The 72,089-nt window shown below is 39.5% G+C and overlaps 1 protein-coding gene and 1 long non-coding RNA gene across 2 annotated transcripts; one reads left to right on the top strand and one right to left on the bottom strand.

Moving 5' to 3' along the window:
- Positions 1–20,824: 20,824 nt before the first annotated feature.
- LOC128517101 (uncharacterized) lies at positions 20,825–22,591 on the top strand. Its single transcript, XR_008356790.1, has 3 exons — positions 20,825–21,492; positions 21,871–21,963; positions 22,083–22,591. It is a non-coding gene; the product is annotated as an uncharacterized LOC128517101 (long non-coding RNA).
- Positions 22,592–45,586: 22,995 nt separating this feature from the next.
- On the bottom strand, positions 45,587–46,836 carry gsx1 (GS homeobox 1). Its single transcript, XM_053490890.1, has 2 exons — positions 46,370–46,836; positions 45,587–45,947 (listed from the first exon to the last, which is right to left on the bottom strand). Exons 1-2 carry the CDS (start codon positions 46,800–46,802, stop codon positions 45,607–45,609), a joined length of 774 nt encoding a protein of 257 aa, XP_053346865.1. The 5' UTR covers positions 46,803–46,836; the 3' UTR covers positions 45,587–45,606.
- Between the last annotated feature and the right edge of the window lie 25,253 nt (positions 46,837–72,089).

The following is a 72,089-nucleotide window of genomic DNA, read 5'->3' as shown; positions in this document are numbered from 1 at the left end:
ACCTAAAACCTAAAGTTAAAGGTCAGAGGTCAAATACATTTAAAGTTAATGTTAAGACTTAAAACATTATATTTAAAGCTAATAGGGTTCTAAGAGTTTAGGGTTAAAACTAACGGTTATGCTAAGAGTTAAGGTTTAGGCCTAGGGTTCGAAACTGACGGTTATATTTAGGGTTAGAGGTTTAGGCTTAGAGTTCTTAATATGCAGCTGAAGACACTGACGGTTATGTTTAGGTTCAGGGAGAGGAAACGCATTAAATCCTACTTAAGGTTAAGGGTATGAGCTAAGATTAAAGTTCCCTTTAACCCAACGATATCCTAAATTGTGAGACACGTCATCAGTAGTAAACCATAGAGTCACAGGGTGTTTCGGCCTTTCATTACTATACACCCTCATCCATGGCGGCCAGCCGTAGGTGGATCAGTCCTCGGCTCGTGTCCCATAGCCAATTGAAAAAATGATTCATGTTAATTTATTTATTGATTTAAAATTTTAATTTTAATAAATAAACCTTTTTAAAGTCCTATTTAAAATACTGGTATAATTAAAGACTATAGAACTAAGGTTTAAATATATTGAAATTATGCTAATACAACCTGAACCATCATACAATCACTTTAAAATATTTTTTATTTATTTGAAAATGATTTAAAGAAATGAACTTTAATAAAGTCCTATTTATAATACCAATGTAATTAAAGATTATGGAGCTAAGGTTTAAATTCACTGCAATGATCCTAATACAGCCTAAACCATCATACAGTAACACTCCTAAATATACCAAATACAGTGAAGACTGGTAGAAGACCATGACTCACCTCTCTGCCAAAGGCCCTTTTGTTAACACCGCAAGGTTTCCGGAACCATTTGGGCAGAGTGCTGCACCGGGAAGCGAGTGGAGACCGTCTCATCCCAGCGGATGACCCCGAAAATCAGATCAACAACCTTCTACTGGAATGGCCTCCTGAGGAAAATTCTATCAGGATGACAGGAAAATCCCCAGCCAAGTAAAGCCTTAATGGAAGGCCAATCCAGGTTCTTAATCGGCATATTTTTCACACTGATGGTAGATTAAATATTTTTGTGGTATTATTCAGTTATTTATTGTTTCCATTCAGTGTGTCACAAAGATCACGTTGCCAAAAACGGCACGATTCTATCTTTTGTGGTTTAGGAGTTATTTGTTAAAATATACTCCAGATTTAGGTGGCCCATGATGCTTAGGGGCACAGTCGGTTACGGAACGCCAATAGGGTAAAAAATCTTATAGTTTAAAATATCTAATAAATATCTTTAATTTAATGTTTAGGCCACAGTTGCAGCCTAAATATTTTATATCAGAGTGGATCACAGTTGCAATCACCCTCATTTATGTAATTAGCAAGTTTATACCTATTTAAAAATAATAGAATATGATTTTGTAATTATTTCAATCTAAAGTCTAATAACCTATGATACATTTCCCATTTAAAAATCAATATTTCAGATCGCTGCTAAAGTAAGAATTATATATTTTTATATTTTTAAATTAAAATATCTACTAAACGTCTCTAATTTGTGATTCAGGCCACAGTTGCAGCCCAAATATTTTATATCAGAGTGAATACAGTTGCAATCACCTCTGTTTCCCTACTCAGCGATGTTTTAGCCTATTTAATAAATAAATAACATCAAGTATTAAGATTATACAAAGGCCTAATAACCTACGACGCATGTTAAATCACTCATGCCTGAGCTTTAACGCTCTGAGTGGGACAGATTGGACCTGCAGGCGCCTATTTAGGGGTCCCAGAAGGCCGACGGGGATCAATTAAGGATGCCCCAGGACAGCATTGGGCGACAGGCTGAGGCACGCAACCAGAGCCTAAGCTAAGAGATTGCCTATCGGCTCGGGGTGGACTGGACCTCCGAGGATGGCACGAGATCGCGGGTCGTGATCGGCCTACCCGTTCCTTCCGAGGGTGGCACGGACCCCTACACTAGATTCGGGCTAATCCCAAATCATGCTCCGGAGCACGCCTGCTGAACCTTGACGCCGTATGCGCTTACGCCCGAGGTCTAACGTCCCGTCCTATCTCCCCTGCCGACGCATTCGAGCCCGTTTGTTCGGCCGCCCTAAACAACGGATCACCCGTGTCTCTCAGTCCAATCATCACAGCATGTGCTCGTGAATAAGCAGCAAAACTGTTGTCCCCAGCTAATAGGGTGCCTAGGTGGGTATCTATATTAAAATGGTTTTATCTTTTACATAGTGAGGTTAACAATTAAGATAATGTTTTAACCTCTACCCACTAGGACATGGAGATAGCTTCCAACAAGGTGACCGAGGGCGGCACTGGCTGGGTTAGGTTAGGGTAAAATAATCCGCTGCCCCGGGAAGAACCCGGAACCAGCGTTGTGCACGGGCCAGCCACTCAGGCCTCATTTTCAGCCTCCTCCACTATGACGGTCGACCGGTGTCGCCTGTTTAAATTTTAAGAGCTAAAGACTTTGCTTTTAGCTAAATTGTTGTAAAGACCCTCCATGAGCCGAGATACCCGCTTAAGGGTTAAAATTTAAATCAGGGCCTGGGGGTTGAGATTCGGGGTCATTTCTAGTTAAAGTTAGGCCATTGTACGACGAGGCTAACGACCGTGTAATAACCTATGTTAGTGTAAATGCCTGTGACTTTAAGGTCAAACATGGGCACCGAGTAAGGTAAGGGTTATGGAAAATAGGTAGGGTAAAAGACAATAAGGGTAACGGTCCCGGGACAGGGTCCAAGGCAAGGAACTTTGGGGTTAGGATAGGTTTGGGGAGAGGTTGGGAAGACTCGGTTCCCTGCAGACCTAAAACCTAAAGTTAAAGGTCAGAGGTCAAATACATTTAAAGTTAATGTTAAGACTTAAAACATTATATTTAAAGCTAATAGGGTTCTAAGAGTTTAGGGTTAAAACTAACGGTTATGCTAAGAGTTAAGGTTTAGGCCTAGGGTTCGAAACTGACGGTTATATTTAGGGTTAGAGGTTTAGGCTTAGAGTTCTTAATATGCAGCTGAAGACACTGACGGTTATGTTTAGGTTCAGGGAGAGGAAACGCATTAAATCCTACTTAAGGTTAAGGGTATGAGCTAAGATTAAAGTTCCCTTTAACCCAACGATATCCTAAATTGTGAGACACGTCATCAGTAGTAAACCATAGAGTCACAGGGTGTTTCGGCCTTTCATTACTATACACCCTCATCCATGGCGGCCAGCCGTAGGTGGATCAGTCCTCGGCTCGTGTCCCATAGCCAATTGAAAAAATGATTCATGTTAATTTATTTATTGATTTAAAATTTTAATTTTAATAAATAAACCTTTTTAAAGTCCTATTTAAAATACTGGTATAATTAAAGACTATAGAACTAAGGTTTAAATATATTGAAATTATGCTAATACAACCTGAACCATCATACAATCACTTTAAAATATTTTTTATTTATTTGAAAATGATTTAAAGAAATGAACTTTAATAAAGTCCTATTTATAATACCAATGTAATTAAAGATTATGGAGCTAAGGTTTAAATTCACTGCAATGATCCTAATACAGCCTAAACCATCATACAGTAACACTCCTAAATATACCAAATACAGTGAAGACTGGTAGAAGACCATGACTCACCTCTCTGCCAAAGGCCCTTTTGTTAACACCGCAAGGTTTCCGGAACCATTTGGGCAGAGTGCTGCACCGGGAAGCGAGTGGAGACCGTCTCATCCCAGCGGATGACCCCGAAAATCAGATCAACAACCTTCTACTGGAATGGCCTCCTGAGGAAAATTCTATCAGGATGACAGGAAAATCCCCAGCCAAGTAAAGCCTTAATGGAAGGCCAATCCAGGTTCTTAATCGGCATATTTTTCACACTGATGGTAGATTAAATATTTTTGTGGTATTATTCAGTTATTTATTGTTTCCATTCAGTGTGTCACAAAGATCACGTTGCCAAAAACGGCACGATTCTATCTTTTGTGGTTTAGGAGTTATTTGTTAAAATATACTCCAGATTTAGGTGGCCCATGATGCTTAGGGGCACAGTCGGTTACGGAACGCCAATAGGGTAAAAAATCTTATAGTTTAAAATATCTAATAAATATCTTTAATTTAATGTTTAGGCCACAGTTGCAGCCTAAATATTTTATATCAGAGTGGATCACAGTTGCAATCACCCTCATTTATGTAATTAGCAAGTTTATACCTATTTAAAAATAATAGAATATGATTTTGTAATTATTTCAATCTAAAGTCTAATAACCTATGATACATTTCCCATTTAAAAATCAATATTTCAGATCGCTGCTAAAGTAAGAATTATATATTTTTATATTTTTAAATTAAAATATCTACTAAACGTCTCTAATTTGTGATTCAGGCCACAGTTGCAGCCCAAATATTTTATATCAGAGTGAATACAGTTGCAATCACCTCTGTTTCCCTACTCAGCGATGTTTTAGCCTATTTAATAAATAAATAACATCAAGTATTAAGATTATACAAAGGCCTAATAACCTACGACGCATGTTAAATCACTCATGCCTGAGCTTTAACGCTCTGAGTGGGACAGATTGGACCTGCAGGCGCCTATTTAGGGGTCCCAGAAGGCCGACGGGGATCAATTAAGGATGCCCCAGGACAGCATTGGGCGACAGGCTGAGGCACGCAACCAGAGCCTAAGCTAAGAGATTGCCTATCGGCTCGGGGTGGACTGGACCTCCGAGGATGGCACGAGATCGCGGGTCGTGATCGGCCTACCCGTTCCTTCCGAGGGTGGCACGGACCCCTACACTAGATTCGGGCTAATCCCAAATCATGCTCCGGAGCACGCCTGCTGAACCTTGACGCCGTATGCGCTTACGCCCGAGGTCTAACGTCCCGTCCTATCTCCCCTGCCGACGCATTCGAGCCCGTTTGTTCGGCCGCCCTAAACAACGGATCACCCGTGTCTCTCAGTCCAATCATCACAGCATGTGCTCGTGAATAAGCAGCAAAACTGTTGTCCCCAGCTAATAGGGTGCCTAGGTGGGTATCTATATTAAAATGGTTTTATCTTTTACATAGTGAGGTTAACAATTAAGATAATGTTTTAACCTCTACCCACTAGGACATGGAGATAGCTTCCAACAAGGTGACCGAGGGCGGCACTGGCTGGGTTAGGTTAGGGTAAAATAATCCGCTGCCCCGGGAAGAACCCGGAACCAGCGTTGTGCACGGGCCAGCCACTCAGGCCTCATTTTCAGCCTCCTCCACTATGACGGTCGACCGGTGTCGCCTGTTTAAATTTTAAGAGCTAAAGACTTTGCTTTTAGCTAAATTGTTGTAAAGACCCTCCATGAGCCGAGATACCCGCTTAAGGGTTAAAATTTAAATCAGGGCCTGGGGGTTGAGATTCGGGGTCATTTCTAGTTAAAGTTAGGCCATTGTACGACGAGGCTAACGACCGTGTAATAACCTATGTTAGTGTAAATGCCTGTGACTTTAAGGTCAAACATGGGCACCGAGTAAGGTAAGGGTTATGGAAAATAGGTAGGGTAAAAGACAATAAGGGTAACGGTCCCGGGACAGGGTCCAAGGCAAGGAACTTTGGGGTTAGGATAGGTTTGGGGAGAGGTTGGGAAGACTCGGTTCCCTGCAGACCTAAAACCTAAAGTTAAAGGTCAGAGGTCAAATACATTTAAAGTTAATGTTAAGACTTAAAACATTATATTTAAAGCTAATAGGGTTCTAAGAGTTTAGGGTTAAAACTAACGGTTATGCTAAGAGTTAAGGTTTAGGCCTAGGGTTCGAAACTGACGGTTATATTTAGGGTTAGAGGTTTAGGCTTAGAGTTCTTAATATGCAGCTGAAGACACTGACGGTTATGTTTAGGTTCAGGGAGAGGAAACGCATTAAATCCTACTTAAGGTTAAGGGTATGAGCTAAGATTAAAGTTCCCTTTAACCCAACGATATCCTAAATTGTGAGACACGTCATCAGTAGTAAACCATAGAGTCACAGGGTGTTTCGGCCTTTCATTACTATACACCCTCATCCATGGCGGCCAGCCGTAGGTGGATCAGTCCTCGGCTCGTGTCCCATAGCCAATTGAAAAAATGATTCATGTTAATTTATTTATTGATTTAAAATTTTAATTTTAATAAATAAACCTTTTTAAAGTCCTATTTAAAATACTGGTATAATTAAAGACTATAGAACTAAGGTTTAAATATATTGAAATTATGCTAATACAACCTGAACCATCATACAATCACTTTAAAATATTTTTTATTTATTTGAAAATGATTTAAAGAAATGAACTTTAATAAAGTCCTATTTATAATACCAATGTAATTAAAGATTATGGAGCTAAGGTTTAAATTCACTGCAATGATCCTAATACAGCCTAAACCATCATACAGTAACACTCCTAAATATACCAAATACAGTGAAGACTGGTAGAAGACCATGACTCACCTCTCTGCCAAAGGCCCTTTTGTTAACACCGCAAGGTTTCCGGAACCATTTGGGCAGAGTGCTGCACCGGGAAGCGAGTGGAGACCGTCTCATCCCAGCGGATGACCCCGAAAATCAGATCAACAACCTTCTACTGGAATGGCCTCCTGAGGAAAATTCTATCAGGATGACAGGAAAATCCCCAGCCAAGTAAAGCCTTAATGGAAGGCCAATCCAGGTTCTTAATCGGCATATTTTTCACACTGATGGTAGATTAAATATTTTTGTGGTATTATTCAGTTATTTATTGTTTCCATTCAGTGTGTCACAAAGATCACGTTGCCAAAAACGGCACGATTCTATCTTTTGTGGTTTAGGAGTTATTTGTTAAAATATACTCCAGATTTAGGTGGCCCATGATGCTTAGGGGCACAGTCGGTTACGGAACGCCAATAGGGTAAAAAATCTTATAGTTTAAAATATCTAATAAATATCTTTAATTTAATGTTTAGGCCACAGTTGCAGCCTAAATATTTTATATCAGAGTGGATCACAGTTGCAATCACCCTCATTTATGTAATTAGCAAGTTTATACCTATTTAAAAATAATAGAATATGATTTTGTAATTATTTCAATCTAAAGTCTAATAACCTATGATACATTTCCCATTTAAAAATCAATATTTCAGATCGCTGCTAAAGTAAGAATTATATATTTTTATATTTTTAAATTAAAATATCTACTAAACGTCTCTAATTTGTGATTCAGGCCACAGTTGCAGCCCAAATATTTTATATCAGAGTGAATACAGTTGCAATCACCTCTGTTTCCCTACTCAGCGATGTTTTAGCCTATTTAATAAATAAATAACATCAAGTATTAAGATTATACAAAGGCCTAATAACCTACGACGCATGTTAAATCACTCATGCCTGAGCTTTAACGCTCTGAGTGGGACAGATTGGACCTGCAGGCGCCTATTTAGGGGTCCCAGAAGGCCGACGGGGATCAATTAAGGATGCCCCAGGACAGCATTGGGCGACAGGCTGAGGCACGCAACCAGAGCCTAAGCTAAGAGATTGCCTATCGGCTCGGGGTGGACTGGACCTCCGAGGATGGCACGAGATCGCGGGTCGTGATCGGCCTACCCGTTCCTTCCGAGGGTGGCACGGACCCCTACACTAGATTCGGGCTAATCCCAAATCATGCTCCGGAGCACGCCTGCTGAACCTTGACGCCGTATGCGCTTACGCCCGAGGTCTAACGTCCCGTCCTATCTCCCCTGCCGACGCATTCGAGCCCGTTTGTTCGGCCGCCCTAAACAACGGATCACCCGTGTCTCTCAGTCCAATCATCACAGCATGTGCTCGTGAATAAGCAGCAAAACTGTTGTCCCCAGCTAATAGGGTGCCTAGGTGGGTATCTATATTAAAATGGTTTTATCTTTTACATAGTGAGGTTAACAATTAAGATAATGTTTTAACCTCTACCCACTAGGACATGGAGATAGCTTCCAACAAGGTGACCGAGGGCGGCACTGGCTGGGTTAGGTTAGGGTAAAATAATCCGCTGCCCCGGGAAGAACCCGGAACCAGCGTTGTGCACGGGCCAGCCACTCAGGCCTCATTTTCAGCCTCCTCCACTATGACGGTCGACCGGTGTCGCCTGTTTAAATTTTAAGAGCTAAAGACTTAGGGTTAGGGTTAGGGTTAGGGTTAGTATAGTATTACTTACATACAAGGGCTTAAATGGTTTAGCTCCCCCATACCTAACCAGTCTTCTGATACGCTATAATCCACCACGTTCCTTAAGATCACAAAACTCTGGACTTCTTGTAATTCCCAGAATTTCAAAATCTACAAAAGGGGGTAGGGCTTTTTCATATTTAGCTCCAAAGCTTTGGAATAGCCTTCAGACAGTGTTTGGGGCTCAGACACAGTTTCCCGGTTTAAAAGTAGACTCAAGACGCATCTCTTTAATCTGGCATACGCGTAACTTATCCCATAACTTCATACTTCAGTACACCTAAGCTGAATGGCAACTATGCTAATTTTCTCCATCTGTACTTTTCTACCCATCCCGAGGCATCTTGAGATTGTACCAGCTTCTAGACAAAGGCCAACCCTGTGAGGATCCTAAGGCATCCAGAGAAGGACCAGCTCCAGCTGGATTCGGCCTTATTATGGTTGGAACTACACATCCTGCTCCTGTGCTCCCAGTGATCCAGACCCCATCTGCCCTCTGCACCCACTGACTTATCCCTATGCTGAACTGGACTTCATGTTAATTTAAAGAATTTCTGTTATATTGTACTTTCAGCTGCATAACACATGATGTTATATCATCTCTCTGTTATAACCCAAATGAGGATGTGTTCCCTGTTGAGTCTGGTTCCTCTCAAGGTTTCTTCCTATTGCCATCTCAGGGAGTTTTTCCTTGCCACTGTCGCCGTCACCCTTGGCTTGCTCATCAGAGACATTTCATTCATTCATCTCATTATTATCTAGACACATTTTTCTCACACATACACAATTATATATATATATTCTTTTTTTTTAATGAATTTCTTTTCCTTTATGTGAAGCTGCTTTGAGACAATGACCATTGTTAATTCAATTCAATTCAATTTTATTTGTATAGCGCTTTTAGCAATTTTCATTGCCGCAAAGCAGCTTTACACAGTCAAAAGAATTATTTAAGTTTGTATGAAATGTGAATTTGTATGAATCAAAATGGTCAGTTTGTCCCTGGAGAGCAAGCCGAGGGCGACAGTGGCAAGGAAAAACTCCCTGAGATGGTAATAGGAAGAAACCTTGAGAGGAACCAGACTCAACAGGGAACCCATCCTCATTTGGGTGAAACAGAAAGCAGTAAATGATCTGCATTTATACAGTGTGTAGGGTGGGAGGCAGTTCAGCTATAATAGCTGATGTTAATTGATGTTAATATGGAGTCCAGGTAGTTATTGAAGACCCAGGTAGACTTGTAAGAAGTTCCAGTCATGAACTATCGAACTGTCAAGTCCCCAGAGAAACAGTTGCCAACACCAGTCAAGGCCAGAACCATTTTCTAGGTAGAGAGAATCATTCCCAGACACCAGACGCATCCCAGAGAGACACACGGGGCATCCATGTGACGAGATCTTCAGCCAGAAGCGGGGCAACAGGATGGGTCAGACAGGTCCGGAGGGCAGAGGGAGTCTGGATCACTGGCAGCTCAGGAACGACATGTGTAGCTCGACAGAGAGAGAGAGAAAGAGTGAAAGGGGGAGACAGGAGGAGAGAGGAAAAAGAAAGGGGGGGGAAAGAGAAGAAAAGGAGAGATGGCAGTTAGGTATGGTCACAGTCACACAGTGTATAATGTGAATGTATATTAACTGTAGAGTGCAAGCAGAGACTCCGGCAGGACTAACTATGACAGCATAACTAAAAGGGAGAGCCAGAAGGAAACACAAACATGAGGGCTTCCTGACATGTAAAGCAAACAATCACCTCACTGTCAGCAAACCTGAGTGATCAATGAGAGTGAGGAAGACAGCATCCAAACATACCAGTTCACCATAATACTCTACGTCCATGAGTCCCCCAGATCTGCTCCTTTACCTATGGCAAATCTATTTATAAAAATGCTTGGCTAAATAAATAGGTTTTTAGCCTGGACTTAAACACTGAGACTGTGTCTGAGTCCCGAACACTATTTGGAAGACTATTCCATAACTTTGGGGCTTTGTAAGAAAAAGCTCTGCCCCCAGCTGTATTTTTCATAATACGCGGTACTGACAAGCAGCCTGCATCCTTTGATCGAAGTAGGCGTGGCGGATCGTAAGACACTAGCAGTTCGCTCAGGTACTGCGGCGCGAGACCATTTAATGCTTTATATGTCAAGAGTAGTATTTTAAAATCAATGCGAAATTTCACAGGGAGCCAATGGAGTGAAGATAAGATAGGGGTGATGTGCTCATATCTTCTGGTTCTGGTGAGGACTCTCGCTGCTGCATTCTGGACTAGCTGAAGCTTATTTATGCATCTAGCTGAACAACCAGACAGTAAGGCATTACAATAGTCCAACCTAGAGGTGATAAAAGCATGAACTAGTTTTTCTGCGTCGTTTAGCGATAAATTTCTTATTCTGGCAATATTTCTAAGGTGAAAGAATGTTATCCTGGTAATATTATCTACATGTGCTTCAAATGAAAGGCTGGAATCAATAATCACACCAAGGTCTTTCACTGTTGCATTTGATGGAACAGAAAGGCCATCTAAAGTTACGGTGTGATCTAAAATTTTACTCCTAGCTGTATGCGGTCCTATGACTAGAACTTCTGTCTAATCCGGATTTAGCAGAAGGAAGTTAATTAGCATCCAATTTCTTATGTCCTGCACATATTGCTCAATTTTAGTAAGCTGTTTTTTCTCATCAGGTTTTGCTGAGACATATAACTGTGTATCGTCAGCATAACAATGAAAACTAATACCATGCTTACGGATTATGTTGCCCAGAGGAAGCATGTAAAGGGAAAAAAGCAGTGGACCTAAAACTGAACCCTGCGGAACGCCAAACTCCACTAGAGAACATGCAGAATAATCACCATTTAAGTCTACATACTGATAACGATGGGTCAGATAGGATCTGAGCCAGGAGAGGGCTGTACCCTTAATTCCCACTACATTTTCTAATCTGTAAAGAAGAATAGCGTGATCAACGGTGTCAAAAGCTGCACTGAGGTCAAGTAGTACAAGCATAGTTACACAACCCTGATCAGAGGCCAATAGAATGTCATTTACTACTTTAACGAGCGCTGTCTCTGTACTGTGATGAGGCCTAAATCCTGACTGATACAGTTCATGTATGCCATTTCTATGTATATATGAGCATAGCTGCTCCGCTACTATCTTTTCCAGAATCTTAGAGATAAAGGGGAGGTTTGATATTGGTCTGTAACTGGACAGCTGACAGGGGTCGAGGTCAGGTTTCTTAATTATTGGTTTGATAACTGCTAATTTAAAAGATTTTGGAACATATCCAATGCTGAGTGAAGAATTAATTATTCTCAACAAGGGTTCTATTATTGCTGGTACGATCTGTTTAAGAAAATGTGTCGGTACAGGATCTAATATACAGGTTGATGAATTTGAAGAAGAGATGAGTGAAATTAGTTCATTCTCTTCAAGGGGAGTAAAGTATTCTAGGTTCTGATCTGACAAATTCGTGCTTTAAAAGTTTCTTATATAGTTTTTGTAATGTCTTAACAGGGACAAAACAGTGAAAGACATGGCAATGCCTTGGTTTAAATGGTGTTGAAATTAATTTAATTTCCTGATAGTAGGCCATCTGATAGTGTTAACTGCGAATGTCCTGATTCGTGAATATGCCAACATATCTTATTTAAAACGTAAAAATGTGTCGACATCATCAGAAGACATGAAGTAAATATTATTTTATGAACACGAAGTTCTTCTGGTTTTTTATAATAATCATCATATTTGCTGTTTGTGTCCAGCATTTAATAATTATTTCATCCATTATTTAATCACGGCTGGAAATAATAGCTGAAATGTTATGTGACTGTGAATTCATGACTGAAATAAAGCTGTTTGTCTTTTGTAAAGTACTTTTACTTTACAAAAGGCAGCATTTTTATCAAAAGATTGATAACCGTGTGTTGTACAGTATATACACCGCGACAACGTGCTCAGTTACTCACTTCTCACCTTTCATGTACTGTAGGTCTGCTCGGACTTATTAATTCATTTAGGTTTTTGTATCGTTGCCGCGAAAGTTTTGCGTTTGCGTTTGTACTAGCGTTTAAATTACATATCTTTTTCATTTATACAATGATAATATTAATAGCAACTAGTTTTTACATCTCATACTATTTGGCTTCACCTTTTTCTGCGCTTTTTGGAGAACACGCAAGTTTTTTCTTCTAAGAACAACAAACGGAATTCAGCTCCAAACAACTAAACTCCGACTCAGGTACGATATCATGTCTAATATTCAGCTCGTTCAGTGTGTTAAGTGCAGGATGTTTAGACATTCTTCCTCCGTCGTTAGTGGTAATTTTATTTGTGATAGGTGTGTGTTAGTGAACACTCTGACGGAGAAGATATCAGCGTTAGAGGAGCGCATCCAGACTTTAGAGAGGGTTAGAGAGTGTGAGAGCAGTGTTATTCCTGTAGCGGACAGTCTGGGTGCCACAGGCGGTGATAACCAGCCCCCGACTCCGGCATTAGAGCCCTCACAGCGGGGCGAGTGGGTGACGACTCGGCGGCTTACTTGTTCAGCCAAAGCTAACGCTAAGGCTAGCCCACCGGAGCACACCTCTTCTGCGCTTCACGTGTCCAACAGGTTTGCTCTCCTCAGTGATGCACCCACTGAGAAACCTGAAAGAGCTCTGGTTATAGGAGACTCTATAATGAGACATGTGAAATTAGCTAGACCTTTAGGGGCGCCAGCGGCAGTGGTTAGGTGTATCCCGGGAGCCAGAGCACCGGACATAGCAGGTAATCTTAGGGCTCTAGGACAGCACAGGTTCTCCAAGATAGTAGTACATGCTGGAGCCAACGATATACGCCTTCGTCAGTCAGAAGTTAGCAAGAATAACTTTATAGAGGTGTTTAAATTAGCGAAGGCGATGTCCGATGGGGTAGTATGCTCTGGTCCCATCCCAATGAGACGTGGTGACATAACTTACAGCAGGTTATGGTCGCTGAACCGCTGGATGTCCAGGTGGTGCTCCGAAAACAACGTGGGCTTCATTGATAATTGGAAGACCTTTGAGGGCAAAGCTGGCCTGTTAGGGTGGGACAGTGTCCATTCCACTCGGGAAGGTGCTGCTCTCATTTCTTGCAGGATAGCTCATAGTCTCAGAAGAGGCCTAGTTAATCGATGACAATCCAGAGCCCAGGCCAGGGACCAGACAGACAGGCTAAACCAACCATCTGCTAGCTGCATAGAGTCGTCACCCAGGGTTCACTGTATTGAGACTGTGTCTGTTCCCCGAGCTTCAAACAAATTTAGAAAGACTCAAAGTCTGTTTTAGTAATTTAATTAACATAAAGACCACAAACTTGGATCAGACTAAATGCGCAGCCGGCACCTCTGATCTGAAGCTAGGACTGTTAAATATTAGATCTCTCGCATCTAAAGCAGTTATAGGTAATGAAATTAACACAGATCAGGAGTTTGATATACTCTGTTTAACAGAAACCTGGATAAAACAGGACGAGTATGTAGCTCTAAATGAAGCTAGTCCTCCTGGATACAGCTACATACACCAGCCTCAATTAACTGGTAGAGGAGGAGGCATCGCAGTTATTCACAATGATAATCTAACTATTGTACAAAAACACGGACACAAATTTAATTCATTTGAAATTCTTTACAGTAACATAAGTGTATTTAACTATATTAAGTCAGCTCAGTCGATACCGCTAATTATTATTTACAGACCTCCAGGGCCGTACTCTGAATTTCTTAGTGAATTTGCAGATTTCCTCTCAAACCTAGTCGTTTCTGTAGACAAAGTGTTAATTGCTGGAGATTTTAATATTCATTTTGAAAACCCAGAAGACCCTCTGAGAACAGCATTTATGTCCATACTGGACTCGGTAGGAGTAAATCAGTGTGTAGTAGGACCCACTCATAAAGCAGGTCACACTTTAGATTTAATAATATTATTCGGATTAAGCAAAAGAAATTTATTCACAATTCCACTATCTGAAGATATCTCAGATCACTATCTTGAGTTAATTTAAGTGTGTCACAGTAATAATGTACGCACAGTGCCGCGCTACCGTATGAAACGTACATTCACATCAACTACCAAATAGAGTTTTATCAGTAATCTCCCAGAGTTCTCAACTTCGATTAGATCACCGTCTGACCCCACAGAACTCGATCAGGCGACTAAATATTTAGAGTCAACATTTCGCTATACCTTAGATAATGTAGCTCCAGTTAAAAGAAAAATTATTAGAGATAAGAAACTTGCTCCCTGGTATAACGATCACATGCGCACTTTAAAACAGACCGCTCGGAAATTAGAACGTAAATGGCGTCAAACTAAATTACTAGTATTTCAAATAGCATGGAAGGAGAGCATCCTGAACTATAGAAAAGCTCTTAGTGTAGCTAGATCAACATATCTCTCCACTCTTATAGAAAATAACAAAAATAATCCTAGATTCTTATTTAATGCTGTAGCCAAATTAACCAGAAATAAGACCACTGCAGAAATCTCCACAACAACATCATGCAATAGCGAGGACTTCATGAACTTTTTAAATAATAAAAAAGGAAAAATTAGGCATAAAATTGAGGTTTTGAAACCAAACAATGTAATTGATGCAGATGTTAATCTAGCCATGTCAGATCAGAACCTAGAATACTTTACTCCCCTTGAAGAGAATGAACTAATTTCACTCATCTCTTTTTCAAATTCATCAACCTGTATATTAGATCCTGTACCGACACATTTTCTTAAACAGATCGTACCAGCAATAACAGAACCCCTGTTGAGAATAATTAATTCTTCACTCAGCATTGGTTATGTTCCAAAATCTCTTAAATTAGCAGTTATTAAACCAATAATTAAGAAACCTGACCTCGACCCCTGTCAGCTGTCCAGTTACAGGCCAATATCAAACCTCCCCAAGATTCTGGAAAAGATAGTAGCGGAGCAGCTATGCTCATATCTACATAGAAATGGCATACATGAACTGTATCAGTCAGGATTTAGGCCTCATCGCAGTACAGAGACAGCACTCGTTAAAGTAGTAAATGACCTCCTAGTGGCCTCTGATCAGGGTTGTGTAACTATGCTTGTATTACTTGACCTCAGTGCAGCTTTTGACACCGTTGATCACGCTATTCTTCTTCACAGATTAGAAAATGTAGTAGGAATTAAGGGTACAGCCCTCTCCTGGCTTAGATCCTATCTGACCCATCGTTATCAATATGCAGACTTAAATGGTGATTATTCTGCATGTTCTCTAGTGGAGTTTGGCGTTCCGCAGGGTTCAGTTTTAGGTCCACTGCTTTTTTCCCTTTACATGCTTCCTCTGGGCAATATAATCCGTAAGCATGGTATTAGTTTTCATTGTTATGCTGACGATACACAGTTATATGTCTCAGCAAAACCTGATGAGAAAAAACAGCTTACTAAAATTGAGCAATGTGTGCAGGACATAAGAAATTGGATGCTAATTAACTTTCTTCTGCTAAATCCGGATAAGACAGAAGTTCTAGTCATAGGACCGCATACAGCTAGGAGTAAAATTTTAGATCACACCGTAACTTTAGATGCCCTTTCTGTTCCATCAAATGCAACAGTGGGAGACCTTGGTGTGATTATTGATTCCAGCCTTTCATTTGTATAACATAATATAGCATAATATTACCAGGATAGCATTCTTTCACCTCAGAAATATTGCCAGGATAAGAAATTTATTGTCGCTAAACGATGCAGAAAAACTAGTTCATGCTTTTATCACCTCTAGATTGGACTATTGTAATGCCTTACTGTCTGGTTGTTCAGCTAGTGTCACATCTGTACCACCACGGTCCGGGGAAATAAGATCTGGGTCTCCGGAATACTGAGCCGCAGCTTTGTCCCCCCCTAGTGTGGTAAGGTGGTAGGTCTCCCCGTCTCTAATGATGTGCACCTGTGTCTCTTCCCTGTGTGTCTCTATTTAAGCCAGTCGAACCCGTATAAGCTTGTCCGTTCACTGCTGGTGTCACCTGTTTGTCTTATGTTTGCCAAGTCGAGCTACTCTCACGCGTCTCCTCCTCAGGATTAGCTGGGATCAGCAGGGTCGAGAAAGGCCTGTCAAGGGACGGGCGGAGGTAGAGGAAGAGCAGGCCGGGACGCCGGCCACACCTGAGTTAAACTGCCAGTGACTTGGTCGATTATCTACTGTGTCTACGTGTATGTGAGTCCGCCTGCAGATCCGGCCTGAGGAGGGTGACGGAGAACTAAGTTTGTTTGGTTTCGTTTGTTTTATGGTTTATACCTTTTATGTTCTAAGTTACTGTTAAACTGAGACCTTGACGAAAAGCAAGGGAAAACAAAGAAAGAATAAAAAGTGACACAAACTAACCTGCATTTGCGTCCTCTGATTCACAAACTAGCGAAACATGACAGCTAGATGCATAAATAAACCTTAGCTAGTCCAGAATGCAGCAGCGAGAGTCCTCACCAGAACCAGAAGATATGAGCACATCACCCCTATCTTATCTTCACTCCATTGGCTCCCTGTGAAATTTCGCATTGATTTTTAAAATACTACCCTTGACATATAAAGCATTAAATGGTCTCGCGCCGCAGTACCTGAGCGAACTGCTAGTGTCTTACGATCCGCCACGCCTACTTCGATCAAAGGATGCAGGCTGCTTGTCAGTACCGCATATTATGAAAAATACAGCTGGGGGCAGAGCTTTTTCTTACAAAGCCCCAAAATTATGGAATAGTCTTCCAAACAGTATTCGGGACTCAGACACAGTCTCAGTGTTTAAGTCCAGGATAAAAACCTATTTATTTAGCCAAGCATTTCTATAAATAAATTTGCCATAGGTAAAGGAGCAGATCTGGGGGACTCATGGACGTAGAGTATTATGGTGAACTGGTATGTTTGGATGCTGTCTTCCTCACTCTCATTGATCACTCAGGTTTGCTGACGGTGAGGTGATTGTTTGCTTTACATGTCAGGAAGCCCTCATGTTTGTGTTTCCTTCTGGCTCTCCCTTTTAGTTATGCTGTCATAGTTAGTCCTGCCGGAGTCTCTGCTTGCACTCTACAGTAAATATACATTCACATTATTTATTGTGTGACTGTGACCATACCTAACTGCCATCTCTCCTCTTCTTCTCTTCCCCCCCTCTTTCTCTTTCCTCTCTCCTCCTGTCTCCCCTTTTCACTCTTTTTCTCTCTCTGTCAAGCTACACATGTCGTTCCTGAGCTGCCAGTGATCCAAACTCCCTCTGCCCTCCGGATCTGTCTGACCCATCCTGGTGCCCCACTTCTGGCTGAAGATCTCGTCACATGGATGCCCTGTGTGTCTCTCTGGGATGTGTCTGGTGTCTGGGGATGATTCTCTCTACCTAGAAAATACTTCTGGCCTTGACTGGTGTTGGCAACTGTTTCTCTGGGGACTTGACAGTTCGATAGTTCAGGACTGGAACTTCTTACAAGTCTACCTGGGTCTTTAATAACTACCTGGACTCCATATTAACACCAATTAACATCAGCTATTATAGCTAAACTGCCTCCCACCCTACACACTGTATAAATGCAGATCATTTACTGCTTTCTGTTTCACCCAAATGAGGATGGGTTCCCTGTTGAGTCTGGTTCCTCTCAAGGTTTCTTCCTATTACCATCTCAGGGAGTTTTTTCTTGCCACTGTCGCCCTCGGCTTGCTCACCAGGGACAAACTGACCATTTTGATTCATACAAATTCACATTTCATACAAATGTAAATAATTCTTTTGACTGTGTAAAGCTGCTTTGCAGCAATGAAAATTGCTAAAAGTGCTATACAAATAAAATTGAATTGAATTGAATTTTAAAACCCTCAAAACCTCCATCAGTTATTAAAGATAGCATCTATTTAGAAAAAATGCCCCAGTGATTTCGGAGCTTCAGAAAATCTCCCAACGCTCTGCGCATAACACCGGGCCAACTCATGTCGGAAATAATTTATAAACAGTTCCTAAACATGGGCTATTGTTTTTTTACTTATAATATTTCTTAATTTAATTTAAATGAGGTTTGGGCTCAGGACTTCGATTCGGCATCGTGATTCTCCTCTTTAATTTACTACATAGTTTTAATCAGCGCTCAGCCGCATGTATAAAGTTTTCCACAGCGCACCGGCAGAAGTAGACTAATGATTATGAACGCGTCGGGAAAACAGCAAGCAGACTGACTCTGCCCATTTAAAAAAAACGTTTGCATTTATTTTCTGACGCGCTCAAGTTCACCAAAAACAATACAAAACAGCGCACCTTATTTGCTTTCAAACATTTAGAAAATTACAACGTTTTTTCGTTATTGTGAGTTCGCTTAAATAAAAGTTTTATAAAGGCTATGTAGTCTTATATAGTTTTTTCACATTAATCTGAGTCCTCATCTGTTACATTTTTGAGGACAATAGTTTTTTTCAGCCTGTCACGGTGTGCACCCAAATCAATATCGCTCCTCGCTCACTAGTTAGGTGGCCTCCCCTTCAGATATGCGAAGCAGCAGGCCGTGGAATTATGCAAGGATGGTAATAGTTAAAATATTAACAAGGGGAATGTTTGATGTCATGTGGGCATTATAAGATTTGTACTGAAAATTTCTAACTAAAAAGTGGCAGCTGGCATGCCTAAAAATAGACGCAATTAATTTTTTTTTATAGTCTAAATAAAAATCCTCCTCTTTAGTGCCTCCTATTCCTATTCATCCTAAATTGTTGTTCTCTTAGTGTCACTGCGCTTTACAATGCCAGACAACATTCAAATGCAAATTATTCACTCTCCCCAAGTGTGAATCAGCTGTTCTCACCTATACATTCAGAGGAACTGTAATGGACCTCTCCACACTTTAAAAACCTCTTGAATCTGAGGCTCTTCTGAAGACTTTCAGTGATTAAGGCCTCTTTTTAAATTTGTGTAAATTTTATCTTATTCTAGATTCTAAAGTTGACATTGTTACCATTTTTAATCCTTGGAATGGAAGAAATTGATATTTTCCTTATGAAAGCATAAATTGCATTGTTTTTACAAACTATTAATTCCACCTATACAAATGTGAAAAATATGCAAAGGAAAAAATTAGGAAGGGGCAAATACTTTTTCATGGCACTGCACATGTAGTCAGATTGTAGTCAGGATCCGCGGTAACATAAACACGCGCTCTTTGTCGGCGGCGCACTTGCGCATCCATATGCGTAGAAAGGAGATGCATGGTATTATGGTTTCCGTCATTTTTTAAAATATAAATGAAAAAATTTACTATACATATATTTGCGTACTGACTGGGCCAGGCCACATTTGCCAGTGGCCCACTGGGAAAACTCCTGGTGCTCCAGATGGCCAGTCCACCACTGCTCCTCTTTACTTTCCTATTGTAGGTAGAATCAGCGCTTAACCACGCATAAAGTTTTGTATATTCGTTTAACTTCTATTTTATAAGGGTTTTGCCAGCGGTGCTACAGCGCAACGGGGGTCATTATTTACTATTAAAGAAAGTTATGATGATCTGTCACGGCGTGCGCTGTGATGGGTGTGCGCCCAAATCTACTATCGATACTCGCTCACTCCGTAGGCTTGGCGGAGTGGGCTTGGCGGAGTGGGCATGGCAAGTGGGCATGGCGGATTGTAAGACACTAGCAGTTTAAGAGTAGTATTTTAAAATCGATGCGAAATTTCACAGGAAGCCAATGCAATGTGGATAACATATGAAGGACCCAAGATGGCGCCGGTGAGATCGGCTGCCGTCACGACTGCTCCGACCACCTTTTCTTTGTTTTTGTTTTCTAAGTTAATTTTCAGTGTTTTAAAATCGGCAAAATCATCACCATTGATTACATTAGGTATGATAGAGACACTCTTGTTTCTATTGGTGTACAATGTACTCACAATTCGACGTTTTTAACTCTGGATCAGAGCTGGCCGAGTGAGATCCTGAGGTAGAACAAAGGATACGACGCGAAGCCCCGGTAACGAGCCGGCGTCTGGAACAGGCTGAGAGTCCGTGCACACAGCACACCTCTGCCTAGCATCCTGCTTGCCAACATCCACTCACTGGAAAACAAGCTTAGACCTTAGGGCCAGGATAAAGTTCCGGAGAGAAAGGACACTGGACCACTGCTATACAACGGTCAAGGACGGCTTCAAGGCACAATCTCGCCCTCCGTTTGGTAAATCCGACCACGCCGCCATCTTCATGCCAAAATACAAACAAAGGCTGAAACAGGACGTTCCGGTTCAGAGGGAGGTCGCGCGCTGGACGGACCAATCGGTGGCCGCGTTACAGGACGCACTTAATGACGCAGACTGGGACATGTTCAGAAACAGCTCCGATGATGACGTCAGCGTGTTTACGGAAGCGGTTGTGGGATTCATTGGGAAACTAGCGGATGATACTGGAAAGTATGGTAGTGATTTCTATTTAAGCTTATGTGAATTCACTCACTTTTAGGTACCCATCAGAATATAATGGTCATTTTCTGTAGTAAATTTGAGAAGTGCTTGCCTAAGAATCCAAGCTATACATAGGATGGAGAATCGTACGTGCAAAAACTAACCATATAACCCAGCGGGCACAACACATGTAATCCACGTGGATTTTTGGTGGATATTTGGTGAAGTGGTGGATCCACCAATTTTCACCTGATATCCACGTTGATTCCACGTGGTTTTAGGCACGTGGAAAACCTGTTCTAAATTAATGTGGAATCCACATGGAGTTTTAGTTCTACATTATTCTTCGTGCATTTCCACGTGGATATCACGTGGAAAATAATTTCGTACCACCTATTGATGGTTGCTTGATCTAATTTTGAATGCATATTTTGTATGTTTTTACATAAATGTGACAATCATTAATTAACATTAAACACACTCTAAAATAAAATGACGCATATGACGCGTCCAATGTGTTCTAAAGTTGAACACATGAGCCAAAATGTGTTCTAAAATGGCATTTTCAAAATGTGTTACTGATCGCCTAAATGCCACATCTGACTACAACGTACACTGGATTTGCAAACTAAAAAGAAGTTTAGAACACCGATGTGCTATCAGAGGCGACACATAGGCGTCGCTGCGCAGAGTGACTTTGCAGCCTAGCGAGTGGTACTGAGCATGCGCAGTGATCAGCCTTTCCTGGATACCGTTTTTTTAAGTGGAAGCGCGAAACATTTATAGCTAATAAAAAGAAATTAGAAACTTCGAAATTTGTTTAAATTTGTGGTCTGCTGAAGTTACAAAGTACCCGTGGCAATTGTGTTTCATACAGAGAACATTTGTGTGTGATGTTACAGGGTGAGCACTGAGGTAAGCAGTAATATTCTAGTATGTTCTGTGGCAGTTAGTGTAGGTTCTAACCGACGCGGTTAGCTTGATTGTGAATCTATGTATGTAGCTAACGTAGGATTCGAAGCATAACAGGCAATTGCAAACGTTAATTTGTCAAAAATCATAAAAACAGGCTAGTATTTGATGAACAGGTATAATTTGTCATAAATGCAGCACCATCACCATGTATAATATATATGCACTGAGGAGTTCTGGCAGTGAACACTAACATTCACTTGCAGAATATATGTTCCATTGAATTTCTAAGAATAGAAGTAGGAACTTTTCAGTGTAACTTATGTGGTTACTCTACCCATTTATTTCTTTGAAGATAAATAGATAAGTTTTTTTTTTTAGATTCCTTACCAATTCACTTATGTTTCAACTAAACATGAAGGGATCACGAGGGGATAAAACATCATTTGACAGCGCTGTGCAAATTAATAACTGGTAAGTAATTGAACAGTGCCTTGTGGTCGTGTCTTTTTTTTTTAATTAAAACAATGATTGTATTGATAAATTGCAGTCCATGCATCTAAATTATACTAAACATTTTTGTCCTTTGACAGACAGTGTAGTAAAGGCGCATGATGTTACAGAAGCCTTTGCCCTCAGCACCATTGTCAATCGGTTACGAAATGCACCTAAGAGAAAAGAAAGGCTGGATGCAGTGTCATTTATTAAGTGTTAAGTAAATGTTTTTGTAATTTTGTTTCTTTTGCTGTTTGAGACAGTTTTCTATCTTCTCTTAGATGTTTTGTTGGTTTAATTAGTCTTTTAGTATTCACATTTTTATGGTATTTTAGTATTATGCACTACACCCAGTTTTTATGTGCATTTTGTATTGTTTGTTTTGAAATATGAATAAATTATTGGTTATTACAACTTTTATGTAATTTGTGTCTGCTTTACACTTGATGTTGTAGACATTTTAAACTTTGCAGAATTTACGTTGAACACAACACGTATTTTCCATGGGCTTATATCCATGTCTTTTCCAAGTGGTAAAAAACACGTGGATTCCATGTGTCAAATCCACGTGGAATTGGACTTGCCTTTTACGCCTAAATTACCTGTCTTTTCCACGTGGTGAAAACTCGTCTTCTTTACGTGGCTTCCACGAGTTTGTGCCCACTGGGAAGGCCTCCTGGAATGTGCTTGCCCAGGAAGGTGAGGTATACATAGAACGGGGGAATTTAAAGAAACCCACCTGTTATAAAACATCACTGTATACAGAATCAGCTGCATTGTATGGAGTATTTAAAGGGAAGAGCACTCAAAGATCAGTGTGATCTCTGCAGGCTCCCCCGGCCGTTATTGCATGATAAATAAAGGTCGTTATCTTCTGAAACCAAAGCCTGAGTCTTCAATTAATTTCCACGACAAAAGAAAAAGACTATCAGAACGTTTCCCAACCAGAAGCCGTAGGTGGATAAAACCATCCCCGATGCTCTGAGAGCCTACAACACCGGACTTGCGTCGGGGAGTCACAACTCCAACAGGGTGATTCTAGGAGCCTGTGGCAGGGATTAAGGACAAATTACAACCAGTATGACGAACGCGGATGTGTCTCTGGCAGACGAGCTGAACACATTCTATGCTCGCTTCAAAGCTGCAGCTAAGGACGCTAGCGATGCTAATGCTATCGGCGCTAACAGGTGCAGACGGGAAGACACTGCCAGCACCGGAAACACGTTCATCATCAGCGAGCATGACGTGAGGAGAGCCTTCAAGAGAGTGAACACCAGGAAAGCAGCAGGACCAGAGATATTCAATATCTCTTTATCTCAGTCGGTGATCCCCACATGTTTCAAAGAGTCCATCATTGTTCCTGTCCCAAAGAAACCTCATCCTGCTTCTGTCATTGAATCTCGCCCTGTAGCCCTCACCTCAGTAGTGATAAAGTGCTTTGAACGCCTGGTCAGAGACTTCATCATTTCTTCACTACCAGACCCACTAGACCCACTACAGTTTGCATACCGCCAGAACCGTTCCACAGACGATGCAATCTCACATCTACTCCACACATCGCTCACTCACCTGGACACTAGGAAAGGGAATTATGTGAAAATGCTCTTCATCGACTACAGCTTTGCATTTAATACCATAATTCCCTCCACACTCACCACCAAGCTGGAGCACCTGGGACTCAGCTCATCAATGTGTCAGTGGATCTCCAATTTTCTGACTGGCAGACCACAGGCAGTAGGGATGGGCGGACATGTCTCAGCCTCACTCACTCTCAGCACTGGAGCCCCCCAGGCTCAGGTTGTATTCTGAGCCCCCGCTGTACTCTTTGTACACCCACAACTGCGTGGCCACTACCAACTCCACCGCCATCATCAAGTTTGCTGGCGACACTGTCGTGGTGGGCCTGATCACCAACAATGATGAGTCGGCCTACCTAGAGGAGATTGGAAATCTGGAGAACTGGTGCCAGTGGAACAATTTCCTCCTGAACGTCAGCAAGACAAAGGAGCTGATAGTGGACTTTAGTACAAAGCAGGAGAGGAACTACCAGACCCCCGTCATCAACGAGAGCCCAGTGGAGAGAGTGGACAGCTTCCGATACCTCGGTGTTTACATCACGCAGGACCTGTCATGGTCCTATCACATTGGTGAAAAAGGTCCTATCACATTGGTGAAAAAGGCCTGGCAGCGTCTCTACCACCTCAGACGCTTGAGAGACTTCAGACTGCCTTCTAAGGTGCTCAGGAATTTCTATTCCTGTACCATAGAGAGCATTCTGACAGAAAACATCATGACCTGGTTTGGAAACAGCACCATGCCAGACAGACGAGCTCTACAGAGGGTGGTGCGATCAGCTGAGCGCATCATCCGCACCGAGCTTCCTGGCCTGCACTCGATCTACAGCAAGTAGTGCGGGACCAAGGCCAGGAAGATCGTTAAGGACCTCAGCCATCCCAACAATGGACTGTTCTTTCTGTTGCAGTCTGGGAAGCGATTCCGCTCCCTGAAGGCCAACACAGAGAGACTGAGGAGGAGCTTCTTCCCGCAGGCAATAAGGTCTCTCAATCACACCACCACACAGGAGTAATATCTTTTTAAACATTGACTGGACAATCATGGACACATTCATGCACTACATATCTATATATCTGACCATTGCACATGACACTTTAAGTCACTTTTCATGCATATTTGCACAGCCATTGCCACTTAAAATTTTTTATATATACTTTTTTTCCTATATTTCTATAATTTGTATAGTTTATTTTACTAGTTTAATTAATTTTCTTTTGTATTTATAGCTGCCCTTCGGTATCGATAAAAAACGGGACACAGAGTGCTTCAGACGGGTGCTTATCTCTCTTTTATTTCGCGCTTGCAGAGCGCCATTGAGCTTTAGTTGCGTAGCACCGTGAAACTACACAAAGAAACAATAATCAAATAAATATCATAAATAAGGTGCACATTTACAAAGAACCATAAAAAATAATAATAATTAACAGTAAAATGAATAAGAACAGATTGAAACAACTTATTAACAAGAAGAGCTTATGACATACAAAGCGAGCCCATATAACTTCGAAATAAAGTACAAAATGCAACATGTGTCGGCTTCACATACCTCGCTCCGCTTTACCAAAGGGTACTAAGTTTAAAATTAAGTTGAAACAAACTGCATTCACCAAATAACAAAATTTTTCTCCATGTACTTAGAAGTAACATAAATCTTCACGCTTCTCCCTGATGATCTAATTACTTTTCATTACCCCACCCCTCAGAGCGTAATGCACGTGACACGTACAATTAATTTAAAGAGACACAACCATTTTGCGGTCATTTACACTCCCACCAATCGTGTTATGATAAATCAACAAACAAACTGCAAATGAATCAAAACATGATTTTGAAACTCAATATGACCACCCTTTAGTTTAATTAAATGTACTCAATGACTAGAAAGCTTTTTGAAAACAATTTGGTCTGATGTGAGGGTATCAACCAAGGTATTATTTACTCTTCTTCAAGAAGTACCACCAATTTCTGGATGGGCCTTTCGACGATTGTGGGTTTGGAGGGTTGATCACGTTTGCCGGTGAGTTTTCGTTGTCCTAATTTTACCTTAACTCGCCGAACAAATCCATCACTCTCTTTGACAGCTTCAATCACTCTACCCAACTGCCATTGACTTCTTGGCAGCATGTCCTCTTTGATGATTACAACATCATTTACTCTGACGTTCCGCCGAGGAGAATGCCACCTTTGTCGCGTTGAAATGTTAAGAAGATATTCTTTCTTCCAGCGACTCCAGAACTGCTTAACCAAGTATTGAACTCTACGCCATCGTTTCGTAGCATACATGTCTTCTTTAACAAATTTTCCTGGAGGTGGAAGTGCGACATCAGACTTCATCAGTATTAAGTGGTTTGGGGTTAGAGGCTCGAGTGAATTTGGATCATTGATGCCATCTACCGTTAGTGGACGGCTATTAATTATAGCCATTGCCTCATAGAACAGCGTTCTTAATGAAGCATCGTCAAGGCTTCCTGAACACTGAGCAAGTGTGGCATTAAGTACATTACGCACAGTTCGTATCTGACGCTTCCAGATGCCTCCGGCGTGACTTGCAGAAGGAGCATTAAAAACAAACTCACATTGTTTCTCAGAGAGAAAGACTTCCAGAGCTTTGGTGTCAACTTGTTTCAGTGATTCTTTGAGCTCATTTCGGGCTCCCACAAAGTTAGTACCATGGTCACAATGAAGCTTGCGTACTGCTCCTCTAAGGCTGATGAAGCACCTCAACGCACTAATGAAGGCATCTGTAGATAAATCTTCAATCATTTCGATATGAACTGCCCGAGATGATAGACAAGTAAATATTAGGCCATATCTTTTGTACTCCTTGCGAGCTCTCTTTACGACAAATGGCCCAAAACAGTCCATGCCACAGAATGTGAAGGGAGCAGATACTTCAGTGCGCTCAACAGGAAGTTCTGCCATTCGCTGTTCCTCTGTCGGTCGTCTAAGTTTCCGGCATTGCACACATTTATGTATCAGTTTGGTGACTGACTTGCTACCTCCAATGATCCAAAAGCCATTCATTCTAAGCTCCATTTGAGTTTGATTATGACCCTGATGACAAATCTTGGCATGGTAATGTGACAAAATTAGCCTGGTGACACAACTGTCTTTTGGGATGATCACAGGATGTTTCAGATCTTGACTGAGTGTTGACTTTTTCAATCTTCCACCTACCCGAAGAAGGCCTTTGTCCAATATGGGATCTAGGTTGTACAACGCACTAGAACTTGGAAGAGTGTTGTCGTTCTTAATCAGTTTTATCTCCTTGTGAAACGCTTCGTGCTGGATAAGCTTGATCACCACCTCGGTGGCTTTCTGGCGCTCTTCCACAGTCACATGATCACTGGGATATTTCTGTTTTGATCCTAATCATTTTATTCTTGCAATAACCTTCAGAAGAGTTGACCAAGAAGAAAATCGATTAAGACGACTGAGAAAATCTGTGGTGTCACTGGCTGTAGTCGCAAATGTTTGGATTGATTTAACTTCTGGGTCACCAACAAGCAGTTTGGCAGAGTCGTACGGTGTCGGACTTACTTCCGATTCCCACAGAAATTTGGGTCCTGATAGCCAAATCGATGAAGGGATGTCAGAGGCATGAAGCCCTCTGGAGGCATGATCTGCTGGATTTTCTGCTGTATTAACATAACACCATTGATTTGGATCAGTGACGTCCCTTATCAGCTGCACACGATTAGCAATGAATACATGAAACCTTCGTGCTTCATTGTTTATATAGCCTAGAACGACCTGTGAATCTGACCAGAAGAATTCTTGATCAATCTTCATTTCAAGCTCCGTTTTCAGCATGACACTCATCTTTGCAGATAAAACAGCTGCTGCAAGTTCCAATCTAGGTATACTTGTGATTTTTGTAGGTGCAACTCTGGCCTTTGCCATCACTAAACAGCAATGCACTTTACTCTTGTCATTTATGAAACGGAGATAAGAGCAGGCTCCATATCCAGCATTACTTGCATCAGAGAAGTGATGCAGCTCCGTTCTGATGATTTCATTGAAAGTATTTGGGTGATAACATCTTGGAATGGTGACTTCCTTAAGCTTCTGAAGACCGCTTTTCCAGTCCTTCCACCTTGAACATAACTCATCTGAAAGATTATCGTCCCATCCTATGCCTCTTCGGCACAGTTCTTGCAGGATACCCTTTCCCTGTAAAATGAATGGTGCAACGAATCCAACAGGGTCATACAGGGAGGCGATGACCGACAAGATACCACGACGAGTTGATGGCTGTTCTTTAATGTTGATGTTGAAGCTAAAAGCATCATTCTTTGTTGACCACTGTATACCAAGTACACGTCCTGTTGGTGCTGTCTCATGATGCAAGTCAATGGACTTAAATGTGATATCCCTTTCTAAAGGGTCTATACAACAAAGAGCATCTTCTTTATTGGAGTTAAATTTATGAAGTCGCAAGCCTCCACGTTTACACAGCATTTGAGCATCAAGGATCAGTTCTTTAGCTTCGTTGACTGAATGAACACTAGTTAACCCATCATCGACATAAAAGTTATTTTCAACAAACTCTGATGCTGAAGGGTGGGTGAATTTGTGCTGCTGTGCCAGGTACTTCAGAGCGAAATTTGCACACCCAGGAGACGATGTAGCACCGAAGAGATGGACGGCCATGCAATAATCTTTGGGCGCCTTTTCCAAATCTCCACCCTCCCACCATAAAAACCTTAGATAATTGCGATCATCGGGAGGGACAAAGAACTGATGAAACATCTTTTCTATGTCACAAGTGACTGCGACAAGTTCCTTCCTGAAGCGGCATAGTACCCCCACTAATGAGTTAATCAGATCAGGCCCGGTCAAAAGTGTATCATTTAGAGATATACCACAAAACTTGGCTGAACAGTCGAAAACGACCCTAAGTTTATCTGGTTTCTGAGGGTGGTACACCCCATGGTGTGGGATGTACCACACAGTTTCTCCTTCAGATATCACTGGGGCTGGTTCAGCTTCACCTTTGTTAAATATCTCATCCATAAACGCATTGTAGTGATCACGGTATGCTTGTTAGACTTGAGCCTTTTCTTTAAATGCTGCAAGCGAGCAATTGCTAATCTTTTGTTATTAGGCAGTGAGGGTCGACCGCTACACTTGAAAGGGAGAGGAAGCTCATAATGTCCATTATCCATCTGTTTGATATTAGCACTAAGATGATGTATGAAATGAACATCCTCTTGGGACACACTTTTATCCTCATAGCCTTTCTCATTAAAATCTAACTCTAGAATCTTCAAGACATCGTTGGGTGATGGGACAGGTATTTCTTTGACTGCAATTCTATGGACGAAACTCTGATTTCCTTGTCTGTCTAGGTGTGGATTGGAGAGGCCTATAATACTCCAACCAAGCTCAGTTCTTTGGGCAAATGGTTCATTTTCACCACCTATTATGACTTCAAGTGGAGCTAGAGCTAGCGAGCAGTCATAACCGATTAACAGTCCAACTTCGCAATTCTGAAGTGGTGGTAATTGATTGGCCAGATGTTTGAGATGAGGCCAATGCAGTGCTGTTTTCTTGGTTGGAATATAGGACTTGTCAACAGGAATGAAGTCTCTAGTATATGCTTGCTGTAGTTGAATAGAGCTTGTTGCCCGAAGTCCTCTAACTTGAAGACCACTGACCCTTTTACTTGCAGTGATGACGTCCACAGCTGTCATGGTGCTCAGTCTAAGTTGCACGGGTTGAGTGACTGCATTTAAGTCTTCAAGAAGATCTTCCAGAATGAATGTAGAGTCACTTTGTGTGTCCAGTAGAGCGTAAGTGAGTACTTCTCTTTGTGGCTCTTCCACTGTAGAAACGAGGACTGGCACTATGCTAGAAGTAGCAGAAGAGCTTTGTGAGAGTACATGGGCCGTAACTTTGTGAACTTCCTGACTTGCTTGAACTTCTGTAGAGGTTTTCTGTAATGCTTTTGAAGGTACTTTATCTCTTTCTTCATGCAAGCAAGTAGGGTGATTTCGGCCACATGTTCCACATTTATGTCTTCTTTTACAGTCTCTCACAATATGTCCTTTCCTAAGACACCCAAAGCAGAGGTGATTTTCCTGAATGAAAGTCTTCTTGTCTTCGATAGTTCTTTTTGCAAATGTAGGACATTGGGCAATGCTGTGTTTTTCATCTTTACAGACGAAGCATGACACCTTTGACTTGCTGGTTGTTTCAAACATTTTAGAGGCAAAATCCTTCACTTCAGCCTTTGTACTGAGAGCTTTAGCTCGCCTTGAAAACCTTTCGTTAAAATCCTTCAGGTTCATGAAAAGTGGGGAAGTAATGGGGTTACATGCTATTCTGGTTTCCTTCTGCATAAATTCTACAAAGCATTTGAAACTTGGATAGTCACCTGACGTATCCAGCTCTTCCACTATGATTCGATTCCACTTGCGGACAATCCATTCAGGAAGTTTCTTTAATAACTTGTGATTTTCTTCACAGTCATTTAATATGGTAAGTCCTTTAACATAAGGAATCGCCTCAACACATCCTTGTAGGAAGTCTGTGAAGTCTCGTAGGGCAAGAGGATCATTTGCTCCGATTTTGGGCCATCTCATCAACTTGTCTCGAAAAGCCTTCTGCAGTACAAATGAATTCCCATACCTGTCTAGTAAAACCTTCCAGGCACCTTGGTATGCGTCCTCTGAATTTCTATAGAAATATCCTTCCACCGCTTTGCGAGCTTCTCCAGCGAGGTAGTTCTTAAGGTAGAACATTTTTTCCCCAGGTGGGAGGGGCTTTCGATCAATAAGGGCCATGAATGACATCTTCCAATCTATAAATTTCAAAGGATCGCCAGCAAAGATAGTGGGTTCAGGAACAGGTAGTCGATGTGTGCTTAGTGAGTCTGCTATGGCTTGAGCTAGAGCAACATTTTCCTGAGATGGCTGTAATTCACGCTCTTCGAAGAATGTCTGCTAAGGTAGAAAAGATTCAGTTTCTGGGTTTAGCTGAAATGTAGGCTCTGTCCTTTGGGTCCTAGGGTCTATTTCTTCATCACCACCTTCAATGATGCCTTCAAGATTGTTATACACTTTTACACGAGCTGTCGCCACCTTTACTTCTTTATCTACTTGCAACTGATGCAACCTTTTTCTCTCCTTTTCTAGCTTTAGGTGCATTTCCATCTCCTTTTGCTTTATTTCCGCAAGCATTTTAGCTTCACAACACTTCCAATCGCTCTCCATTCTGTTAAGCTTCGCTTGCTGATCATGGATTCCTTGCATAGCTTTAGCTTGCTCTTGTTTGGCTGCAAGTTCTGCCTCTGCATCAGCTCGTTTGCTTGAAATCCTGGAAGAGGTCCTTGACTGTTTACTTGATCCTAGCGATGACTCTGAAATGACTGTGTTTGTTTTTGTGCATCCAAAGATAGATTCATACTCGTCCTTATTTAGAACTTGTCTCACTCTTTCCTTCACAAGCTCTTCATTGTAATCTTCATCTATTATTTCAAGCCGTTTACTTACAAGATCACTGATCTCACCAGTCAGTGCGGCACAAGCATCCATACGTTTGACAATGTCAGGAGAAGTGGCATGATTACGCAGTATTGGTTTATAATGATAATAAATTAAATTATGTTGGCTTTGAATGTCTTTTTGTATTCCTTCAAGATTCTCACATGAACAGAAAAGTTTCAGTCTCGATCTACTCTCCTTTGCGCTCTCCTTCCAACAGTCATAAGCTTTATAAAAGGCCTTCTCTTGTTTCTTGGCTTCCTGTTCGCGCATCTCCAGACCCTTTTCTGTAAAGCTTCTTTCGCGTGAGCTTGATCTGATCTGCTGCACAGATGGATTGCTTATTTCTTCCGCTCTTAGCGACATCTCTTTTACTTGCTCAATTGCTTGTGCTACAGTATCCCTTTCCGTAGATTCTTTTTCATTCACAACTTCCATAATCAGGAAGGAACTTTAGCGGTAATTGATACCACTCTCACCAGACCTCTAGTAAGTAAAAACTCAAAGGATATTGGAAACAAACAGCAGTATGTGTATACAAAGTTCAAACTCTAACTTGTAATGTAAATCACCAGAAAATTTTTCACAAAAGTATAATTAACTTCAGCACTGACTCTCTCTTTGAATACACAATAGATTGAAGTTTCTTTAAATGATGCTCAAATTTCAGTCAAATTATGAATTCAAATTTTAAATTGTGAAATAGATGTATTGCATTTGCATCAATTATTCCTTTCACGTTGAAGTCCTTTGCAATTTTAACCTTTCATTTCAAATGGAATGTTCTCTATTTCTTTTGAGTAATTCAATTTACAAAGTACAGGTTGACTTGAAGCAGCTTATGTAGAAATATAATCGTTGTAAACTCTCTTGACACTCAAAGTCTCACTCTGCATCTGCTACGTAAAACAACAGAACACCGCCACCTTTCGACCTTGCTCTTTATACCTCTGCGATGACGACACGAACCCCAGCTGCTTGCTCCCGCAGAACTGGCTGTGCTGCGTTGTCGCGAAGAAGACGGTTGCGATGTAATAGATGCATGGTTCCTTTGCGTCGAGTTTCACTATAGCTGCCCTTCGGTATCGATAAAAAACGGGACACAGAGTGCTTCAGACGGGTGCTTATCTCTCTTTTATTTCGCGCTTGCAGAGCGCCATTGAGCTTTAGTTGCGTAGCACCGTGAAACTACACAAAGAAACAATAATCAAATAAATATCATAAATAAGGTGCACATTTACAAAGAACCATAAAAAATAATAATAATTAACAGTAAAATGAATAGGAACAGATTGAAACAACTTATTAACAAGAAGAGCTTATGACATACAAAGCGAGCCCATATAACTTCGAAATAAAGTACAAAATGCAACATGTGTCGGCTTCACATACCTCGCTCCGCTTTACCAAAGGGTACTAAGTTTAAAATTAAGTTGAAACAAACTGCATTCACCAAATACCAAAATTTTTCTCCATGTACTTAGAAGTAACATAAATCTTCACGCTTCTCCCTGATGATCTAATTACTTTTCATTACCCCACCCCTTAGAGCGTAATGCACGTGACACGTGCAATTAATTTAAAGAGACACAACCATTTTGCGGTCATTTACAGTATTTTTTTATTAATATTTATTCCTTATATATAGCTTTAATTTTCTTTTTAAGGTCACTGGCGGTCGTACAAGCATTTCACTGCATATCAAACTGTGTATGACTGTGTATGTGACAAATAAAATTATAATTGAGCAGAGGGAAATTAATTACCATTTAATCTCTTATGTCCTGCACACATTGCTCAACTTTAGTAAACTAGTTTTTCTCATCTGGTTTTGCTGAAACGTATACTTGTGTGTCATCAGCATAACAATGAAAACTAATACCTAAAGCATGTAAAGGGGAAAAAAGCAGTGGGCCTAAAACAGAACCCTGTGGAACACCAAACTCAACTTGAGAACATGAGGAATGGTCACCATCTAAATCTACAAACTGATAACGATCAATTAAACAGGATTTAAGCCATAAGAGGGCCGTTCCCTTAATTCCTACTACATTGTCTAATCTGTGAAGGAGAATACTATGATCAATAGTGTCAAAAGCTGCACTGAGGTCGAGTAACACAAGTATAATGATGCAACCCTGATCAGAGGCCAATAGGAGGTCATTTACCACTTAAACAAGTGCTGTCCCTGTGCTGTGATGAGGCCTAAATCCTGACTGATACAGTTTGTTTATCCTATTTCTGTGTAGATATGAGCATAGCTGCTGTGATACTACCTTTTCCAGAATTTTAGAGATAAAGGGGAGGTTTGATATCGGCCTGTAATTGGAAAGCTGACAGGGGTCAAGGTCAGGTTTCTTAATTAGTGGTTTAATAACTGCTAATTTAAGGGATTTAGGAACATACCCACTGCTGAGTGAACAGTTAATTACTTTCAACAGGGGTTCTGTTATTGCTGGAACTATCTGCTTGATAAAAATGGATCTAATTCACAGGTTGACGATTTTGAAGAGGAGATGAGTGAAATTAGTTATCTCACTTCAAGGGAAGTAAAGTATTCTAGGTTCTGATGTGATGTGATTAATTTATCATCTGGATAACTTAAATTGTCTGGTTTCAAAGCGTGAATGTTTTGCCTAATGATATATTTGTTATTGAAAAAGTTCATAAAATCCTCACTACTGTATGTTGTTGTTAAGGAGATTTCTGCAGTGGTCTTGTTTTTAGTTAATTTAGCTATGGTATTAAATAAAAATCTAGGATTATTTTTGTTATTTTCTATAGTGTGAAAAGATACATTGATCTAGCAGCACTGAGAGCTCTTTTATAGTTCAGGGTGCTCTCCTTCCATGCTATTTGGAATACTAGCAATTTGGGTTGATGCCATTTGCGTTCTAATTTCTGAGCGATTTGTTTTAAAGTGTGTGTGTGGTCATTATACCAGGGAGCGAGTTTCTTACCTTTAAAAATTTTTCCTTTGAACTGGAGCTACATTCAGTCACTTGATCGAGTTCTGTGGAGTCAGATGGCAAGCCAATCAAAGTTGATAACTCTGGGAGATTATTGATAAAGCTCTGTGTGGTATTTGATGTAAACGTACGTTTATTCCATTCAAATTCTAAACTTGAACCTAACATCTTTTTAAAGAAAGTGACCTCACGTCCTGTCCCATCTGAGGTCCTTCCAATAACTCATCCAGTGTGTACAGGACGTCCGTCTTCCATGAGCCAGTGTTGTATTCTGTTATTTTCCTCTCTGATTCTCCGCTGCCTGAATAATTGAACCTGCAAAAATACACATGCTTTGTTAATTTCATAAAAGCCCCAGGGATCTGATTCTACAGTCCTGAAACATTATTTTCCAGAAACACACTGTCATTATAAATGTTACAGTTTTACCTCTGACTGTTACAAAGCACTAACACTGGAGACTCCTTTTGTTCATGAGTATACATCTCCTCAGAAAACGTCACATATCTACGTTTAACAGATTAAGAGCTGTTGATCTAGAAATGCTGAGCTGATGCTGTGACAGAGTTTGTAAACTCAGTGAGGGTTACCTGAGGTACAAGTGACCCAGAGTTTTGTAGAACTCTTCCAGAGCTTCAGCTTTCCTGCCGGGGAGGAAGACAACTACCGGGTTTTTCCCATTCAGCTTTCTGTAGGCAAGTTTTGGCAGGTCGGGTCGTGTGGGATACTGGATCGTACTTTTATTTTTGGCTCCTAAAACATAAACGCAGCGCCCTACAATACAACACACTGGTAATTAGATTTTGTTTAGAGAATGATTTACCTTTATGTCCAAAAAATGTATCTTAGAGCTGTTAGATGCCTTAATGCAATTCTAAATTTTATACACATATACACCATTATTTAGCAGCCAGTCCAGTCTAGTTGTGGATTGAAAGTTGTTGGACCGGAAGCTTAACAACCTGTCATGGCCAGCTCGATCTCCAGATCTGACCCACACTTAAAACCTCTGGAACGTGATCAGATGGAGGAAGATCGAGGGTCACACACCATCACACAAAGCTAAGCTGCTGGAAAGTTTTTGCACTGTGAGCAGTAAAAAAGTTCACAGAGAGCAACGTGAGAAACAGGTGAAGAGCGAGTTGAGATGCAAGAAAGATCTGTGACTGCAAGCAGGGCCGAACTGGGCCACAATTTCCAGCCGGGAAATTCCACACAAACTCAGGCCATCCTATATGCACTCATGTACAGTAAATTTAGAAAACACAAACAGCCTTATTTTTCCTATATACAGCTCTAGAAAAAAATAACATAAAAACTATTATTAAAAAAAAAATAGTCCCTGTCTCAGTCCCTGGCTGAATCTGATGTGTGATCACTGCACCAGAGTGAGTGCTAGGCTGACTGTCTCCACCTTCGTTTGAAAATAAGAAGGGGAAAAAGTTCCACAAACGAGCAGACATAATATATATTTTATTGCCATGCCAATAAAACGTCTTTAAATCGTAAATCTTGAATATCGGCCACCAGATGGCGCTACAGATCCGTACCCAGTTCCATGAGACTCAGAGAATTGAATTTAGTGTTCTATTAAGTACAGGATCAAAGGCTGCAGTGGAGGTGACAGAGACACTCTGATGTTCTCTTTAAATATCTGATTAAATCTTTAAATTGACATCATAATAAATCTGTATGGTTTAAGAAGCTGGACATTATTGTAGGATTTGTGTTGTTGTTGTTGTTGTTGTTGTTGTTGTTACACTAAAATACAAAAATTGTATTGGGTGATCCCTGGAAATTTACAGCCCTACTAATCAGCAATTAAAGCAAAAGCAACCCTGTCCCCAAGTCTTGTGAGTCTCCATTCAAGTGTGTGTGTGTGTGTGTGTGTGTGTGTGTGTGTGTGTGTGTGTGTGTGTTGTTACCTGAAGGTGGCGCTACTTCTCTTCTATCATTGAAAAAAATAGCCCAGATAAAATTTCAATTTTATTAGTACAGTGATTTATTGTCATTGTCGCAAAAAATCTTTACACAATCAAAAGAATTATTTGAGTTTGTAATTTTTTTTTTTTTCTGTGCGGTTACAGATCACTTACTCAGTGTCTAAGGTCAGGATCGAGTTTATCCCGGAGGTGTCTCACATGGTGAAGATATTCCCTTAATGAAGAGTCACAAAAACATCACATGTGGTTTTGAGATGCTTCACACAGTGCACATTTGACTTTATTTCTCCACAAAGTACTCATTTATTTTTACAGGATAAACTTTCTCATGTTCCATACTCAGTCCAGTTCACATTCAGCAGTTTTAGGGCACAGCATGATGACATACATCATGATTATTATTATTATTGTTGTTGTTGTTGTTGTTACTATTATTGTTGTTGTTGTTGTTGTTAATAATAATAATAATAATAATAATAATAATAATATATACTACTACTTTTATTGGATAGACATCAACAATAAAAAATAATGTACACATACCCACGCTTTTTCAGATTTGAATTAAATAAAGGCATCAAAATAAGAGGAAATTATGAAGGCAATATTTTAATACATAATATGCATTTACATAAGGTAAGATTAAATAAAATAAAATAAAATAAATAAGAGAAGAGAAAAGAAGAAAATTTATTGAAAAGCAACATATGATACCCCCAGATGGGAGAAAAAGACAAGTCTAAGTATAAGGTCAGATATGGATAGACAGATAAGACAAGACAATCTAAAATGTATGAAGAGAAAATAAAACAAAAAAGACAAGGCAAAGTAGAATGGAACAAGATACGTAGCCTTACTGTCAATTAAATATAATCACACATTAATTACTTACAGCAGGGTAAGATTAAACAAAAGACAAAAAAGAAAAAGGTAAATAAAAAAGACAATGCATGAAAAAATAACATAATGCATGAAAAGACAATTAAGACACTGTAAGATGAGCCAGGATAAAACAAGATAAGAAAAATATTAGAAAAGGTAACATAAGACAGTATAAGATATGTCAAGATAAGAGGAGACGAAAGTAGAAAAGATAAGGCAAGATAATATAAGACAACGCATTATAAGATGAGACAAAATAATTGTTTCATGTGACAAGACAAATTAACTTTGGATTGTTGTAATAAAAAAGTATAATTAAATTAAACAAAAGATAATTTGACAAAAAAAATAATTTAGTCAAGATCAATCTTGACTAAATTAGATTTAAAGATTAGTCATTTTTAAAATAAAGAATTGCTTTTGGTTATGATGAGCATGTAAAAAGGCTGTCAGACAGAGAGAGAGAGAGAGAGAGAGAGAGAGACAGGGGTCTCACACCTCGACACTAAACTGGGAATAATGAATGTGGCGTGCTGAAAAGAGGCCACGACAGTTTGGGCATCTCCGCAGCTCATGACTAATTCCCATAGTGAAATGTGACGGAGGCCTATTTAACAGCAGCCAAGCGCACGTGATCACTTCAGAAAGACTTCAATGGTTTAAGGGTTCAGAGGTGATACGAATTGTTTAACTATGTTCAAAAATCAATCGAGGACGGAATTTAGAACATACACAGCTCTAACACTGGCTGCTGCAGAGTTTCAGGAAGGAGTTAGGCCCACTTCTTTACTAAACCTAACACTCCTAAGAGACACAGAGTTTATTATTCCTCAGACTCTCGACCCTGCAGGTGCTGCACATCCTCAGTGCTTTTTTTCTAAGCTCTGCTTTCTCATATATCCTGCTCACATAATATTAAATAATCATCACAGGTTAAAACTGCATATTTACAGAACCAAGCCTTTATCCCAGGGTTTAAATATATATATATATATATATATATATATATATATATATATATATATATATATATATATATATATATTTTTTTTTTTTTTTTATTATGTTTAATTTTTAAACATTTTTTATAAATTAGGTATTATTTCACCTTTTTCATTTTTTTATGTGGATGTTATAGTATTTTGGCATTATATAATAAAACCAGGCTATCTGCATGAGCTATCATAAGTGCTTTATTATAATCTTGCCCTTCTGCATAATCATTCCAGGTTACTGTATAGCCTTACTACACTGCATAAACCAAAGCCAAACTCAACCTAAATATCTGTGCCACTGTATATATAATTATATACATATACTTTAATTCCATATGGGCGTACAGCTACATGAACATCATATCAAGTTATTTATGTTTTTTATATTACATACAGTCTGTTTGCTGGATATGATCAGTTTACTCATCTGACATTGTATATTATGGAATTATGCCAATTTAATCCAGAATAAACATGCATAGTTTTGAGACAATAATTAAACCTGTACACATTTGTTACTGAATATTTAAACCTTCACAGCTTTGTAATAGATGAAACAAAAAAATATTTTTAAATAAAAATTTACCTTTATAAATTCAATAATTATAGTGATTTAAACCTGAATAGTTTGAAACAATATAAATAAACCAGGAGTGCAAACATGCATGTGCTTGAGACATTATAGAATAAGAACAGTTTTAAAATGCATATTTGTGGTAGTGTCATATTATATTATATTATATTATATTATATTATATTATATTATATTATATTATATTATATTATATATTATTCTGCAATGGATTGGCACTCTGTCCAAGGTGTACCCCGCCTCTTGCCCTAAGCTTCCTGGGTTAGGCTCCAGGCCCCCGCAACCCTAGGGTGAGTAAGTGAGTATAATCTTTAATATGTAATTAAACTAGCTTATACCTGTCTGTTACTCCCTGTAATTGTGCCAGATCTCCTGTACAGTCTACTGGTGTTATGGAATAGTTCTGAGCTAAACCTGTAAAGCTGTGATCATTCAAACATATAATTATATGAACCCGAGACCATTACAAACATGGGATACTAAAATCTGGCTTACATACAGTAAACCTGTGATCATTTTAAACTGTGAACTTTTTAATTAGGAATCATTTAAAGTGGTGGGAACCTCTTTAAACCTCTGATCATAAAAACCAGATATTATTTAAAATTACAGCAGTAATACAGGGGTGATACAGATGTATTGTGTTATTGAATCATATTCCTTGTGTTTGTGGCACTAAAGCTGATCTCTGCTCAGTTTTATTTAAATGACTGCACAGTTATGCCTCCTGTACAGACTAATTGTGTTATAAAATTGTTTTGAGCTAAACCTGTGGATCAAGAATAGTTATATCTGGATAAATGTGCATGGAACTGTGATCTTGGACACTATATGGAGTATCTAAACACCTTTGGGATAATTTATCACTGAATATCAGGATATGTGTACAGTCTGGTGGCACTGGATTGTTTAAACCTGTGATCATTTAAATCTGGGATCATTTAAACCTTTGATTTAATCCTGAGGCCATATAATGCTGTGATCATTAAAACCTTTATTATTTAAGTCTGTGATCATTGAAACCTGGGGTGATTTAAACCTCAGATATTTTATGGTGATCTATGGTTAAAGCTGTGATCTATTAAATCTGAGATCATTTAAAGCTGGGATTATTTTAAACTGTGATAATTTAAATTTGAGATGATTAAAAATTACATTATTTAAAGTTGTAATTATTTAAAGCTTTGAATATTTAAACCTAAAATAATTTTTACATGTTAGCATTAAAACCTAGATTATTTAAACCAGTAAGCATTTAAAGCTAATCATTTTAAAGGTTGGTCATTTGAATCTGAGATCATTTAAAGCTGTGCTCATTCAAACATGTGATTATACAAACATAAGACCATTACAAACTTGGATTGCTCAAATCTGGCTTACATAAACCTGTGATAATTTAAAACTGTGAACTTTTTAATTAGGGATCATTTAAAATGGTGATAATTTAAACCTGTGATTATATAAACCAGATATTATTTAAATTTACAGCAGTAATACAGGGGTGATAGAGGTGAATTTTGTCATTGAATCGTGTTCCTGCTGCAGGATAAATCTGAATGTTTGTGGCACTACAGCTGATTTCTGCTCAGTTTTATGTAAATGACTGCGCAGTTGGAATGGCATTAGATCATTACATCCCGTTAAGCATGCAGAGTTTAATCCATTTATGTTTTTTGTAAACCAGTATTTAAAGAAATATCGGGGTTGGTGTGTTGGAGGTGCAGTATCCGGGGGTGGAGATGCACTTTTCTTTTACAAGGTCATGATCGATGCCTCCACCCTGTCGGGATGGATTTCCTGACTGGATGCGTCTCCACAATCAGGGCTGAAAGGAGGCTTCGTATGGAAAGGAGATCGTATTAAACAGCGGCGAAACGGCACTCTTTAACAGGTTTCCCACCGCTAAAACGGGCTTAGAAAGCAATTCGCCCAATCCGTGACAAAATCCTGTTTATTACCACAAAACCCACCTCACAGACCGCGCGTTTCGCTCCAACTCCCGCCGGTCATTAGCGCGAGCGGCCGCTCCTCCTGAGCCGCGTGACGCTCTCTGGTGTGGAAATAAAGCAAAAAGCATACTTCTCCGTGAACTTGACTCGCTACAAATTCCAAGCTATACATTTTACATCTAAAACTATGTTTTAAAACAACGTAAGGTATTTGTGCATGATGGGAAAGGAGCCTAAATCCATGCCTAAATGTCGAGACCATCCAAAACACCATTCCTGTTATATGTTTAGGGGCTGCACATTAATCAGAATAAACCTTTAAAAAAGAATCAGATGTGTCTTTCCTAAAATGAGACCCTGTGAGCATCTCATAAACTATATTCTTAATTTCGGCAACGTAACGACGTAACGTATTACAGACAACTTCTATTTATATTGTTAATATTTTAATTAAGTTAAATGTATTTTAAAAAAAAAACATAATATTTTAAATTATAACATGTTTGATTTGATTTTCCTAAAAAAAAAATAAGAATAAAGTTTCCATTTTTGTTTAAACTGTAAACAGGGTCATCTCGTTTCTATTAAATTACTCTTTTAAAAAATAGTTTTATTAAACACACACATCATGATGTAAAGTTTAAGTTTATAGTGAAGTGTAAAAAAAAATAAAGTTTCAGGCATGTCTGAAACGAGCATAGTGTGAGCTGCCACGCGAGTTGCAGGCGGCTCTCATTGAGAGGCCACGTGTGCGTCTCCAAAAAGCCTCTCCAACTTCAACCACCTCCATTGTGCGTCCAACCCACATGGACGGCGTCCCTCCACATAAAGGGATTTGCAATTTCAAGATATTCCAGCTTAAATGTTTTTGACAGTTCCCTCGCTTTTGCCTCGGCCTGCTTATTTTAACTGTGCCAAATGGGTCACCTTGGGTAGCTGCTCCGCGCGCAAAGGGGCCTTTTTGCGCGCATTCAGCCTGAATTATTTTTTTTTCTCTCCCCCAACTTACTTTCCTTGACGGGGAAACCAGCTGCTGGTCGTGAAAAGACGGCTTATTAATTGTCCTTTGTCATGCAGAATTGCTTGATTTCTAAAGAAACGTACAAAGGCTCCTTTTTTTGCCAGGATTCAAGTATTTTGTTTCGTGCGCCATTTTCAAAACCCCATCGCATCAGCTGCACCGTCTACCAGACTCAGGTACTGACGGGCCCTGCCTCTTTTCTTTTCTTTCCTTTTAATGCTCTTGTAAATCGGGCAGACTGATTTGTTACAAGCTGCTCTTTTAAATCCGATAGATAAGAGACGAGTCTAAGAAAAGCCGTAAATGAAAAATTTAGTTGGAAAGAAAGGCGAGGGCCGAGTCTGCTAGATGGGAGCCCTGTTGACTCGAGGGTCACGTCAACAATTCGCCTTTCTTCTCTTAGAAACTACACTGTAGCCTCCTTCTTTTGCCTTCAATGAATTGATCGGCACAAAATTAAGAATAAATAAATTGAGCATTTTGAGCAGCAGGCTTATATTAAGCTCCCCCTCCCGCCCGCTCCCTTTGCCAGGCGCATACCCGAGCCGGGGGCTGCTGGACGGATAAAAGGACGCACAGAGCAAAACGGGACTCTATAGTGCAATTAACAAAATGGTCTAATCCCATATCTTAACAAATGCAAATATTGGAGTTTGGTTAAAAATGTTTAAGTGAAGAATTAAAGGAGAGTTTACAAGAGCGGCCCCAGCATGGCCAAAGGCACAATAACTGGAATAATTTAGCTCCTAAACGTCCTCAGCGGGCTCATTGTTGTCACCGAGGGCTGATGATAAATTGCCAGAGGAGTAAATACCGTTTAAATCCCATTTCAATAAATTAAATAAAGTTTTAACGCTATATAATGAACAGAGGGCTCGCTGCGACGCGACGCGTTTTTTGGGAACATGCTCGTTTACGTGGAGATTCCAAACGCGCGCAACAATTAATAAATGATCTTGCACTATCAAAGTTACGATCTAATCAATAATAAATCATTAAAAATAAATATTACATTTTTGATTTTTTGTTTGTTTCTGGTATAGTGAACAGATATAGTGTGTGCGTTTTTCTCAAACCCACCGTCTCCAAAACACTGCATTTTGGGTGCATTAAGCACTCAGGACTGAATAGTTGATAAATAATTATATGACTAGATAAATAATTTCACAAATTAGCTGCAAATTTCATCCCCTTCAAACTGATATATGAATATATGTAGAACACGCGACTCATACTGTAATTGTTTTAGCATAAGAGCAAAAATCATCAAATAAAATTCAGAGAGAGCACTGCAGGACCTCACCAAAGCGCGCGCTGCAATCCTTTTAAATAAATTTAAATATCAACATCGATTAATCTGTCCCATTGACTGGTATATTTTATTCATTTGCGCATTATGATCGTCCCCATGCATTAATAAACTGTGCGGGTTTTACAGGGAGGGGGATTATCCTGCGTCCCTGGGGAACAAAAAAAAGCCACCGAGGATGGAGGAAAAAAACCTGCCTGAATATGCACTTCTGCTCGAGACTGGTGATGCTGATTGTTATCTGCGTGCTTCTTGTTGACGAGTAATAGAGAGTGTTTAGATGGTGTAAGACACTTAAGGCTCGTCTGACCTTCATCCTCTTCACTTGCAAACACTTGACTCTGTTTTTTATCTCTTTTAAACGAAACGAAACTCGGAGCGAGAGAATTTCCGTCTGTTTTCGAGCTCAGTGTGTGTGTGTGTGTGTGTGTGACTGGATGCTCAAACTGTAAACTCACTAACAGCAATATGATACACCATCCAAAGTTGCACTAGGGCTGTTTTTATAGCTATACATATATATATAATGATTTATATGAAATGAAGTATAAAATATATTGGATGTTGTATGAAATTTTGGAGAGTTTGTTCTCTTCAAATGTCTTGTAGCTACATCATGTTTGATAAATAAAAACTCTCTCACACGCCTTTCTCTCTCTCTCTCTCTCTCTCTCTCTCTCTCTCTCTTTCTCTTTGCATGTCCTTACCTCTAAAGACTTTTTAAAAAGCAGGTCGTGTGCGCGCCACACGCGTGTCTTTCCCACTGATATTGGAGAGAAAATGACTGATGCGTTTTCACCTGTAGTGCTGAAATAACTATAGAAGTATTAACTAGAGGATTTCTAGAGTAAACCACCTGGATTTTGCTGCGTATGTGGTGAACATTTCTCAGCGCTTTTTGACGCGTCTCTACCGTTTAGTATCAGATACGCCAGATAAGTCTGGGAATGAAATTAGCACATGGATGACAAGATCTACCTAAACAAAAATCGAGAGAGTGTGTGTTAGGGAGAGAGAAAGAGAGAGAAAGAGAGGTGCGAACATGGAGAACTTAAATCATGGATGAGGCGCATGCGGTGCAACTACTGTATTTACGTACATGTAAAGGTGCACATGACGCACGAGCTTGGGCAATTTACGGAAAAAAAACAATCAGACAGGAAATTGAAATAGTGGATAAATGGTTATGCATGCCAAAATAAGGCATTTAAACCTGTGGTGAAAAAAAGGGAAAAGAAAAAATGATGGAGAATGCTTGAGCTTATGGAAGTGATGTAGCAATAACTTCTGCGACGAGATAGATAGACATCATATAACAAATTAAATTCAAATCTAGCGGTTTTGGGGGAAAAGCTTAATTCATTTTTATTTATTCGAATAAATTAATTGAATAATTAGATTTGTCCTAAAATGTTTATATTGCAATATATAAATAAAGTATAAAGCATAATTAATTACAGATAGGTTTTTGTAGCTGTATTTGCTATTAATATAATATTAAAGTGTCGCTTCATGTTCATGTTTTTTTTGCGGTACAACTGACACATAGAGACAAAATAGATCACTAGTAAGAAATATTCTTTATTTTCAGCAATAACGTTTTAAATAAATAAATATTCTCATGACACTGAATATACAGTTACAGGTGGTGAGATGCTGAGATAAACCCAAACATCTGAACTGTTTTGAATTTACCAAATTAAAATTAAAAACATTAAAAAAAGAAGGACAGACTAGTTAACATTTTAAAGTATATACAGATATTAAAAACCTTTTAATGATACATAACAATGAACATGTTTTTAAAGAAAAAACTACAATCATACAACATGTACACAGTCATATACAGCAGTATTAAGTCACCCTTAATTTATATAAACTTCTTTTTCTCTCTCTCTTATTTACAGATTTTCGTAGCTAGGTAGACATATACAGTCACTGTATTCAATTTATATTTTCAGGGAAATACTCTATTTAACTAATAATAATAATAGTAAAAATAATAATAATAGTAATAATAATAATAATAATACCCCTCCTGGAGAGAAACAAAAAATAAGCAATTTGCTAGCTTCTCTTTCATGACGTTTTGGAGGGTTTTAGTCAGTTTAATCACAAAATCTGTAGTTTTTCACTTGATTTTCATTCATAAAGTTTATTTATGTTTTGGCACTTAGGAATTTAATAAGATAAACAGCTTTAGGATAAAGCTGATGACTTTTAGTCAGAATGTGGAATTACCAAGAACATCTGAGTAGGTGAAGTTACTTAGTAAGCATTTCTCTCTTTCTGGATGACCCAGTAGCACTTGAGTAATTCTAGATATAACTTCATTATGAACTTTTAATACCATATCTTTAGCTAGCAAGGGTAATTATCTGTGACCTCAGTGCATCAGGAACCCCATAAGGAACCTCATGATGCAAATCATTGGAAAACTTGCAGGTTAAAATAATATTTCATTACATTGTGAATTAACTGTCTCAAATTTCTCCAAAATTGCTTCATATGGAAGTTAAGAGAAGCACACTATTGGCCTAATAGCCTAAATGAACTAGAGTGTACTTTTTCTTGTCACGGAAGCTACACCATACACACCTGTGAGGTGCAAGAAATGCACCCCTGACGGTACCACACCAGTGACAAGATAAAGTACAGGTACAGGTGAGATTTGTACCATACCAATTAAGGGGCTAGTTATCTATTCTTACCCAGACAAGTCTATAACCTACTATCTGACTAGGTTTTTTGTGTCTGGAGCACTACTTTGGTACACTCCAGCTGCACGTTAAGCTCCAACCTCCAAATCTAGCACCTGATTTGGCATCGAGTTCAACAGTAAACTCTGCATGCAGGTGGACTGCTATGGAGCGGTCTATGTCCGTTTCTTTACTCAGAGTTCACGGGCTAACTGAGAGGTCAGCGTCCTCCTTCCCTGATGATGAAGGTGACATGGGAGTGTCATCCTCTTCCTCGGAGCAGCGCGCAGACGAACACTTGCAGTGCAGAGAACCCGTTCTGTGGGAACCTCCTTTGCCCTCTTTCTTGTGCTTAACACGTCGGTTTTGGAACCAGATCTTGACCTGCTTCTCGGACAGGTTCAGGTAGGTGGCGATCTCGATGCGGCGCAGCCTGGATAGGTACATGTTAGAGGTGAACTCGCGTTCGAGCTCCAGGAGCTGTGTGCTGGTGAACGCTGTGCGCATCCGCTTGCTGCTCTGAAGTTGGCTGTTGCTATTTTCTGTAGAAAATGAAAAGAAACATTATTATTATAATGTATTATTAATATAAATGTCTAATTTGGACAGATGGTGGTTACAGAAGTTTTTTTTTTTTTTTTTTTCATTCATGAAGCTGCTTGATGGTTATATGATGTTACTGTAGGGTTCTTAGGTTGCTAAAGTGGTTCTGGAAGGGAAATAGTAACAATATGTAAACCCAAGTGAAGTAGGGTAAGAATGTGACAAATGAAACGCCATGAAATAATTTAACAATATAAAGTACATGGAATATGTTCCAAACTTTGGCACATTATTTATTATTTATTATTATTATTATTATTATTAGTTGTTGTATTACTTTCGTTAATTAATGAATATTCTAAAAGGCGGAGTAATGAACCAATCGAAGCATTAGATAATGGACCCGTTAGTGAGCACTCACCGAGTGACATGCAGTGGAACTGCCGCGGGTCCGCGACCGAGTACGCGCTCTGGTAGAGTCCCGCGGCGTGGTTCACGTGCACGCCGCTGGAGGGCGAGTGTTGCCGTGAGAGCGCGGACGGGCAGCACTGCGAGCCGAACGCCGCCGGGAACGCTGAGGACGCCGCCGCGGCCGCCGCCTTGAGCAGTGGGAGCGCCGGGGGCGCCGGGTGAAGCTGCTGCGACGCCGCCGCCGCCATGCACAGCGGACAGAAGCACAGCAAGCCGGCTTTGCGCGCGTGACACGCCGCCGCCGCTGCCGCCGCCGAGAGCCCGTGGAGCGCGTGCGGCGGGTGCACGGTGTAAGGCAGCAGCGGCGGCGGCGGGTTCGAGTCCCCACCCTTCTCGTTGGCCTCACGCAGAATCAACGAGTCCACAAGAAACGACCGCGGCATCTTCTTTATACTCTTCTATTTCTTTGGACAAAAAACAAAAGTTTCTTTCTGCACGCAGACAGTTTGATAAGGTTCCAGTCTCTGGGGTGATGGACAGCAGAGTGATGCTGCAGAGAAACCACGAGGCTCTTAAATAAGTCCCAGACCACGCATCCGTCTCTCTCTCTCTCTCTCTCTCTCCCTCAATAGGGTTTTGTGCCTTTTCTCTGAGCATTCACACTGCACGCTTCCCCATTATTTCACTTGTTAACTAAATGAACTGCATAATGTAGTCCATTCTTGTCAGCCCCACCCACACCGCGAGACGCAGCACTGCCCTCTTTTTTGTTTTGTTTTTGTTTTTTTTTTGTTTTTTTTTTTACAGCCCACTATTACTCCTTTAGTGTCATTTTAAACTTTATTATTTTCCCCCAGCCCATTGATCGCATGGACACTATTGCTCTTTTAATTTCAGATTCATTCACCTGGTCATGAGCTTATTTGTGGGAAGCTTGAAATGAGACTTCAGGCAGATGCACCTGCAGTTAAACAAACACAAGATGAAATGTTTATGTGCAACAAAACACTGAAGCTCTAAACAAATCAATCAGTAATAATGTCCTGTGGTAAAGTGAGAAAAATAAATCTCACTTTAACAGCCTGTTGCTTTACTCTATAACACAGAGTCTTTAACTTTATTTGAATTAAAGACATTTTAATAAAGATTAATTTAATGGAACAAATTAAAATGGTTCCAATATTAAACTTCCTTCAATTCTTTGAAGTTTAAATTTTTATAAAACTCAATAAATATAAAAGATTTGAGAGTTTCTGTTTTTCTGTAAATAAACACTAGATTACAAAAAACTGACTTTTATCAAATCACCTGAAATACATGAATATCATCAGTTCTACATGAATTGTAATGAACACACCTGTGTAAGGTCATTAACTCCATTCACCCTGAGTACTCTTAACTGTCACAGTACCAAAAACACTTTGTGCTTTCAGCTTTGCACCTGAATAAAGAACTGGATTAAAATCACACCTACAGTGTTGGACCGCAGTGTTGAATAGAAGTGAATTAATGTAAAATTTCTGCTTTAATACCTTAAGTGTTTGTTAAACTGTTGCATTAAGAGATAGACAGGATACACTCTCGTTCTCTCTGAATTATTATATTATTATCTAAACTAAATTAACTCTTAGACTGATTATCTGACCATGTTACATTAACACCCACAGTGTTTGGTTACATGGTTTCAGTGTTTAATAATGTCTGATATGTTTTGGTTTGTTGGATTCTTGGATATTAAAACTATGTCTCATGAGTTTCTACATAGAACCCCAGGGTTCTCAAAGAAGGTTTAACTCAATAAAAAACAGTTTAGATGTCATGGTTTCACCTTTTTGTAGGTGTTTTTGTAATATTGTAAAAGTCAAAAACACTGTGCCTAGCTACCAAATTTTGCATTGAATTCAACACATCAAAATGTGTTAATATGCGTGTGTGTGTTAATATGATAGTAGAGATTTTATTTAATGAATAAATAAAATTAGTTTCTGAAATAAACACATTTAGGTATAAACCCTTAAACCAACTGAATCCAAACAAACTCGATATAAAGAGAACACTGACATGTTTGTCTGAAAATAAAATGATGAGAACGGAATGAGTGTGGGTTATCGTTTCTGCTCGAGGCTGTGTGGTTGTGTGAGGCCGCATGGTTAAACCGTGATGTTTAATTCGTGTGTGCGGGCCCCCGCTGGCCCCAGGAAAGAATATATAAAAATAACCAGGTTTTCACTGCCTCCGGATTGAATTGAATGTCATTGTAGGGAGTCGTGAATGCCAGAGAAAAGAGGCTCGCATTAAAGTGTGTGACAGCGCAGGACGGACACACACAAAGGGGCCGAACACACCCCCCCCACCACCACCACCACACACACACACACACACACACACACACACACACACACACCACCCCAGCCTGCCTCACTCTGATTCAATTAAGTAATAAGAAAACATTTTCTTTTAGTTTAGTGCCAACAAACAAAACATTTAAAAGAAGAAGAGAGAAAAATGAAGATAAAGAGAGAGAGTTCGAAAGCTTGCACACACATCCACAAACAATTCAGATGATATGAGCTGAAAACTTTCAGTTCCTGAAAACTTCACTGACTATTTTAACAGACTGTGATGTGACACGTAAGTGCTTATTGATGAGGAAACTATTTTACTTATATATATCCAACATAAACCTGCATAATTTAATATAAACAACTTAAAACTAAAAATTAAAACTAAAACTAAAAACCAAATGTTGTATTAATGTAAGTGGTGATTTATTTTTCTTTTTGTTGGTAGGCCTATGCCTTAAACAAATTTTAAATTTATGAGCTAATGATAAATGAATAAGCTAATGTTTAAAAGTAATTTTTATTTAATAAGCACCACAGTGTACATGATAGATTGTTTAAACTAATAGCCAGGAACAGAACTTGGTTTGATGACTATACGTGTGGAAGCAGTGTGGAGTAAAGGGCCGATTGACCGGCGTCCTTTACGCCTATCGCCTCAGCGGTCATGCTTCAGTGCTGATGTAAGCCAAGAGTCCTCGACACCTTAAAAGAATAGTCCGGCCAAAAACGAAATGTCCACAATGTCCCCTTTCACCCCTGAACGCCGATCAGCCAGGTTGTGTTCAGGCTCTGGAGTTTGCTTCTTGCTTTGCGCTGTCAAACGCGTTTGGGTGAACATGATGCTAAAGTTCTACACTGCAAAAGTAGAGCAACAAAGTCAAACGTGAACATGTCAACTACATTGATAGAATTTTTTTTTATTTAAGAACAAAGTAAAGTTAAAAATGAAATAGGATCAGAAACAGAGAGCTGCAGGTTCACGTCCTGTTCGGCTGGAACGACCACAAAGTGGAGGAAATATTTAGAGTGCAGAGAGATGTGACGTGAACATGCTTTAGCAGCAAAACCTCCAGTAATGACATGGATTTTGCACAGACACACACACACACACACACACACACACACACACACACAGAGCCCAAGCCAAAATCACAGCAGTGTGACGGTGTTTTCCAGCTCCTTAGTGATGAGCTCACAGTCTAGTCTTTCCTGCTCTTACACACCTGACTCTTCATTAGAATACAACAAATACTGTGTGTGTGTGTGTGTGTGTGTGTGTGAGAGAGAGAGAGAGAGAGAGAGAGAGAGAGTAAGAGAGATCACAAAAGAGAGAAAGTGTGTTTGAGAATGTAAGCAGAGAGAGAAAGAATCAAACATAAAACACTATCTATCTAATTTAATCTATTTATCTACATAACTCAGTATCTATCCATTCATCACACCATCACTTTTTCATTCTTTTATCATTTTTAATACACATTAAATTGCAAATTTAGAGGATCGGGGAAGAAAAAATCTCCATCTCTCTTTCTCTCTCTGTCTCTCTCTCTCTCTCTCTCACCCCCCCCCCCTCCACACACACACACACACACACACACACAAACACACAGTCACACATATGTTCACACATCACATATGTGACATGTGTGTTAATAAGCTCATGAAACAGGAAACACATTAAACTATGAGGTAGAGAATTGGGGAAACAGTAGCTTATAAACATGCACACACACACACACACATACACACTCTGTCTCACAGCCCTGACAATTACGGCCACAGGCATTCTGTCGTTTTGCACGCAGCGTTTTGTTTTTTTCAGCACAGAACCGAGCTGCCGTCCGCTAATGGCTCATCGCGTCCTGAACCGAGCCTTGAGCAGGTAATGGACTGTGAGACTCGCCACAGCCATTTGCTTTATTCACTCAAAATGACCAGAGAACCCCAGATATATCCAAACCTCCATCCATCCACCCATCCATCCCTCCATCCCTCCGTCCATCAGCGCACAGGAATCACCACTCGACTCATAAAAGGGTGTAATTTGGTCTCAACTTTGCTGCGTCACGTAATAGTGGGTTAGAAATTAGAAGCAATTAAATCCTTAAACAAGCGGCAAGCAGGTACAGAGAGAGAGAGAGAGAGAGAGAGATGGGAAGAAGAAAGAAGGGAGAAGGAGGGAGAGCCACCAATTATCTAAGTTGGGATTGACTTTTTTATTAGAACTATTTCAGCTCCTGAGACATTAGACTGAGTAAACTGCACATTTACATTTTCGTATAAAACACTGTGAATTACACGTTCACCGCATAACAGGGTTCAGCCGAATAACAGCACTGAAAGTAAGTAAAACTAAGGACGTGTAATTATGGAAGGTGTGTGTGTGAGAAAGAGAGAGAGAGAGAGAAAGAGAGAGAGAGTGAGAGAGAAAGAATAAACAGAGAGAAAGAGAGAGGAAGTGAACATCTGTGAAAGAGTGTGTGAGGCTGAAAGAGCTCCAGGAAGCTCATCCTCATTTGTTCTCTCAACTGGAGGCGACAAATAGCTTTGACCTTGATGAGGCCCAGGGACACCCTGCCCTCTAGAGGACAAGTCACACACTGCAGAAGTACTCACTGCAAAAAAAAGTGTCCAATTACAGCTTCAGAATGCTTCTTTGAGAAATAAAGTGCACTTTGAAAGACAGAGGGAGAGAAAGCATGGGATAGAGGTATATTGTGAATCAGAGAGTGCAACAGAAAAGACGAATAAGAGATAAAAACATGTGGACAGATAAGGTACTGGATGCAGTGCCGGTCCCAAGCCTGGATAAATTGGGAGAGTTGGGTCAGGAAGGGCATCTGGTGCAAAACATGTGCCAAGTTGTAGTGCGGTCCAGATATTCCGCTGTGGCGATCGCTTGCCGGGAGCAGCCAAAAGACCAACAACAACATGTGTTCACCATTTTAAGTACTCCAATGTGTGTCTGTGTGTGTGTGTGTGTGTGTGTGTGTGTTCATACCACATACCAGAGGTGACAGGAGTCAGAAAGTGACAGGAGTCACAGTGCACGCTGTGTGTTGTCCATAAAATTAAACTTACTTATGATGTGTTTTATCAATCACATCAGTATTAAAGATTATGGGCTTGAGTTAGAAAAGTATAAAAATTAATTTAAAATTTAAGTCTCAAAACCACAGAACACTCACTGTGTACTGAGTACGTAGTCTGTGGAACAGACTAGTGACATCATCAAATAAAGTTCTACACTTGTCTGATGTAAAGGATGTGAAATGATGTCAGAAAAAATTTAATCAGAGGTGAGATGAACAGATAGACTTTTTGAATTAAAATTGTATTTTAAATAAATAAATAAAAAATTATCTCCCGATGTCCCTTTACTGGTCTCAGGGAGCACGAGTGACTGAACTGCACTTTGCCTCATTTCTCAGTCTTTTGTGTAAAAGTGAGACAAAAATCAGTTCAGTGGAGCATGAAAACTTGCCTCCACCAGGGTTCATCAAAATATGCACGTACAAGAAGATGTTTCTTTAATTTACAATTTTTTGTACCTGAAAAAATTCATGTGTAAAATGTAACTAAAATTTACAAAACAAACAAAAACTGAAATACAGTCATTAAATACAGTAAAAGTTTCATTTGTTTATCTATTAATGTATTATTAAGGTAAAATATTTTCTTGTATTTTGTGCATTATGAAGATTTTATAAAATGTGCAAATAAATAAATAATTATATATAAATTTTAATTAAATAAACACTGTTACACTTTACTTACCTATTTTATATTACATTTAAATTTATATACATATGTTTTTTTTATTTAATCAAATATTTAATGTTTTTTTCCAAATCTTAAGAAAAAAAAATTTGAAGAAGAATTTAAGATGATAGGAATGTTTTAGCAACATTACCAAACTTTTTTGAACATTAACAAAATTATTATTTTGCTTTTTTTACCTGTGATAAGGAGCTGAAACAAAGACTAGATTAGGACTGTCAACTAAAGACCAAGTGTACTAGTGGAAACTTAACAGAAGGAAGACCAGCATAACCCCCTTAAACACAAAAAAGGTGACATCATCAAGAGTATGTGATGATCCATGTGACTCACTGAGGCTAATGGGAGCTGTAGCTCAGGACCTTTAGGCACATTCCTGGCATTAACTGTTGATGTGCAAGCCTCTTGATGTGCCAGTGAAAGTCCAGAAGGGGTCTCCTGAAAGTGGATCGCCAGCCCTCTGTAAAGCCAGGGGCCAGTAAGGTCCCTTATGAGGAAAGACGGTGGAAAGCAAGGTGCTACATGGGGCATGTTGAGAGACAGAGCAATGCCCTCAGGAAGGAGGGGTAGCAGAGCAACGCTGTCAGGGGTAGGCGTACAGTACAGTTGGCTGAAGACATTGCTATGTCGTCCTGGAAGGTGGACTCCGTAGGTCACAACAGTGACCTTGACTGGGAGCCCTAAGTTGGGGACCCACCCTATTGACCTCATCCTGGAGCTCAGCATTGGAGGCCATCCCATTGACCCTAACACAGAGCTCAGTGGCACAGGTCATCTTGTCAGCCTCAACCTGAACCTCCATGTCAGGGGCTGCTCCATTGAACTCTACTCTTAGCTCTGCCACTCCAAACTTCTCATTGCTTACAGCCCCCACCAGAACAAAAATTTTAAGGCTTCTACTAAATCATTGAGAATGGCCTCTGTTAAGACAGATTTGCTGTGTCCCAGCATGAGCAGGTCCACCACTCAATCCCATGCTGGACTGGGAACCTGGGACAGCAGGAACCTCAGCAACTCCCTGTCAGATAGCTTTTAAAATGTGACTGGTCTGATTAACACACATGCAACAACTTGAAATTGTTTTTTGCACAAATATTTATTTTATCAGCAGCTATTTGCACAAGGACTCTTTCTTGTCTCTGCTGCTACTCACAAAAAATGTTTACTATTTTTTATCCATAATGCTATTAATCTACACAACCTCAACTCACGATCTTAGCATATCACAGTTTATTGCATTGTGTCGGGTTGTCGTGTTGCTGCTCCTGTTGGCATATTTGCGTGTGCACTTTATGTTGTCTTGTGTTTTGTATTGACCTTTAAAACAGTTTTGGATAATTTATGGTGTAAATTTGGTGTGCCTTTCTGTAGATAGTCAGCTAATTAGGTGTCCTACTTATTTGATTTGTTTTGTTAAATAATATTGTATGTATGTAGCACCTTGGTCCTGAAGGAACACCAATTAGTTTCACTGTGTATTCAACTGGCTGTTAGTGAAATGACACTTAAAGCCTACTTGACTTGACTTGACTTGACTTGACTTGACTTTAGGTCTGCCAACCTGCTGCATCCGTGTAGCATTCTCTCATTATGTCATGCATTAGTAAAGGTAAGGATTCAGGTGCAGGTTTCTCTTTATAAAAGGTCTTAAGAACATGACCTAGGCCTAGACCTTGACCTATGACTTTGAGGCGGAGCTAACGTTAATACACAAAAACACAACAGTAAACTAAACATGAGCAAGACAAACACACACCTCCAGCTTAAATGCACGAACCATTTACTAATGCATGTGATGGTGCAGCAGAGCTGTAGTCCAACTGTTCTGGCTAATCCCTGACAGAGGATTACTCCCAATATAAATTCTGTTGTACTGATTGTATTTTTATTTATTGTAAATAATAAAGATTCAATTTGTATGTAAATGATATAAATGATTGCAGGTTTACTTCAATTTGATTTAAATGGAGGTTTACTTTATCCACTGGAAATGGTTTAGCTTTTATTTTTATTTTATTGTTTTTATGTAATGTAAATTCTATAGTAAAGATTTTATGTTTATCCATTGTTAGTGATGCAATTGATGTAAATGATGTAGGTTTCATTTTACTTTTTTTTATTCTTTAAATGTTACAATTAAAATTATATTTTATTTAATTTTAATTAAATAAAATATAAACTTTTGCCTAAAGTAAATGATTATTTTGGCTTTATGTAAATGATTATTGAGTTGTGTAAATGTGGCCTAAACCACAAATACCATTCACAGAGGTTTATATTTTTACTGTTGGCCTTAGCTAATGACTATATGAATAATGACTATAATACATTCATGTAATATATTATTTATTATAATGAAATATAATATGTTTAGTAATATCACTTTAAATTGTAAATATCAGCCATTAAAAACTACAGTTATAATTTTATGACTGAATCAGAAAAAAAACATCAAGTCAGTTTATATTTATTTTAAAGAAAAATACCACAAGCACAAGATTTTTTAAAATTATTATTATTATTATTATTATTACTATTATTATACACCACCTGGCCAAAGTCCTTGTTTCAAAAGGGTCAATTTGTTGTCCTGAATCAAGTAAAAAACAACAAATGAGATTGCCGTAATAAATGGAATAGATCTGAACCCTGAAAATGAAATGTAGTCTGAATGAATATGATCAGAGATTACATAAACACTGGTGAAGTATCACGGTAAAAATCAACAGAAAAATGTTTAATAGTGAAAGTAAAAAAAAATTGTTCCATACACACACACACACACACGCACACACACACACACAGTGTGATGAGACAGTTTAAAATACTACTCTTGACATATAAAGCATTAAATGGTCTCGTGCCGCAGTACCTGAGCGAACTGCTAGTGTCTTACGATCCGCCACGCCTACTTCGATCAAAGGATGCAGGCTGCTTGTCAGTACCGCGTATTATGAAAAATACAGCTGGGGGCAGAGCTTTTTCTTACAAAGCCCCAAAATTATGGAATAGTCTTCCAAATAGTGTTCGGGACTCAGACACAGTCTCAGTGTTTAAGTCCAGGCTAAAAACCTATTTATTTAGCCAAGCATTTTTATAAATAGATTAGCCTTAGGTAAAGGAGCAGATCTGGGGGACTCATGGACGTAGAGTATTATGGTGAACTGGTATGTTTGGATGCTGTCTTCCTCACTCTCATTGATCACTCAGGTTTGTTGACGGTGAGGTGATTGGTTGCTTTACATCTCAGTTCCCCCTCATGTCTGTGTTTCCTTCTGGCTCCTCCCTTTTAGTTATGATGTCATAGTTAGTCCTGCTGGAGTCTCTGCTTGCACTCTACAGTTAATATACATTCACATTATACATTGTGTGACTGTGACCATACCTAACTGCCATCTCTCCTCTTCTTCTCTTTCCCCCCTCTTTCTTTTTCCTCCCTCCTCCTGTCTCCCCCTTTCACTCTTTCTCTCTCTCTGTCGAGCTACACATGTCGTTCCTGAGCTGCCAGTGATCCAGACTCCCTCTGCCCTCCGGACCTGTCTGACCCATCCTGGTGCCCCGCTTTTGGCTGAAGATCTCGTCACATGGATGCCCCGTGTGTCTCTCTGGGATGCGTCTGGTGTCTGGGAATGATTCTCTCTACCTAGAAAATGGTTCTGGCCTCGACTGGTGTTGGCAACTGTTTCTCTGGGGACTTGACAGTTCGATAGTTCAGGACTGGAACTTCTTACAAGTCTACCTGGGTCTTCAATAACTACCTGAACTCCATATTAACATCAATTAACATCAGCTATTATAGCTGAACTGCCTCCCACCCTACACACTGTATAAATGCAGATCATTTACTGCTTTCTGTTTCACCCAGATGAGGATGGGTTCCCTGTTGAGTCTGGTTCCTCTCAAGGTTTCTTCCTATTACCATCTCAGGGAGTTTTTCCTTGCCACTGTCGCCCTCGGCTTGCTCACCAGGGACAAACTGACCATTTAAATTCATACAAATTCACATTTCAGACAAACTTAAATAATTCTTTTGACTGTGTAAAGCTGCTTTGCGGCAATGAAAATTGCTAAAAGCGCTATACAAATAAAATTGAATTGAATTGAATTGATGAGAACTCTCAGGATTGGGACTAAACAGCTGCGTGTCTATAATTAAATCACTTGTTATTGAGACTCATCAAATGAAAGGCTTCAGTTTGTTAGGGATCATAAAGACTGGACTTTGGAATGATGGAGAAAGGTCATGTGACCTGATGAGTCCAGACCGATCCTATTCCAGAGTGATGGGCGTGTCAGGGTGAGAAGGGACGGACATGAAGCGATGCTCCCATCATGCATAGTGTCCACTGTACAAGCCTCTGGAGACAGTGTTATGATCTGGGGTTGATCAGTTACTCAGGTCTAGACTCAGTAACGTTATGGGGCAATAAAATGAAGTCAGCTGACCACCTGAATGTACTGAATCACCAGAGGATCACATCTATGGAGCTTCTCTTCTTCACTGATGGCATGGACATGATCCAGGAGGAGTGTGAGAGAGAAAACATGTGAATTGGCCTCCACATTAGGAACCGTGATCAAAGCTAAAGGTTGTCAAATGAAATCTTAAACAGTGTGACAGTAATTTTTTCTTTTATCTAATCTTTTATTTTACTCACAATTATTTTGTTGGTCTGTTAATTTAATTGATGTCATTTGTTTTAAACACATTTATTAATTTATTAATTTAGCTAATCAAGTACATATATAATATCCTTTTTTTTTTTAAATCTATAACAGTTTTTGGAAATCTGAAGCTTAAAATGTGCCCTTGTGTTATCTTTGTTTAAAACAAATGCCATATGGGGTTTAACATTTCTATTGCAGTGAAAGTGTCCAGATTATTATTATTATAATTTTTTTTTTTGCTTATTTACATCAAATAAATCTTTTATTTTAAGTGTTTAAATACTTTTAGGGCTACTGTATAAAGCATAGCATTATACACTATAATTACTATTTATAGTGTAAGTTTTGCTCTGAAATATTCATTGAGTATTTGGCTTTTGGCGGAGAAGAAGGAAAAAAATTAAGGATAAATTGGAAATGGAACATTAGAGAAAACATCAAGAGATAAAGAGAAACAAAGAAACAAATAAGGAAAAGGAGAAATAAATGTGGACAAGTAAAAGAGTAAATGAAGGTGGCAGAGAGAAAGAGTAAGAAAGAGAGACTAAAGAAAATAAATATAAATGCAAAATATAAGAAAAAAGAGAGAGAGATATTATTCTCATCAATAATATTTTTTGTTGTTGTGACTCTGTTGCAGCTGCTTCTGTCTCACTCTCTGTTTATCTGTCTGTCTGTTTCTCTCTCTTTCTCCTTCATATGCACACACACGGTTAATAAAATGGAATTAAGTGAGCTCTGTGTTCATCGCTTTTGGGAGTCAATGGTTTCCGTATGGTGTAAATTATTCATGGCTTGGAAACTCTATGGCAGTGCGACAGGTTGAAGTGCGCTCTCTATGAAAGTCTGTTGTGTAACGGGATTTAAGGTCCCACTGGGGCCGGACACGGCGGTTTGACCGGGGCCTTCACTGAGTCCCCCTCCTAATCCTACCCCGGGGGCAACAGCACAGATTGCAGGTTCCCCCTCTTTTAGAAGAATGAACACTGAATAGTGCTGATTATCTTTCATACGCTGAGCAGCCACCAGCCCCGGCAGATGACACTGTTACAGCCATCACAACTGGTGATGTATTAAGCGTCAAGTGTGTGTGTGTGTGTGTGTGTGTGTGTGTGTTGGGGGAGGTATTAAGAGTTTAAGTGCTTTACAGCTTCAATATAACTGGATTATAGTTTGGAAAACAGTCAGTTAAAAGTGTGAAATAAGCTTTTGGACTCACATTAAAGATGATGTGCATTACAGCCCCAGACTGGACCAACAGGTCTGAAAGACAGCAGGTCTTATGCAAGCATTATTTCTTTATGCTCACTGCCTTTATAGAAACAACTCACACTGTTATTTTACTCAGCTAAAATGTATATTATAATTTGTTCACAAAGATTATTTTATTTTTTTTACTTAAAGTTCATAGATGTTCCAACAAAGCTGCTGCAAAATCTTTAGCGGTGGAATCATTACCGCACATGATTATCATAACTGCTTTATGAGGTTTAAACTGTCTCATTTACCATGTTTTAAAGATTTATTTTTAGATTTATTTATGTTATTTATTTATATAGTTGACATTTTTGTTTATTAATTAAAAAAATTAAAAATTACACTGTTTTCTTCTGCACAAACATTGCTTAGTGGAACTCATGGAATTTTGAGTTTAGTGGATTTTTCTTCCAACAAATCTAAAAGAAAAGTTAACATTCCTGATAGTTCTGTCTCTTTTCCACTGTCGCTCTGTCTTTATATGGTCTGAATAAAAGCTTTGGTCTGATTAATATAAATTTTAAAATCAGAACTTACTCTTTCAATGATATCTTTACATTTCATAAATTGGAGGACCAGAAACCAGTCTCAGAAATGTTTCTGTCTGTCTGTCCAACAAGATTGTGTCATAGCCCACACAAAACTACCTGGACAGATTTTAATGAAGCCCTTGCAGTATTTAGATATCTGCCTGAACTTGCACAAGTAAATAAATCAAAACGTTGAGTGAAAGCAATGTTATGAAGAGTTATGATAATTCAAAAAGCTATATAGTTTTACTGGGATTAGTTCATATTTTCACTTTGGCTGAAATAACAGCGCTGAAGTGGTATAAGTGAATTTTAACACGCTGGAGTGGTTTTAAGACACAACTTCATCTTTATCCTTTTATCTACTTTTTCCATTTCTTAAATCAGCAGCAGTTACTTTAAGTTGTGTGGTGGGATTTGTTAGTCCAGCACATCCCAAAGATGCTCGAGGGGAGTGGGATCTGAGGAGTTTGGAGTCAAAGACAATAAAAACATGATTCAAAAGCATGATTCGTCAGACCAGCCCACCTCCTTCCATTACATCATCGTCCAGTCCTGATGCTCATATGGAGCCTATGGTAGGAGCTCTTGGTGAAAGTCACAGGTAAACCTGACTGGTCTGCAGCTACGCAGCTCCATACACGACAAACTGTGAAGCAGTGTGTGTTTTGATGTTTTTTAGCGGTTTGTGCTACAGTAGCTCCTTAGTTGGATGACTTTTGGTAGATACTAACCACTGCATACCAGAAGTACCTCACAAGCCCTGAAGTTTTGGAGACGCTCTGACTCAACAGTCTCGCCATCACAATGTGGCCCTTCTCAAAGTTTCAAAGTTGCTCAAATGCTTAGATTTTTCCATTTTCCTGCTTTAAACACATCACCTTCGAGAACTGAGTGCTCACTTGCTGCCTAATATATCTCACCACTTGACAGGTGCCTCTGTAATGATATAATCTGTGTTATTTTCTTTTCCTGTGAGTGGGTTTAATGTTATGACTGGTTGGTGTAAATACAGGATGATGTTTCTGTCACTAATCCCTCTATAGATTTTGGTGGATTCATGGGCTTTGAGTTTTGGTGAATTGAGAAAACTAGGGAATTGACTATGACCGCATGACTGAAATAGAAATCCAGAAGGAAACATAGACATAAGGGCTTCATGGGACAAAGCTACAAATGCTAATTCTGAGATATCTGTGGTTCTGATCACTTCTGTCTGATCCAGCACAATAGTGGTTAAAGTGGTTGCAGTTCTCATCAGGCTTGCTCATCAGGGACAATCATATAATTTTGATTCATACACATTCACATTTCATACAAACTTAATTCTTTTGATTGTGTAAAGCTGCTTTGTGATGATGTAAATCGTTAAAAGCGCTATACAAATAAAATTGAATTGAATTGAATTCTCATCACATGGAGACGGCTGACTGCTGCTGAAGATGTCCCCATGTGAATCGATTAAGAGATGATCCGGTGTCTCCAGCTTTCTCACTAGGAGAAAATGGATAAATCAATACATCCCTCAAAATCTTTAAATCTTTTTAAAAAATCTTCTAAACCTATAAAGATATAAATCTATGTTTATGTCGATGCCATCTCGTTTCCATTTTTGCTGTGTCCTTACGGTTAAAGCTAGGTAGCTAGATAACGTCAGTCCACCAGCACCTACCAACTTCTTATCCATCTTCCATTCCTTAAGTTGGCAATATTTTTTTATATAAATTTAACTAATGCATCAGTTAGAGAGTGTAAGAAATCTTCACATCAGATAGAAATGCAAACAAGACATGTCCCTACTAAAAAAAAAAAAGACAAAAAGCTCCTATTGTTGCTAATGGATATAGAAACCTAAATAATCATTTTTTACAGTTGTTGTGAGCAGAAAAGCACATGGAGCACACCCAAAACATTAAACATTCAGGTTAATGTATTACCCCAGTAGTAGAAGATCACATCAGGTTCCATTTGTGAAACCAAGAAGAAGAATCTGAGGCTTTCGTGGTCACAGCCTCATCCAAACTGGACAGTTAATGGCTGAGAAAAGACCAGATGATTCAGGTGATCGAGTGATCTGTCCAGTGTGTGCGATAAGCAGAAAGGTATGGCGATAGTTTGCTGAACCTTGAATATATATAAATATATATATGAACCCTAACAAGTCCATCTAAAAAGTTCAACAACATCAGTTAATTCTTTTATTTATCATTTATTTTTCTTTATTCGTTTGTTTGTTTGTTTTGGGGCTTTACTTTTAGAAAGAATATTTTTCCCTAGTTTCTTTCTTTTTTTACTTATTAATTAATTTAGGTACTTAGCTATGTTAGAGATCCTAGAAGCCAGAAATATACATGTTTACAATTATTTATTGGATTAATTTTTTTCCTTCTTGTCCACAGGAAACTGTAGCTTTATGTTCCTGAGGAATCCCAAAGAGTAAACTCCTCTGTCATAAAGATGACTTTATATCTTCGAGCTTATTCAGCATCCGCCGCCTGTGAACAAGCTGTCGCTATGGAAACGATACTGTATACGGACAATCGCGTTAATATAGAAAATATTGCACTGTTAGAAAATAAACCAACACCCGCTGAGCGATCAGAAACATCCAGAACTATAACAGTAAAGTCTGGGCTCTCGGTGAAGACTGTGTACGCTGCCGAATCTGGGCCAGGGTCACTCTGACTTCTGCAAAGCTACAAACTTTACGATCTGTGCAAAAGAATTTCCAACATGTTTTTGAAAGGAAATGCCTCTAAAGTTGACTTACAACCTCTAAAGTGCTCATTAGCTCGTCCGAACTCGTGAGTCCATCCAGCTGATAGATGAGCCTCAGAATGCTTAATATCATATTGTGCATCTTGAATTGCCTTTTGATGTGAATCCATTGGTTATGGTACAGAAACGATTGAGAAGTCGCCCTTTTCCTCCCCATTTCGCCATAAAAAGCTTTGACGTTCGCCTCAAAAGGGGTTTGTCTTCCCTCTATGGACGTTAGTTTCCAATTCAGTGGACTTTTTACTCTTTCAAAAACGCTGGGTCAAACTAATGAATTTAATGAACTCTCCCCAACACAAAAGCCACAGTTTTGGCATTTGAACTTTCCCGAAAGCAGACGGGCAGGTCAGCAAACTCTTTCAAGCAGTTTGTACACAAATGTGACAGAGTGTTTAGAGCGAGGCGCTCTTCAGCATACCCCTACTGACAAGTTTGTTCAGAGTGTCGTTCCTCTCGCCTATTGTTCACCCATTCTCAAGCAGTTCCTCTTTCACTCCCCAACACACACCCTAACAACAAAAGTGGAAGAATGCGACCACATTTTCACACACACACACACACACACACACACACACAGATGATGGCCAGCCGAGACCAGGCCTGACCGAGTGTTATCTCTTTCTTTGCCATCCACTCTCTGTCTCTATCTTTATCTATCCTTATCACTGTTCTCCATCCTTGCTGTCTCAGTCCTGCCTGAGAGGGGTGGAGAGAGGGATGAAAAGGGGAAAAGCACAAGACAGGAAAAGGGAGGGATGAAGGGAAGGCCTGAAGCACCTGCTGTCTGACGTCTGATGCTTTAATGAATCAATTTCACTCCTGATTCAAAAGAGAAGAAAAAGTCAGTCGAAATGAGCTCCTCCCACCGAGACATGCCAAAACAGTCTCTTTAGTTTTAATTAAAGCAGCAGCAGCTTTCTGTACATTTTCCTAATGAAAGTAACGACTAATTGTGCTGTTTTTAAAACTCTTTATGCCCTCGGAGTTCAAATAAAACCAAAGTCAATTTTCCTTCTTCTTTGTCTCTTCACTATACATCCCCCCATTATTCCTCTCCTTTAATATTTCATTAATCTATTCCATTCTATTTAATTTCTCTTTACAACTTACTTAACTCGATTTAACTTTTATCATATCTGCCTTGAATATACAGAATATTTTTTATATCATATTTGTAATTGCACTTGTTTGATGATGTCATGACATCACTTTCTTTTATCTTTCTATCTTAAATCTTTCTATCTTTTTTTTTTTTTACATATCTTTAATAACTCTTAATCTTAAACTTTAACCATCGTTTTTTGAGAACTTTAACCAAAACCAAATTGTACACTGCATTTGTAATGGCAACTTTTTTTAAATTGATTTTCATCTCAGTGGAAACGTCCTTGTCACAGAAAGTCTATTCTGGAAAATAAATCATTATAAGACATAAAGTATAACCTTGACACAGTCTTCTCTCTTTCACACACACACAGTTTGTGTCTTTACACTTCATCAATAACACATTTATTCCTACTTATTTAAACATTTAGGCAACGGGATTCCAGCTGTGTGATGCTGACATCCAGGTCGCGATTAATGAAGATTAATGAGTCCATTTGCTTTCAGAGCATCTGAGAGAAGCGCTAACCACGTTAGCCTTTAGCATCATAACAGTGCGGTGGGCCGAGTTTGGCGTGAGAGACTGTACTGGCACGACACTAAAGAAAGGCAGCGTTGTCAGAGTGAGAACTACATTCGGAGGGGTAATGAATAAAAAAAAATCCCCCCCAACTCTGCAAAAAGGGGGGCATTTGCATGTGCAAGAGAAACGGCCTGAATCATTTTCATAACCCAATATCCCCTTTTCTTCCCAAATCTCTATGGAGCGCTTTGTGTTTTTGGGCTGCCTTTTGTTTAAGTTGTCGTTTGAATTTCTTTTTTTTTTCTTCCTTATTCAATCTTGAATCTGACTTCTCTCTCTTTATCTCTCCCCCTCCATCCTAATGACCGGGGGTGACCGTTCTCACTTGCTCTCTCTCTCTCTCCCTCTCTTTGTGTGTGTGTTTGTGACGTCAGTCAGCTGAGGACACTGTGCTTAGGGTGTAAAATTTGTTGGGTGTGTTTTTCTGGACGGGTCACTGGGCATTAACGGCGGCTCCCAGCCTTCCTGCAGATGCAGCTTTATTGAGATGGACGACACGCGGCGGGATGTGTCCCAATTCCCCCACCCTTTTTTAACTACACTCCCTAGAAACCAGCTTTTAAACAAAATTCATTGCTGTATATGTATAAATATACACACATATTTTTCAGATACACTGCATACGATCCAGTCTGCAAAAAATCCCTGTGTGATGGTGTTAATAAATCTAACTTGGACTGAACCTCGTCTGATATCCGCTGTCACATTTCCACTCAGTCTGTCTGACTGGGTCTTTACAAACAAACCGAGTTCCCTGCTGGTGCCACTCCCACGCCAAGGACACAGCGAGAGAAAGAAACTTTTAAAAACACCACACACAAGTGACAATTACAAATGCACCATTGTGCACTGACGATTCAACACATCCAAATATTAAAAAATATATATTTTTGTTTTTCCTTTAACCATCACAAGCTAATTTATGTTTTGCATTTATCACATAAATGGGTTGACAGATAAATAAACTGTATATATTTGCATCAAATTTAAAATAAACTGGGAATAGAGGCACATATTACACAGGGTTTGAATGCTTAAAATAAATGAATATATTTACTAAAAATAGTGAATATCTTACAATAAATTAACATAATCTCAATTTGTTTTATAGTTTCTTAACTTAATTATTTAAAAAAAAAAAAATTACATCTTACATAAATGCATCTTCATACATCGGGGGGGGGGGGGGGGGTCGACCATTTAAACCTTCCAAATGCAAATCATTTTTTTGTTTGTTTGGTTCATGCAGCAATCATTTTTATTCAGATCTATTTATTTTTTGTTAATACTAGATTCAAAATGTTTAATCAGATCCAAACCTATCTGTATAGATGCCATAATAGTTATTTTCATGTTTAAAATTGTTTTCAATTTTATATAAATGAAGTACAACTTCAACCAGGGACTCATGGGCACCTGTAAGCTTTTCTTTTTTTGTAAACCTTTTCTCCATGTGGCCCTGTGATGCAGCAGTTCTAAAAGATCTCAGAGGAACCTAGTGTTATCCTTTATCCTCCCCAGTCAGTAGCACTCGTATGATATGGCAGAAGTTTCTCATGGAAGGCAAAAGGGAGGTGACCAATTTGGGGAGAATAAAATCCCTTTTAACCAAATACTTTCTGTAACATTCTGAAACTTGAAGAACACACTTGAAGGTTCAGGCTTGGAATCTGTACAGAGTTTCATGTCCATGCAGGTTTCCACCAGGCTTCTGCCCACTTCCCAACACATGGCAGTATATGAACTGACTAAATGTTTGTAGAAGATTAATACATATATAAAAGATAAATGCATATATATTTAATTACGAGACATGTAGTAGACAGTATATACAGATAGATGGATGGATGGATTGTGTTAACTAATACAAGACCAGAAGTAGATAGAGATGGATGGATGGATATATTCAATTCAATTCAATTCAATTTTATTTGTATAGCGCTTTTAACGATTTACATCATCACAAAGCAGCTTTACACAATCAAAAGAATCAAGTTTGTATGAAATGTGAATGAGTATGAATCAAAATTATATGATCGTCCCTGATGAGCAAGCCTAGGACGACGGCGACAGTGGCAAGGAAAAACTCCCTGAGATGGTAATAGGAAGAAACCTTGAGAGGAACCAGACTCAACAGGGAACCCATCCTCATCTGGGTGAAAACAGATAGCAGGGATTGATGTGCATAATAATATGCGAGACTGGAAGTTCAATATAAGAGGAGATGTGTAAGATTAAAGTCCAGTTTGTTCCTGGAGGCTCAGGTAGACTGTGAGAAATTCCAGTCCTGAACTATTGAGCGACTGAAGTCACAGGTCCTCAGAGAACGGATATATGGATTGGTTGGTGGATGACTGTATACTATTACAGGACATGTAGTATACAGTTTACACAGATGGACAGATGGATGTGTGTATTACAAGACTAAGTATGTAGTATATAGTACATACAAATGGATGGATTGACAATGTATAGTATGCAATATACACAAATATGGAGTTGGATGGATGGATGGATAGATTCATACTATTACAAGGAAAAAATGTGGCCAGAAAAACATCCTGAATGAGTGTGATTAAAGATCAAATAAACGCATCACTAGAACTAAATAAATTATTATTATTTTTTAATCTAATTCAAATGTAAAATTTGAACCATGCACTCAACCATTCACAGTGAAATGCTTACACGACTGTTTGTGACCTTGGAAAGAAAAAAAAAAGTAAGGAGGCATAAATGCTAAGAGAAAAGTATAAAAAAATATATAAAATATAAATCTTACAAAATATATATCTACATAATATATATATATATATATATATATATATATATATATATATATATATATATATATATATATATATATATTGTTGCAACAAAACTAAAATAGAATAAAATAAAGTGTCAAGTAGAAATATGTAAAGTATGTTAAAATATAAGACTGTAAAAAAAAGTACGAACTGTATAAATAAAGTGTGTTAAGTATGTGGGATGTGCGATGTGCAGGCAGCAGCAGTACGGAGTGGTGATGGAGTGGGAAATAGAATAATGAACCATGTGATATTGTCCAACTTTAAAGTGCAGTAGTGCAAAAGTCATTTATGATGAAAAACTGAAGACAGCAGTGCATCCGTGGCTCGCAGATCAGCCTAAAATATTTTTAATGAGTGAATCAAAAGCTTGTTGACAGACGGACAAAGTGTATTGAAAAGCACTGCACAACCTTTTTCAACATAATCTCCTTCTTTTCAATAAATCTTTGTAGTTCTGCTTTCAGGAGAACCAAACAAGTCTGATGGAGTGAGATCAGGACTACAGGGAGGATGCTTTAACATCTCAAAGCCAGGTTTGTGCAGAATGTCGACAGTGTGGGCAGAAGTGTGTGTCGCCGCCCTCGGATTCTCTGCGTTTAATGCTGAGTTTAGTCAGCTCTTCAATAAGCGTCTCACTGTAACGAGCACTGTTGATCATCGAACCTTTTTTTTACTGGTGATGTTCCAATACTTCTGGCCCTCAAGAATCCCAGGAAACCGTAAGCGTTGATTAATTTTCTAGCAGATGGTTGACTTTTGAGCGTTTTCTCGGTCGGTGATTGAGGATGTTTCCGTTCCAGACTCTGCCGTTTACTCTCAGGCTCGTAGTGATGAATCCGTGTCTCATCACCAGTAATGATTCCCTATAAGAAACTTCCACCTTCCTCAGTATCGCTCTGAATTTAGTTAGCAGATATCCAAACACTCCTGTTTATGATCTGCTCCAGGTAAATCGTCAGATCACAAAACCCCCCCAGAAAAAAACACATCACTACACGCTGCTGTTCTTTTACAGCAGTTACAAATGAACCAATGCACACGTTCACACACACCTGCAGGACAGTGACTGGGAGACAGAAAGAAAAAGGTTTAAGATAGCAGATAAGCCAGAGTGCAGATCATTTTGGCACATGGATGACCATGTGTGCCTTACGTCTACAGTGATGTTCTTGGAGGTCAAATAGTCATCTCCTGTCTAAACACACACACACACACACACACACACGGGTCGGGCAGGTGCAGCCCCTGGGAGAGACGGGTGGAGGCCCCTCAGCTCTCCCACCTCTTCACGCTGTTCAAGCGGAGAATAAGAGGGGTGTGAAAGGGTGCTCTCCAAAAAGCTATCACCTGCTCTCAGAACACACACACAGACACACACACACACACACACACACACACACACACACACACACAGCTGAACAGTCAGTTAATCACATACATCAGTTTATTCAAATCCCAAGCCAAGTTACTATGGCCAAGTTATACACACACACACACACACACACACACACACACACACACACACACACACACCTTCCTATCCGTACTATACTTACTTTTGTCTTACTGTACATACAAAACACATCTTACTATCCCTGTGAGAACCTAAAGTCACTTTTGCTTTTTTTCCTTCTTTTTTTCAATAAAAGCTGTAGTTTCCTTGTGGGAACCAGTCGAATGTTTCACAAAGTCAGATTTTCTTGTCCTTGTGGGTCAACACCATGATATCAAACACACACATACCCATAAACAAACAACACACACAAACAAGACACACAACACACAAAGTAAGAAAAGAGAAAAATAAAACCAGAAGTCATTTTAGGAAGAAGAAGTGTTGTTCTTTTCGAATGCTCTCTCAGCTTCTACAGTGTTTTAAATTTTAGGTCCAAAAGAATGACACAAAAATAAAAGGGGAAAAGAAAGGGGGAAAAAAGATAGAGAAAAAGAGAATGTCTCGGGGGAAAAAAGCTGCGTTTCATTGCTGCATGCATGCTTTGAGCATCAGAAACCAACATTGGTCATGGCCATACAGAGCGCTGAATTGGCCGAGGAGTGTGCATTGATGGACAGAAAGAAAAGAGAGAGTGTGTGTGATGACAGAATGAGAGAGGGAGAGAGCGAGAAAGAGGAAAGTTGTGTGTCGACTCCCTGCCCCTCCCAGCACCATTGTGCGCCTGAGTGAGTGTGTCCTCCTCAGGAATGTATCTCCTCCGTCCTCCTGATGGATGAGGCCTTGTTCTTCACTCCTCCGCCCCTCCCTCTGAATGCCTCTTTCTCTCCTCTGTCTCTCTTTTCGGCCCGCTCCCACTTTCATCCCGTCCTTTTATGGCCGCACCAATAAAAGTCAACCATCCTTCACTCTTCTTCTTTTTCTTTTTTTTGTTTGTATGTATGTGTGTTGTGGGTTGGAGATGAGAGAGAGAGAGGGAGTTGAGGGAGGGAGAGGGAGGGGCAATTGTCTGATACGACACCCACACACTCACACACTCACACACTCACGAAATTCCCTCTATTTAACAAAATACTGGATGTAAAATTGCGACCACAATAAAACACATACAAAAAAGGCTTTGTGTGCACTGTATTTGTGTGTGTGTGTGTGTGTGTGTGTGTGTGTGTGTGTGTGTGAGAGAGAGAGAGAGAGAGAGCTTTGCATTCAGATGGATTGATGAATGTGACTGAAGGAGTGTTCACACCGACTCGTCCGGTTCCCGAGTCTGACTCTGTAAGAAATTAGTAATATTTTTGATTTATTGTTTAAACCACTTTAGTTCTGCAGATCTACAGCTCGGCTTTTTGGCTCAGTGTGCAAAAGAAAAAATCAACAAACAAAAAACAAACAACACTGCAACCTAACATGCCTTAGTTTGTTTAATTCAGGAGGAACTCTCCCCGTAATCGAACCACGTTAGAGTTTGGATCTGGACTGAGATCTCTTCACTGCTCTGGAAACAAAACACACCTCCGAAAAACACATCATGACTGTACATCAAATATACAGTTTGTGGCCAGAGGTGTACACACACTGATCATTTACATGAATGACACGACAATACTGCACTTTTTTTCTAGGTTTTAATTTACTCACAGCACTCCTAACGGCAAACCACCAACAAGCTCCTGGCCGAATTCTGGTGAGATCTTTAACCACACTTTTTGGTAGTACTTTGGCAATTAAATGTAATGAATGGTTTCATGGTATGGATCAACAAGTTTTTATTGGGTTGAGCTTTGATGCATGTTTAGAGTCATTGTCATTTTCAAAAACTCAATTTTGCCCAAATTTTAACCATCTGGCTGATGATTTGAGCTTCTGCTAAAGGTTCTTCTCCTTCATCATTACTCCATTCACTTTGTGCAGTGCTCCAGTTCTACATTCAGCATAACAGCCAAAAGCGTGATGCTACCATGGTGCACCACCACGATGGTGCACCACCATGCTTCTCACCTGCTACAGTTTTCGGGGTTAAACACCCCACCTCTACAATTCCAAACACACCTCCAGTCCAACCTTTTCTCCAGAAGGCTTTTCTTTATCCATGCAAACTTTAGTGGAGCTAGGGCATTCTTTCTTAGATGACATCCATTCAGGAGAACCAGTCCATGGTTTGACTGTAGACAGTGACGCTGGTGTTCCATCAGCTTCCTGTTTATGGCAGGCTTTGCTGTGGTGATTCCTTGGTTGATTCTGACCATCTAAGCACTTCTGTAAGGGTAGGAGCGTGCAATAGGTAAATATAAATGTAAGCCAATTTCCACAATTTCCAGCCAGTGGCTCCACTTTCCAATAACTTGCACTTATGGACAATTGATCTTAGAATCTGCAGTTGTTTAGAAATTGCTCCCCCGACTTGTGTTAATTCATCATCATCTTTTTTACATCTGCACTGAGCTACTTGACCAACATCCATTGGAAATGTATTGCTCAATTGAGTAAGCTCTGTTCACCCTTTTGCCTCTGTACACACCACACTGAGCAGAAACTTGACGAGTGGCCATATCAATAAATTAGTATTTTACTAAAAAGAAGAAAGGCACTTAAAGGCCTGGAAGACCATAAAAAAACAACTAAAGTCCGATTACTTTTGAGTCTGTGAAAGTTTTGTAATGTGAGAAGCATTGTAAAAATGGGAAAAATGCATAAAAGGCACACGCCCCTAATCCCTACACAAGTCAAGTCTTGTTTAAGAAAACTTTATTGTGTATATCACAGTCTCACTCGGCCCCAGTATGTCCGGTGATTAGTGACCATATCTCATGTACTGTTCTTTGAACCTGTTTTTTGTCTCCATTCTATGACAGAACACTAATAAGTGTGCAGAAAAATGGCTTCTGTGTATGTGGGTCTAGAACATGCAGTAGAATCCAGTAGAAGCTTGACTGGCTCCAAGCCTACATAGACCAATTTATTTCTGGACTCCAAAGCAGCCTCAGAAGGAGGTTTCTAATGCAAAGAGGACAGATAGGCCATGCAGACCACAATCAGGGCCTCCAACCTTCCAACCCAAACAGGCTTCCTGTATCCAAACCACCTCTACCCCTGACATTGGTGAGAACATCTACTGTATGTCTCCCCCAACCTCTCTGAGTACGATACTCTGTCTCCCTGCTCTACATTGCTGCATCACCCGGCTCCGCTGTGGCGGCTTCTCCTGTATGTATCATTGCTTTTCTGAGGACGTCACTCTGCCACCATGCTCAGCTGAGGATATCACTTCAGCTCCTTGCTTCATGGTGTATATCCCCTCTCTTTCTTTGTGGAGAACCTCACTTCACACTTCACACATTCGCTGTGACCGCCACTCAGTTTTCACATGACTGTCCATGGCCTCCTTCTAACTTATTTTAAGGTGACTAATTTATTTTCTAACTTGTTTGGTGATAATAGCATTATAAACGCAGTGACCAAAACATTAACATATTATATTCCCCTTTCTCTCTATCCATCCCTGTCTTTATCAGGCTGTATTTCTTTCCTTTTCCAGCAATAACAAGCACCTGCAGAAGACTAGCTGTTAAACACTCTCCCAAAAACAATCAGAACCCTGGAGCTGTACCAATGAAACACCCATCACACTCCAAATAGCGGTAGCATTTTGGGTTCTGATAGGTTGATTAATTTTCCTTAATAGCAGCTTTGAGTAGTGCAGACTTATGCTTTCATACTCATTCTAAAAAGTTATGATTTCTATAGTGACGGCATGTTCACATGTACAGCCAATGCTCTGATTATAGAACAGGTGAAATCATTGTTTATGTACCACATACGGCAGGAGTCTCTAGTTTCAGTTCTTTGTAATAGTTGAAGTTAAAGCTATAAATTTAGAAAAGAGGAGTTTAACGCTTCTCTCTGTTTTATTTTGTTTTCACTTTAGGAAAGAGAAGCCGGTGTGACAATGGCTGCCCTAACTGTACATGACACCTCACTGGCTTCAATAATGCGTATAATGAGTCATTCTTTAGTAAATAAACACTAATAATCATCAGGCTCATGCTGTTGTAGGGGAAAAATCATCTTTTTCATGATAACGGTATCTCTTCTTGATCACTTCATTTATTTCACTCTAACATCAGCACACACTGTGTTTAATTCAGGTCTTTAAGGAAAGGAGGTGAGATTTGTCATGCGTTAACCTTGCCTACGTTTAGGATGATATGAAGTGGCTTCCTCAAGCTGGATAATGTTGATAAAACACAGCTCAGCACTGCTTTAATGTGCTGCAAGTATTTTAAAATGCAGTTTTATTGAACAGTGTGTTCGTTCTGTCCATGTGGAGAAGTTTAGAGAGCGCTGTTTAAAAACTATTATTAGAGAACCGTTACACAACACGGCGCTAACAGCAGAGAGACCTTCCCACCTGAGTGACAC

Source organism: Clarias gariepinus, unplaced genomic scaffold (assembly GCF_024256425.1).
Source record: "Clarias gariepinus isolate MV-2021 ecotype Netherlands unplaced genomic scaffold, CGAR_prim_01v2 scaffold_34, whole genome shotgun sequence".
NCBI lineage: Eukaryota > Metazoa > Chordata > Actinopteri > Siluriformes > Clariidae > Clarias > Clarias gariepinus.
This window is presented reverse-complemented; position numbering and strand designations above follow the sequence as displayed.

What these genes read in the sequence shown, in the direction of transcription:
- gsx1 (XM_053490890.1), bottom strand. Translation starts at nt 46,802, where the DNA reads ATGCCGCGGTCGTTTCTTGTGGACTCGTTGATTCTGCGTGAGGCCAAC. An exon ending in GTTCCACTGCATGTCACTCG is followed by an intron (nt 45,948 to 46,369) that starts GTGAGTGCTCAC and finishes CATTTTCTACAG; the next exon opens with AAAATAGCAACAGCCAACTT.